The sequence below is a fragment of the Ovis aries genome, chromosome 26 (assembly GCF_016772045.2).
Source record: "Ovis aries strain OAR_USU_Benz2616 breed Rambouillet chromosome 26, ARS-UI_Ramb_v3.0, whole genome shotgun sequence".
NCBI lineage: Eukaryota > Metazoa > Chordata > Mammalia > Artiodactyla > Bovidae > Ovis > Ovis aries.
In genome coordinates this window covers 35,539,823-35,610,400 of record NC_056079.1, presented here as the reverse complement: position 1 = coordinate 35,610,400, position 70,578 = coordinate 35,539,823, and the positions used below count along the sequence as shown (strand labels likewise).

General features: G+C 51.1%; 1 protein-coding gene across 1 annotated transcript; it reads left to right on the top strand.

Annotated features, from left to right (window-relative positions):
• Window positions 1–13,271: 13,271 nt before the first annotated feature.
• On the top strand, window positions 13,272–56,408 carry SFRP1 (secreted frizzled related protein 1). The gene is made up of 3 exons (XM_027962478.2): window positions 13,272–14,025; window positions 18,679–18,756; window positions 52,968–56,408. Exons 1-3 carry the CDS (start codon window positions 13,500–13,502, stop codon window positions 53,288–53,290), a joined length of 927 nt encoding a protein of 308 aa, XP_027818279.1. The 5' UTR covers window positions 13,272–13,499; the 3' UTR covers window positions 53,291–56,408.
• The last annotated feature ends 14,170 nt before the right edge of the window (window positions 56,409–70,578 follow it).

The following is a 70,578-nucleotide window of genomic DNA, read 5'->3' as shown; positions in this document are numbered from 1 at the left end:
GTTTGAAAGGTCCTAGAGCTTGTGTAGGCCGTGTGTGTGCGCGCGTGTGTGTGTTAATTGCTCACTTGTGTCCAACTCTTTGCGAACCCATGGACTGTAGCCTGCCAGGCTCTCTGTCCATGGAATTCTCCAGGCAAGAATGCTGGAGTGGATTGCCAACTTCCTCCCAAATTAAGGCCCTGAGGCTCAGAGAGGACAAGAAATAGGTCCCCTGGTTTGCTCAGGAGGGGAAACCAGACTCTTCCCATCACAGAGCTGATGGCTGATGTTATTACAGCACTGTTTGCTCCCAGAAGCCGAGCTGGTTTTTCCTAAATAAAACTCCCAACACGAAAGGTTGTTCTGGGGTTAACCACTGGTACCAGGCCTCGCAAATTAAACACAGAACCTACCTCGCCTGCGTCCAGGGCAGCGCGCGGTCGCCGGTCTCGGGGGCAGCTGGCCCTGACCAGATGGTGTCTGCCTCCCGGCTCTTTTCTGGGTGCTGGGACGCTTGGAGTGTGGGGCCCAGGAGGTAGCCCGGGCTGGTGCCCCCGTGCCCATTAGCCACCCCCTTCGGAAGCCCTGAATATGGACTTTGTCTGGCGGCCTCCATTCTGCTCCGAATGGACTAAAGCCAGTCATTTGGCAAAAATCAGCTCAGTTGCCGCCATTGTTCGTAAAGAGGCAGAGCTGAAAAGGCTGCGGGACTAATGTATTCTATTGTGCCCTGTGCGGCCTCTGAGCGTGGGGAGGGGGCCGCATTCCACAGATACCCCCTCCCCCAGTGCTGGAGCTATGGAGCCAGCCTTTGGGGGCTGGGGGTGCCTCACCTCCTAGGGAGAGTCCTAGAAAATCAGGTGGGGGAGGCACCCCATCTGGAAGCCCCTCAGAGGAAAGAAAGGGTCTTGAGAGCAGCCAGGAGCCCAGTCTGAGAGCCAGGGATGGACTGTAAAAGTGGGGAGCTTTGGTGGAACCAGGAGCATCACACTGGTGGTCCAGCCCTGCCTTTCTCATCCCCCCCACCCCCGCTCTCTCTGCAGGGCACAGCCACCAATCAAGCAGCCCCTTTCCCCTGCAATCCATTCCCCATCAAGAACATTCCATCTCTGAGGACAAGAAGGGTCACGGGATTTGTTTGGAGCTGCCTGCAGATCTCTGGTTCCAGGGTCAGTTATGCCCGAACCAAGAGAAATATGATGTGTGAGAGATAAGGGGAAAGGGCCTGGCGACAGGGCGCCTGGGCGGACACATTCATCATACGCGCCCTTTCGGTGCAGAGAAGCGGTTTTGTGAGTAGTCTTGACAGACTATGTCTGGTTCCCTGTGTTTCTGCAAAACTGGACCTCCATCCAGGGCTTCCCCTCACCTTGGAGGGCTAGAGGGGACTTCAGCCAGGGCAGGAGGGAGGGAAGGCCGGGTGTGGCACGCTGGTGCAGGACTTTCCAGCATGACAGAGGGGTGTAAGTGTGATTCCTTTGGACTTCAGGATGCCCTGCTTCTTCCTGACAGCCACCCACTTTAATCTGTTACAAGCGCACTTACTCTTGTGACAACAACTACCCAACATTTGGGGGCAGTATCGGAAGGCTGAGAGCCTCCTTGTTAGTTAGCCAGTTAAGGGAAGGACAGAATGATGAGGGGGAGAGAGAGCAACTCCTAGATGATAGAAGGATGGGTCTGAGATTGAATATGGGGTCTCTGCATGCTGAATGCCGCAGTGGGGGTGAGCCCCTCTTTCCAACTTTGCTCTGCCTATACCGGCCCCCTGAGTCATCTCTGATGGGTCTTTCTTTCCCATCTCTATGCTTGTAAGGGTCTGGGGACACATGTTAGATGCCTGCTTCCCCACAGGACCCAGCTCAGACAAAGCCTGTGTCAGGAGAAAATGGAAGATGGAATCAACCCTCAGTCTGAAATCCCCACTGATTACGAGGAGGCACCTTACTTGCAGTGGAGCCGGAAACAGAACCCCCAAAGCTGCGTTAAAATCATGCAGGATGCAGAGCGTGTCATCTTTCAGAAAGGACGGTTTATCCTCCGGTCAAGGAGCCAGTGATGATGGCTGTAAAAGAAGACGCAAGTGATGGCGGTAAGGACTGCGTGACGCCGCAGGAAGTGGTCGGTTACATATTTACGGATGAAAACGGCTGGAAAAATTTCACATCCAAGGAGCTTGCGCAGAACTTAGAAAGCACTCCAAGGCTGAGAGGTTCTACTTGGGAAGTTGTTGCTGATGGAGCTTATACCGTGTATTCAGCAGTTTGGTTAATAGACTACAGTTGAAAGTCAAAAACAAAGGGGTCGGATGGACACGGTATGCTTTCCTGAGGGCTGCGGATTATGGCTTTCTTGTAATGCTGTAAATGTTAAAAGGATCCATAAAAGGGCAGGCTTATCTAGGGACGGATACTAAATAATATAGACTCTGGACCTGCTGGAAGATTACAGAAATCTCCAGATACACAGCTGCTTATTCTGCAGTGGGTGGGGGAGACAGTGCGGTCTCTTGGCTCCTGGCTGGTGCGGTCCGCCTTGGAGGGACCGAAGGCCAGCACTTCCGTGCTGCCTGCCCTTTGCCTTGTAGCAGCCCTGACCTGTTTCCTTAAGAAAAGAGTCACCTGTCCTTCTGTCTTGTGAACTTGGCTTCATTGCTAAAGGCCTGTCTGAATGCTCCATCCTTGGAGGGGCTGGTAAGCCTCTCTGTGGCTCAGTCTCCTCTTCTGATGAGTAGGGGTCCATAAGCCCCTTCCAGTGGATTGCTAAATCAAGGGATACAGAGCAGTGAGGGTGTTTGTGCATGACAAGTGCACGGACACCTAGAGAGAGGATTCTTTTGCAGCTGTAGGTATCGAAGCAGAAGAAAGAAGAGTTTCTTAGGATGGTACTTCTCAATCTTAAATATGCATAACATGCATATAAGAATCTTAAAATGCAAATTCTGATTGAATATGTCTGGGATGGGGCCTGAGATTCTGCATTTCTGACAAGATCCCAGAAGCCACTGATGCTGCTGGTCTGGGACCAGACTATGAATAGTAATGTCCCAGGAGGCAGTAAAAATTAGAATGTTCAGCCCTCCAGCTTTCTGTCTGCTGTGAGAGTCTCTAAACGAGAGACTTGGGTCATTTCTGTTTGTTTCTAGCAGTTTGAAAGATAAAACCAGAATGACTTTGAATTTCAACAAGTGAAGCAGAGAGACTGCAGGGCTGGCCCAACAGGAATTCTGGGGTAAGCTGCTCAAGTCACTGCTCATAATCCAGGTTCTTCCCATCTTTCTGTTCCTACATTCTAGTATGTGAGTCTTTATCTGCATGCTTGTGGACCTCATGGTTGCAAGATGGCTGCTGTACCTCTTGGCATCACATCTAAATTTCAGGTGAGCAGAAGAGTGGAGAGAGGGTCAAGGTGCTTGCCTTCTAAGGCTGCTTTTTTTTTTTTTTTTTTTTTTAAGCTTGCTGTGCAGCTTGTGAGATCTTAATTCCTGAGTAGGAACTGAAACTGGATCCCCAGCAGTGGAATCAAGGAGTCCCAGCTGCAAATCCACCAGGGAATTCCCTAAGGCTGTCTGTTTTAAAATGCTTTCCAGGGTGTTCCACTTACCAACCTGCACTTACTTCCGACTGCACAGAGCTGGGTCATAGGACCTGTCTCACTCAGGGATCCCGTGTTATTACACAGCAGGCAGGGGGCTAAGTACAGAAAATGCAAGGACGAAAAGGATACAGCTTCTGGCTTCAAGGAACTTCTGGAGGAGCTCCAGACATGCAGACAAGCAAAGAGCATTTGAGGAGGGCTGCCTGGATAGCTGTGGTGCCCAAGGGCAGACAGGGGACCACCCTGACCTTGCAGGGAGAGCCTGGGGAGTGGCCAGACATGAAAAGATGGGGAGCTGAATCTTGGGCACCGGCTGGGAGGACAGTGGGCCTGCGGGGGCAGCGTGGTGCATTCTGGGAATGGCGCATCCTCTTGCTCCTCCATGGGAACTGCCCTGGTGCTGGCAGGCAGCGGCACACCTGCAGGACTCCATAGGAGCTTCCTACCTGGCGTATGACCTGACTGGTCATGCTATACTGGTTTTCAAATATTTTTAATATTCCCCCTGGGAAGGCCATGTAACCTTGTAACTCTCAAGATGTTCAGGGCCTGGAGAGGACTGTGGACAGATCTTCTGCCTTACATCATGGACCAGCTGTGGTCCAGCCCTCTCTTTCTCTCTCTCCCTGGTGTATCGAGCTCTCCCTCTTTGCATGGTTTGCAGTCTTTTCTCTCCTGGAGCTTTTCTCCTGGGCACTCACATGACGGAAGGTCAGCTGCACGTGTTTCACTGGCAGCTGCAGGCTCAGAGCGTTATAGTCCCCTTGGCAACCCGGGACCCCCCCGAGTCCCCTTTCCTGGCAGCAGTCCCCACACCCCACTTCTGACGGCCACAGGCACCCTCAACTCCTTCCTGCTCTTCTGTGGGGAGACGATGGGTGAGTGCCCATCAGGTGTGGTGACTGCACTGGCGCTCTGAAGCCAACCACCCTCGGATCTCCATCTGCAGCTGGGGGCCCCTCTCCTAGTCTCCCTCTGACTGGATAACACATCCTGTCTTAGAGGTCATGCTCACCTGAGTTCAGGCACTCTGCCCCCATCCCCAGGACCCTCAGGAAGGGACCTCGAGCACTTGCCCCTGCTTCAGACCCATCTCACCATCCCTCCCCCTTTCAAAACCGTTGCTTCCTTCTAGCTGGTCTCTGGGAAGAACTTGATAAATGAACATACGATAAAATGTCAATGCCAGCAAAGGCTCTCTGGGTTTCTCTTCCCAGAAAGGGGCATTTCACAAAGGCAATTAAGCGGAGTCAACAGGATTGGAATCCAAGGTGGGTTTTCCTGACTTGAGTCTGTCCAGCACAGAACGCAGTAATGGCTGGACTGCTAGTAAGGGTCCCACCACTCTGAGCCTCTGGGTCTTCTGTTCAAGGGGAATAACAAATTGCTCCGCCTGCTCAGAGGCTTTTGTGAGGCCCAAAGGCGATAATGCAGGTGGAGCGAGACCTGGGAAAACCTGCAGAGGTGCAGTCACTACTGGGGATGGGGGGTGGGTGGGGGAAGAGCGCCTGAGCTCAGGTGAGGACCGCCTCTAAGACCCGATGCGTTCCTCAGGCAGAGGGAGGCTGGGAGAGGGGACCGCCAGCTGCGGATGGAAATCATGGGGTGCGTGCCTTCAAAGCGCAAGTGCAGTCACCATGCCTGATGGACACACGCTCCCATCCTCTCCAGGCACCTCGTTTATATCAAACCCCTGAGCAGGGCGCGGGGCTCCTCCTCACACTCCCTGCTGGCCGCCCATCCCGCCTCGGGAAGCCGTCTCAGCAGATTTATGGGCCCCTATGATGGAAGCCTGCGCCACTTCACTTTCACTTCTGGGATCGCCAGAGGGGAGGGGTTCCTAAAGATTCACTTTCCCTGCTCTGTGATGGCCAAGCAAAGCCCCGGAGCTCAGAGCCACGACCTGGCACCGGGTCTCACCACTGCCAAGCCTCTTCCAGCTTCTCTTGACCCTCCTCCACTCTCAGGTGCTGTCAGAGGCTCCCAGGATCCTGGGCCTTTTGGGTTCCAGATGCTGAGTTTTTAATAGGCTTGTGTTAGCGCTTGGGGGTCAGGGTCCACACAGGGTTTACAGGAAGTTCAGTTCTTCTCCAGGAATCGTCCAGGGCGTTCACTAACTCCCCTACGGCCTGTGTCCACTGGCTACCGAGCAGCCTACTCAGTGCAGGCCTCCTGGGAGAGGTGAGTAGGCTGGGCTTCTGCCCACAAAGTTCACTCTGAGGGTTAGAGGGTTAGAGGGTTAGAAGGGGGCCTTCACTATCTCCCGGAATTTGCTCAAACGCATGTCCTTGAGTAAGCGTCTTTTAATTTCATGGCTGCAATCACCATCTGCAGTGATTTTGGAGCCCCCCAAAATAAAGTCAGCCACTGTTTCCACTGTTTCCCCATCCATTTCCCATGAAGTGATGGGACCATATGCCATGATCTTAGCTTTCTGAATGTTGAGCTTTAAACCAACTTTTTCACTCTCCTCTTTCACTTTCATCAAGAGGCTTTTTAGTTCCTCTTCCCTTTCTGCCATAAGGGTGGTGTCATCTGCATATCTGAGCTTATTGATATTTCTCCCGGCAATCTTGATTCCAGCTTGTGCTTCTTCCAGCCCAGCGTCCCCGAATTTCACTAAGTTAAACGTATTAATCAGTCTTGGCTTTCCTCTTGCTCTCATCTGTCTTTTCAGTAATGAGCCCTTTGCAGTTTCTGTACATTCGGCCACCTCTTGCAAAGACTTGACTCATTGGAAAAGACTCTAATGCCGGGAGAGATTGGGGGCAGAAGGAGAAGGGGACGACCCAGGATGAGATGGCTGGATGGCATCACTGACTCGATGGACATGAGTTTGGGTGAACTCCGGGAGTTGGTGATGGACAGGGAGGCCTAGCGTGCTGCGATTCATAGGGTCACAAAGAGTCGGACACGACTGAGCGACTGAACTGAACTGATGTCCTTGAGTCGGTGGTGCCATCCAGTCATCTCATTCTCTGTCTTCCTCTTCTCCTCCTGCCTTCAGTCCTTCCCAGCACCAGGGTCTTTTCTAATGAGTTGGCTCTTCACATCAGGTGGCCAAAGTATTGGAGCTTCAGCTTCAGCATAGTCCTTCCAATGACTATTCAGGACTGATTTCCTTTAGGAATCACTGGTTGAGCACTCTGCTCACAGTGTAAGGTGCTGAGGATCAGTTCCTCTGCAGTCAAAGAGAACTGAGTTATTCATACTGACTTGCTGCCTTAGTTCTCAGGAAACAGTGCAAAATTGATGTTCGAGGATATACTCCTCTTAGCCTGGATCCTTCCCACTTCTGCTTCCTCTACTACATTGGAGAAGGCGATGGCAGCCCACTCCAGTACTCTCGCCTGGAAAATCCCATAGATGGAGGAGCCTGATGCATTTATTGGGGATGCAGAGACTTTTTGAGCACTTACTGTATGCCTGGCACCATGCTGGAGGCTAAGGTTACAAGGATAAGTGAGACAAAATAAGACAAGATCCTGGCCCTCCAAGAGTTCCCAGTCACATAGAAGACCCCCGAAAGCAAACAGTTATAAAACAAAAGTGTGGTAATGAAGTGTACAGAGACGCTCTGGCAGGGAGAGAAGAGGAAGTGGTTAATCCCCCTAGGGTGGAGAAGGAAGGTGATGGGGCAAGAGGGGAATCAGGCAAGGCTGCTGGGAGGAGGCAATGCTGGAGGGACGAACAGGTGGGTTTGTCACATAAAATACAGGAAGCCCAGTTCAATTTAGATTTCACGTAAACAGGTATGAGGTGTAGTATCAGTATATCCTGCGCAATATTTGGGACATACTTATACTAAAAAAAATTTTCTTGTTCATCTGAAATTCAGATGTTACCAGGCATCCTATATCTTCATTTGTTAAATCTGGGAAGTCTATGAGTTGGAATTTGTACACAGGTGGAGGGTATTACTGACAAAATGGCGTGCGTGATCTGGAGGGTGAGGTGGGGCACTGGAAGGACGCTAGAGGACAAGAGATTGATTTGTACTGAAGTCTGGGCTTTTTCCTGTGGACAGTCAAAAGGTCTGTGAGGATTTTAATCAGAGAAACAACCCGAGATTTTTTTAATGTTAAGTTAAAAATATGTGCATTCACCAGATACTCATACTTGAAGCTTTGGAATAACTTTTAGCTTAGAGCTCTTGAGTTATTTAGGCTGCCCTAGACTGTTTTACGGGAGAAGGCAATGGCAGCCCACTCCACTACTCTTGCCTGGAAAATCCCAGGGGTCGCGAAGAGTTGGACACTATTGAGTGACTTCACTTTCACTTTTCACTTTTCTGCATTGGAGAAGGAAATGGCAACCCACTCCAGTATTCTTGCCTGGAGAATCCCAGGGACAGAGGAGCCTGGTGGGCTGCCGTCTATGGGGTCACACAGAGTCGGACATGACTGATGCAACTTATCAGCAGCAGCAGCAGCAGACTGTTTTATGTATTTAACTTTTTATTGAAATATATATATGCAGAGAAGAATTCATATTCTGTGTATTCAGTTTTTTTTTTTTTTGGTAAATTGTGGTATATTCTGAATTTTGTTAGTTTTTCTTCCTTCATTTATCTGGATGATCCTATGATCATCTCACTTGTTCTATTAATGCAGTAAATTAAATAGATTAATTTTTGAACTTAAAAAACACGTGTCTTAATCCCCCCTCTTTTCTGGAAGAAAGTATAGAAATTCTGCAACGTATATATTTATAGATAAGGTTGTTATGTGAATACAAAGGGCCAAGCCCAGTTTGGCAAGGACTCATCTGGAGAGTGAGAGGGTGGGTCTGTCTGAGTGGTGGTGCAGGGAGTGTGTGACTGTGACCTTGAGGTTCAGGGCAGGTTCACTGCTGCTAGGGTGGCCTGGGGAGCAGAAATTACAGGTAGCACAGTCTCCCTTCAGGAAAGGAAGAACATTTTACTGATGTTGCCTGAGCCTGGTGGCTGTGTCCCCAAGAAACGAAAGGAGGCAGTGGGGGCAGCTTGGGGCTCAGCCAGCCCCCTCCAAGTGTGGTGTCGAGGTTCACCAGTCCTGGCCTGGATACTTAAGAATGCATTTGGAGGGACTTCCCTGGTGGTCCAGTGGCTAAGACTCTGAGCTCCCGATGCAGGGGGCTCTGGTTCCATCCCTGGTCAGGGAGCTAGATCCTGCCTCCTGCAACTACGAGTTTTCAAGCCACAACGAAGCCTGAAGATCCTGTGTGCCACAGTCAAGACCCAGTGGTGAAGAATCCGCCTGCCAGTGCAGGAGACACAAGTTCGATCCCTGGGCTGGAAAGATCCCCTGGAGAAAGAAATGGCAACCCGCTCCAGTATTCTTGCCTGGAAAATTCCATAGACAGAGGAGCCTGGGGGAGGTGGGGTACAGTCCAAGGGGTCGCAAAGTGTTGGATGCAACTGAGCATGCACACAGCCAAATACATAAATAAATAAAAGAATGCATCTGGAGGGCAGCTCTCCTGTTAGGTGTTCTTAGGACAATAGAAAGTGAATAAAAAGAAAGATGCAGGGGGATGCTTGCCTGGGAGGAGATGGGGCTGTGCCTTTAACTCCAGTGTTTATGGTTCTTCCCAGATAGTCCCAAGCCCCAGACAGCAAGTCAGGCCAGTTCTTGAGTCAGAAGGACTTGGGAACCACAGGGCATTGGTACCTCCATGGAGGCAGAGTGGAAAAGATGCTTAGCCAAGTGAGGACATTACTATGCTTGGTGTCATCTTGTGCGGAATGCCACTTTATCTATGTGCTTATTGGTCATGAGGCACGTGGGATCTTAGTCACCTGACCAGGTGCACTGGACCCCTCCTGCGTTGGAAGCTCAGAGTCTGAACCACTGGCTCAGCAGGGAAGTCCGTGGAATGCTTCTTTAAAAGACCTTAGAAGTCTAACCGTGAACCTCAGTGACACTGGACACTGAGAATGCACAGATGGTACCTCCTGAGGGAGCAGGGCAGGCATTAGCTGCTGTGATTTACAGATGAGCACTCAGCCCAGGGAGTCGAGTGCGAGTCGCCCAGCCACAAGGAACAGGACTGAAGCCACACCCTGTGCTTCCTGACTCTGGGTCAGGATGCTTTTCTCCACGTGGCCACAGACCCATCACCGCCCAGCCACAGGCAGGACTCCCTCCCCTCTGCCCTGGTGTCCCACCCCTGGCTGACTGAGAGGACGCTGAGTGTAGTTCTGGGGAGTGTGTGGTTAAGAATCTGCCTTGCAATGCAGGGGTCGCAGGTTCGATTCCCAGTCAGGGAACTAAGACCCCACGTGCTGCCGGGCAACTAAGCCTGCTTGCCACAACTAGAAGTCCTGACAGAAATAAATAAATTCATAAAAATATATATATATATATATATATAAAACCTGCCGGGAAGTTTTCCCCACCTTCTTGTTTTTCTTCTTCTTTTTTTGGCTGTGATATGTAGCATGGAATCTTAGTTCCCAGACCAGGGACCAGTATTGAACCCTCGCCCCCTACAGTTGAAGTGGGAAGTCCTAACCATTGCATCACCTGGCAGGTCCCAACTGCTGTTTTTCTGGCAAAGGGCAGGGAGGAGCTCTTCGTGTAGGTGCTGGGAGGCCCCACAGTGATCCTGCTTGGCCTGACCATCAGCTTCGGGCGATGAGGAGGCTAAAGAATGCCTCCTTAAGCTGGGGACTTGAGACAACAGGGGATGTACTTCCGATGTTCTTGTACAGGCATCTGGCAGGGTGGGAAAAATAAGAACTTTTTTGAAATGAAAAACACAAATGTAAAGGTATATTTTTGTCCCTGTTCATTCAAGAAGGGAAGGTGTGCCTCCTGGTTCATGATCCTGTTCTGGAGACTCCTGGTTTCTGAGATCTCTGTCATGTCAGTAACAAGTTTAAAGAATCTTTGCTCTAGAACTTTCTCCTCTACACACACACACACACACACACACACACAAATTCTTGCCTAGGGGAAGGGAGACTGGGCTTTGAAGTGCAAAATTTTGACAACGTGACAAAGGACAACCCCCCGTCCCCTGCCCCTCGCAAAATCCCAACAACTGCATTCACCTCTGAAATATGGAGTGTTTAGCACTGCCTGGCGCTGTCTTGCAGTATGAGAACTGACTGGGGCTGGCAGTCATCCTCCAGAATCCTGTGCTGTGCTTAGTCGCTCAGTCATGTCTGACTCTTTGCAACCCCATGGACTGCAGCCCGCCAGGCTCCTCTGTCCATGGGGATTCTCCAGGCCAGAGTACTGGAGTGGGTTACCATGCCCTCCTCCAGGGGATCTTCCCAACCCAGGGATGGAACCAAGGTCTCCCACATTGAAGGCAGATTCTGAGCCACCAGGGACGTCCATGGAATGACTCTAAGCACTGCAAACTATAGAAGCCTAGCCTCGGTGTGCGTTCACGTCTGTCAGTGGGACTGAGACTTGAGCCCTACCTATCTAGCTGGGATTTGGGAGGAGCCAGAAATGCACTGAGTTGAAGATTCTGGGGGCTTAATTGCTCTCACACCCCCTGTATTTCTTGGGACAGTCATGTCCCTGGGTGCCCCAAGAGGCCTCTCACTGAGACCGTTTGGGGGTGAGCAATCAGAAACAACCAGACCTAGACTAGGCCCTCCCATGGAATGGAACTGTGACATTTACTTCTGCCTCGAGACCCCCAGGGACTGGTGGAGGAGCAGTCCCATGAACGAATTTCCTGAATTTTCATATGGGACATACAGGCCCTTCCACCTCTTGGGGAAATAGTACAGACAGGAGTGAGGGCAGGGCGAAGCCTGCATCCAGAGGGGATGTTATCTGCTAACACAACTCTTTGCAGGGAGTGAGTAAACAGACACATTTGCCTTGGGACCGAGGGCCTGCCTCGAGGAGAGAAAAGGACCCCTACCAAACTGCATTTTTCTCTAACTGCCCCTTGAATTGAGACACAGTTGCCTGGTTTCCTGTGGTCTCTTCTCTGTCTGTGAGGAATGTCTTCCCCAGCTTCTGGGCTGAGCATTACCAATTGTTTAGGGATTAACCCTTTGCCACCCGAAGGAGTCTCCCCCCATCTCTTTCCCTCCACATTGCCGCTCTTGCTTTAGAGCACCTTTCATCAGCTTAGAAGTGATGGAGAAGTTGACCACTGGTACACGCTCCCTGGGTGCACAGCGGCATCACTATATCTTTAGGTGCAGGACTGCTTTAAGAGCCTCTCTTCATCGAAAAACTCCAGTCGTTTGACTTGGAATCTGTCCATCAAGAAATTTGGTCTGCAGGGTCCAAAGTCAGCTTCCCCCAGCAAGGCGGCGCCTCCTCTGGTGTCTGCCTTCAGCTCTGGGCTCTGTGGCCCATTTGCCATCTGAGGTAGTGTCACGCCACTCAGATGCGATCTGCAGCCTTCTCTGCCCCCCGTCTCCACCCCACATTTCGGGACACAAGCAGTGTGGAGACCTTGCCAACCTCAGGGACAGCTGTTGCTCTTGCCTGTCCCTGGAGTTGGTCCTGGTCACACTCCCAGCTTTCTGGAGCTTGGGCCTCATTACAAAGAATCCCCAGGGACTTTGAGGGGGAGGGTGGCAGGGGGACCACCCTCTGTTCTGGGGTGGTGGTGGGGGGCCGTGGGGAGTGGGCTGGATGGAAAGAATGGGCTGTTTCTGCTGGGACTTTTCTCTCGCCTTCTGTCTGAACAGGAACCCTTGGTTTTTGACTTGAGGTTCCTGGGCCGGCTCTGAATGTAGCATGTGTGCCTGAGTGATGGACTTGATATTTACACAAGCCACGCTGATAAGTGCACATGTGTTTTTAATGTTTTGGCTTTCTAGACCACAAACATGTCAATGTGCATATGCGCGCACACACAGACGTGCTGTCGGGCTGGGCCTTGAGCGGGGCTCTTTTTTCCCTTCTTCTTTTTCTTTAAAAAAACAAAACTAAAAAAAAAAAAAGAAAACCAAAGCCAAAAACACAAAACCCAACTGTCCTCCCCAAATCAACACCTTTGTGCGCACCCTTCCCTTCCACACTGCCTCGGGACTGTCGGAGGGCCATCATCCGGTTGTCTCACCTGGAAACGCAGCTGCCTTTTAAAGCCAGCAAACAGCCGGCCTCCACCTTCGCCGGGTCTTCGCGGGAACCGAGCCCCACCGGCCGGGGATGGAAAGGCAGACCTCCCTCGATACAGTCTTCCTGAGCCCCGGTCCGTCGGCAACGGCCCCTTTCCGTACTGCAGCCATCGAGAACAACACCGAGAAAGCAGTTTGCTGCTGCGTTAAGTTAGGGAAAAGTGACAAAAAGAAAAAAAAAAAAGTCTTGATTAGCTCATGGACTTGCAAGTACTGTTAAGCGTCCTTGCTTTCCTGAGATCTGACTCGAGCTAGCTGCAGCGTTGCGCATCCTTTTTACCCTCCGCACACTTCTCTCCATCCCCTCTCTCCCTTCCTTTTTTCTTTCTTTCTTTCCTTTTTTGTCTTTTCCTCGTTCCCCCCCACCCCTTGTTCCTTCTTTTATTTATTTATTTTTTTTGGTTTTGTTTTTTAAGGGGTGTTGACCTGCGCTGAGTTCTGGGGAGCCGAGCCCTCCCGCCCGCGAGCCGATTGGCCGGCGGCGCGGGTGACTGACGGGCGGGCCCGGAGCGCTCCCGGCGGCCGGCGCTGATTGGCCCGCGCGGCTCGGAGGGCTCGGCCGCGGGAGCGCCGGGCACTCGGGTCCCGCCGCCTCGGGCGCCTGGGCCGCACTCGGGCCGCGCGCTCGCCTCCCCGCGCAGCTCTTCTGGGCCGCCCCGCCAGCGCCGGGCAGGAGCGCGTGGCCGCCCAGTTGGGCGCGGGTGCGGACGGCGCCTTTTGTCCCCGGAGCCGGCGGGTGGTGCGGGGTGGGGCGGGGGGGCTCCTGCAAGTTCGCGGCGGGACGCGCGCGGGGAGACCACCGAGGACGCCCCGCGTCGCGGGGGCCGGGGCGCCGAGCATGGGCGGCGGGCGCTGGGCCGCGGCGGGCGCGTTGCTGGCGCTGGCCGCCGGGCTCCTGGCCGCGGGCTCGGCCAGCGAGTACGACTACGTGAGCTTCCAGTCGGACATCGGCGCCTACCAGAGCGGGCGCTTCTACACCAAGCCGCCGCAGTGCGTGGACATCCCGGCCGACCTGCGGCTGTGCCACAACGTGGGCTACAAGAGGATGGTGCTGCCCAACCTGCTGGAACACGAGACGATGGCCGAGGTGAAGCAGCAGGCCAGCAGCTGGGTGCCCCTGCTCAACAAGAACTGCCACATCGGCACCCAGGTCTTCCTGTGCTCGCTCTTCGCGCCCGTCTGCCTGGACCGGCCCATCTACCCGTGCCGCTGGCTCTGCGAGGCCGTGCGCGACTCGTGCGAGCCGGTCATGCAGTTCTTCGGCTTCTACTGGCCCGAGATGCTCAAGTGCGACAAGTTTCCCGAGGGCGACGTCTGCATCGCCATGACCCCGCCCAACGCCACCGAGGCCTCCAAGCCCCAAGGTGAGGCTGGGGTCCCCCGGGGCTGCGTCCCGGGCCTGGGGGACGTGCCCTCGGCCCTGCCCGACGGCCTCGAGAAGTCCGAGGTGGTGCCCGGCTGGGCAGCCCCGCGCGCGCACCCGCTGCGGGTCGTGGAGCCGCTGCCCTGGGAATCCAGTTTCCAGGAAACAAAGCTTTAGCTCCGGGTCCCAGGAGAGCGCTTTTCTCCCCTGGGAGGGAAGCGAGTCCCCATCGGAGCTTTGAACCCCGTAGACGAGATGCCCCCCGGGGCTGGGGGCGGGAAACACAACCCAAACTCTAAATCTGGGAAGCGCTGGAGGGCCGAGCAAATGCTAAGGTGCAGCTTTGTTTATATTCTTAGGTTCGAGGAGGATTTTTTAAAAATCGCTTTTCTTAGCTAGTCATTCAGCGAAGTAGCTCCTGGACTGGTGCAAAAGGAGCCGAGGAAAAAAGTTTAGAAACTGCAAGGCTGTTTCCTCCTTTCAGGTAACAGCTTCGGGGGACTTAAGGGAGGGGGGTGGATGGAAAGACTCTTCTCCCCCATTTTTGCATACCCCCTGCTTCTCTCATTCACACAAATCCTCAGGTAATTAGGAAGATACAATTGTCATTAGCTCATTGTTCCGCTCTCCTTGGGGAGCGGGACCGCAAATTGAAGACTTTCCTAACAGCCCCAGAGAAGGGCAGGAGGTTGTTCTCAGAACCTCCTCCCGCCTAAAGGGCAGCTCTTGATGGGGGAGGAAGGCACATCACCAAGCCACCCCCAACCCCCAGGCCACAAGACAGAGCAAAACAAGTTAACAAGCCAAAAAGAAAAAAAAGAAAATCCCCAATAAATCAACACTCCAGCACCCTCGCCTGACTTTGAGAGGAATGAATTCAACCCCGACCTCTTCGGAAGCAGAGTTGAGGCTCAAAGAGCTGCCAGTGATCAGAGACGGGGAGCCATGTGCCCAGGGCACCCAGCACAGGGCCCCCCGTCTTTAGGGCTTTTGGAGGAAAGGGCTTAAGGTTGTGTGTGTGTTGGGGGGCGGTGGCGGGGGAGGGGGCGGTGGAAAAACCTGTTGCTTGCTGGCTCAGCTTATCTCCAAGTGATGCTGGAGGAGGAATGTCTCCTGCGGGGCAGGCTCCCCAGAGTGAGGGTAGGATAGTCCGGGGAAGGGCACCCTGAAACTTGAATGCCTTTGCTTATTTCAGGTAGGGCGGAGATAAGTCCAGAGTGGGGGATGTGGAGATGGGCTCAGTGGTTGGACAGGGCAACAGCTCGAGTTCTGGGCCCCGTGTTCGCCCTTTCTGGAGGTCTGCACAGGGTTCACCTTCGGGGAGATGCTGCTGGTACCTGGAGCAGACTAAGCCCTTGGTGTTTCGTCTGGATAGAACCCACGGGATTTTCCTTCTCCCCTCCTGGGAGAGAAGCCCAGCCCTAACCCCAGAGACCTCAGCCAGCTCTGCTGGGGCAGAGCCCACCCCCAGCTGCCCCTGTCTGGTACAAGAGGCGACAGAAACCTTCCAAGAGGGACTGGCAGGTGGGGAGACTGGCTGGGGTGCCTTCTTATGCATGGACAAGAATCCTCTTGGCTCGACCCCCCCCCGCCCCCCACCCAGAGACAGGGGTGGTTGAGGGAAGGGAGACCAAAATCCATGCTATCTTCTTGGAGCCATTTACTCCTTGGCTGCCGCCCCCCTTGGCCCCCTCCCTAAGTCTGCCCTTTGCACCGTCTCCCCTCCTCCCTCCATCCCAGGAGTGCTCAGGTAGCCCACTCTGGATTAGCCACACAGCCGTGAAGGGACCAGTCTGGGGTGGAACTTGGAACCTGGTTCTCCCCACCGTGTTTTTGGTGACAGGTTCTGAGGGAGGCACTGCTCCTACCCGGGACTGCAGCCCCTCAGTGGAAGGAACCCCCAAAAGGCATCCCCTGGGTCTGCTGTCAGCGGAGCCTGGAAGTGGGAGGGATATGTGTGTACAAGCAGGTCAAGGGGAAAGACCAGACTCCTGGTCCTCATCCCTTATGGCTCGTGTCTCCAGAATAAGAACTGGTACTTTTGGAGGCGACCAAGTCCACATGCTTGACTTTTATTCTTTATTTCTTTTTATTCTCTAAAATTAAAATGGGATTTTCAAAGCAGTGACATGTTTCCGAATGCCGGCTGGCTGGCTTCTGTTCACATACGGGGGCAAGTACCATTTAGGGTACTGGCGCTGGCCTTTGGGGCCACACATCATTTAACATCAACTTGATAATGAGATGAGTCAAAGGAGGCTCCCCCGCACCCCCAAAAAGCCGAGGCTCAAGCTGCTTTAGCATCGATTATGGGAGAGGCGCTTTTGTCATTCCTCCTCCCTGCCCGGTTTCACTGATTAAGCTCCGTGAAGGAGCACATACTTTTAGTTTTATTTTGTTGTTGTCTAGGCATGTTGTGCGTTAAATCAGCCAGAATATTTTGTTTCTGATTCCAGTGTTTGTCTCCTCTTCCCCTTAAATATTGATGAAACACAACACCTTTTGGTTTTTGCTTCTTTCACTTGAAACATTTTAAATGCCTCTAAAAACAGCCATCTCCTCCTGCCTCTCTGGTGGATGACTGGGTGGGTTTGATTTTTTGTCCTCAGGCTGCCTGCTGCCACCCCCCTCCGCCCTCTGCCCCTGCACAGTCCAGAGAGGCCACAGATGAATATTGCCTTTCAGAGCTGGCTGTAAGAAAAGTTGAGGTGGGCTGGGGAAAATGCACTGATCTCATCCCAGCCACCTCCTGCCCCCTGGGAGATGCTGAGGGCCAGACGTGGTGATGGGACTGAGAACATGCCCGAGTGGTGTGCAGAGCCCTGGGCTGCCAGTCAAGTCGGGGAACTCAGGGTGTCCAGACCAGGTGGTGTGAGTGAGCCAAGGGCACCCGGTGTTTGCATTCGGATAGTCCTGCCCTGCTGCTTGTTTGGCCAGAGTATAGTCATTGAACTTTGCCCCGTGATAACTTCTGTTAATTTTTTTTAACCCAAATAAGGAAAGCCCCCCCCCAGCACAGTCCACACTCCCCAGCCAGGTACCATGGTCCTTCCCATGTATGGTGGGACTTCCTTTCCATTTTTCTCCCTATGGAAGCCAGAATCAGAATGCAGAATTCCGGGTAAGTGTTTCCCTTTTATCAGAAACGCGACCTCTGGAATTCAATCTTAAGTTCCGGCTGAGAAGCACAGTTCCAGCCTCTGGGTCCAAAGATGGTCCCACTGTCTTTTGTTTGGAGCACGGCAGTGGTTCCTGCTGCTGAAGGAGTCTGGCCAGCGCGTAGCCCTGGGCCTAGTGTCAAGGTGGGAGAGGGGTCTGCCAGCAAAGACGAACGCGTGTGGCCTCTGCTGGGCCTCACAGGGACCCTGCCTGGAAGCGGGATGTGGTCAGGCACCCCCTCCCAGGTGCTGGGGGACCAGCTGTGTCCCCGGGGGTGGCACCGGCCCCGGAGTGCTGTAGTTGACTCCCTGTCCGCCGTGGGAGGCTCTGCCCATTTCTCTGGACCACAGAAGTGCTCCAAGGCGCCGGAGAAGCGGCCATAGGAGCCACGGGGGCGGGGGTGGGGGGGGGGGGGAGAGGGGAGGAAGCGCCTTGACGGGAGTGGAGGTGCTCAGCCCACTGTCCTCCTTTGTAACTTCCCCAAAGCTTGTGGCCTCCGTTGCTGTGCTGCGTGGAGGCCCCTTAAGATGTGCCCAAGCTTTCCTACATCCTGGATAAAACCCCAAGATGTCTGATAGATGATGGAGGCGATGCTGATGCTGACGGTGGGATGGTGGGATGGTGGTGGTGGCGGCAGTGACAAGCCGCCTCTCCTTCTGGTGATTCCACTGGGTGGCTTTCTCCCAGCTCTTCCACAGGAGGCCCTTTACCTCCCAGGGGAGGGGGCCCCTCCAGCATCTGCAGCATTTGGCCAGGAGGATCCACTGGCTCTGGCTTCCAAAGCCTCCTCCCCCTGGGGCCTAGTCGCCTCCAGTTCCCCCCATGCCTGCGGCACACACACCTCCTCTTCAAAGTACTTCACGGTGTGAAAACACCAACAGAGGGTCTCCCTGTCCCACTCGGTCCTTCCATTTGGCAGCAGGGCCCCCCCGGCCCCCACCCAGCTCCTCCTGCTTCCCACCCTGCAGGATCTTGCTGCAGCAGCCCTTCTGGACTGGGGTGTTCAGGGCCTTGGTTGGACTTTGTGAGTTTGGCTGATTTTCTTTCTTGGCTCATGGAGAACTGGTCAGATGGATCGGGGAGTTTGGGAACACGAATAGGGCAGGAATCAGGCATTTCAAGGGGAGGAGAGAAAACAGGAGACAAGCAAGCAAATAAACTAGGGTAGAAGTGTTTGGTTACAAGTCAGCTTTTCCCAGGGACCCACCACATCAAGACACGATTCACAGGACCCGCCCCATTCAGCCCCAGATAATGTTGATCTGAATAGCTGTACTATATTCAGTAGCTCTAGTCCCTGAATTTTCAAGGAACTCAATGTCTGCCTGGGTTTCCAGGACTCGTCTTTTCTGGGACTGCCCTTCAGAAATTCCAGAAGACAGTTACCCCCTTCCAGCCTGGGCCCGAGGCTGATCTCTGTCTGCCCCGGGGGCAGTTCCTCCAGCATCCTTGCCTCCCCGTCACTCAGCTCGTGTCCTCCCCTTTCCTTTCCTAGGCACGACCGTGTGTCCTCCATGTGACAACGAGCTGAAATCAGAAGCCATAATCGAGCATCTCTGTGCCAGCGAGTTTGGTAAGAAAGTGGCCCAGGCTGCCTCTGGGAGGCTGGGCATCCCTGGCTCCTCCTGGTCTGTGTCCGTGGAGCAGAGCCTTTGGGAGCTTCTTTTTGGAGATATGTGTTCTCTCCCTCCATCCTCCCCAGAGCGCTGCTTTTCTCAGGCGGATGGGAGACTAGATAGGGTGGGGAACTGGCTGCTTTTATGAAAAGTCAAACTTGGCTTCTGCCTTTCTGTGTGTGGGATCACTGGATGGGTTTGGAGGGACCTTCTCTGGGCGTAGAGGGAGGCAGATTTGGGGTGAGCTGGGGGAAACCAGGCTGCTGGGCTGGCTTCCCGCATGGCTCTTTTTCCATCCGCCCCTAGGTGTCAGCACCACGCCGCCCAGGATCGGGGAGGGAGGGGGGTCATTGGTGTTAAGGGCCCTGGGGGCAGGGGCTCTCAGGAACTTTTTGGCAAGTAAAATGACTTCCCCACAGTGGGGGGAATTTCCCTCCCTTCTTCCCAAATCTCTCTGGGTTAAAAGGGAATTCTGGGTCCACATTTGCAGCCCCAAGAAGAGGGCTGGATGTGGGCCCGGGGCCTGATCTCGGAGGACCTTTCAAGGGTGGCCCCTGTCGTCTGCTCCTCAGAAGACAGAGCCTCAGATACCTCGGAAGTGTGTCCCCTGGGAAAGTAGATGTGAACGGCATCCTTCTGAAGGGTGGGCTCCCTTCAGGCTGCCTCTATTTTGTATGGAGCTGACATAAAATAGAGGCGGCCGGGGCTGTTTTGCTAAGGACAGGTTCTTACGATTCCAGCCATGGTGTCCCGAGGCTTGGATTTGTTACAGAATTCCTCCCAGGAAACATGTAATGGGCTTCCCTGGTGGCTCAGACGGCAAAGAGTGTCTGCGGTGCAGGTGACCTGGGTTTGATCCCTGGGTTGGAAAGATCCCCTGGAGGAGGGCATGGCAGCCCACTCCAGTATCCTTGCCTGGAGAATCCCATGGACAGAGGAGCCTGGTGAGCTACAGTCCGTGGGGTCACAAAAAGTCAGACACGACTGAGTGACTGAATACTCAGGGCTGTTTTGCTAAGGACAGGTTCTCAAAATTCCAGCCATGGTGTCCCCAAGGCTGGATCTCTTATAGAATTCCTCCCAGGAAAAGTGTAAATGGTAGGTAAAGGAAATCTTTGTGTCCATCCAGGGCTACCTATTGTGGGTTTTCATTAACCAAGCATAGTCATGCACATGAATGGGCCTTATGCTAGCAAAGTGCTGTTGGAGAGCTGCACACATGTAAAGCTGAAGAAAAGGGTACGTGTGACATTTGTAGTCTCACGGCACTTGTCACTGTGACTGCAGGCAGGAGTTGGCCCGAGAGCTCCTTGGGAGTGCACATGTTTTTCATGCCCTATTTCTGCATTAAGTATCTCTGCCTGCCTCTTTGGTTCTTGGTGGACGAGCTCTAGGAAGGTTTGTCTGCCTTGCCTTCTGCCGCTTGTGTTTGAGTCACATCCTTTGTTCTGTTTGCCATTTTAAATGAATTTCAAATAAATTGTAAGAGAGCACCTGCAGCAGTGTTTGCAAACTCTGATGACCCTCCTTCTGTCCGACCGGGGTGACAGTTGCTTCCTGAGGCTCACATTCTTGCTCCATCAAGGGGACCCCAATGCCCACGAGGCTGGCGGGTCTGCATGGCCCTAACCTGCCGGAGCGACAAGCTTTCCTTCCACAGATGGCGCAAGATTCCTTCCCAAAGAGGCATTTGGGCATTGAGTAAAAGGCCATAAATAAAATCTCTCAGAAGTCCTCACCAGAAACCTTTTGCTACAAAGGGTAGGGGGGAGGGACAGGAAGAATCAGCTTGCATGCGGCCGTGATCCCAAAGCCTCTTTCCTTGGGCGGGGGTGGGTGGGGGTGTGTGTGAGAGTGGGTGGGGGTAGGGGACGGGTGCGGGTGGGGCGGGGGGGTTGGATAATACTCAGCGGCTGCTTTTAGATTTCACCGACCCCCTTCTGATAGTGTAAATCACCACACTCTGAGAAGTTGACTCCCTGATGTTTCAGCAAATCCAGGGAATCCTATTAGAGCCATTTCTGAAACGTGGTGTATAAGCGGATGCTTGACGCAGGGATCCCATCTCCCGGGACCCAGTGTGCGAAGGAGGCGGTGTCCGGTCACTGATTCATGCATTCAGTCGGTCATTCAGCATTTCTCGAGCTCAGAGCTCTATGCTAGACTCCATGTACCCAAATATGGACCTAGCATAGCTGAAGATTTAATTTTTAAAAATTTCATTTTTAATTCTGACCACACATGAATCGGTCATTTCCTAGAGAATCGTAGAGACATATAACTCGCAGCCTGAAAGGGGCACTGTTGGCGATGCAGGGCAAAGGATGTTCTGGCGCTTTGGGAAGAGAATCGGTTGTCTTTCTGCTCTGATTCCCTGGAACTCGCCAACCTGAGTTTGTTGAGGGGCTTTGTGGCAGCTCGTTAATCTAGAGTCATTCCCTAGGCGTAGACTGAAGAGGCAAACCTTGGGAAAGAATGTGAATGTGAAAGCTGACCTTTGAGTAAAGGGCAAGGGTCTCAGGGGGCTGGGGTGACCCACCTGGGGAGATGACTCCTCCCCACGCCACAGTGGGTGTCAGTGGGTTCCTGCTGGGTCGGCTGGCCACCTGCTCCCTGCAGCGTGCAGGCAAGTGTCTCTTATTTTAATAACCAGTCTGGGCTTGGCCAATCTGATTAGCAGTTTGGCACTGTGTTCCTTTCGCCCAAAGATGGTTTCCTTCTTGAGTGCCTAGAACTTTGGAGTTCTCCTGGGTCCTCTGGGTCATCCCATCAAGTCCACTTATTTCACAAAGAAGGAATCTGACCTGCTCCCCTGGTGTTCTCTTTCTGACACGCTGCCTTTCCCACTTAAGATGAACAGCCTCGGGGCTGGACGCCAGACTTCCCTATCTGGATGCAGGAGAGACTTTTATGGTTTTTTTGTTTTTTTTGGTGTGTGTGTGTGTATTGTATTCTCAAAAGGCAATAGAGAGGATTTTTTTTCTCTCTCTCTCTCTCTGCAGGGGCTGAGTTCAGCTCTGCCCTTCTTAGCACCCTGGAGGATGCAGCCTTGTTGAGAAACTTGTTTCCTAGCTCAGTTCATTTCAAGTGAGGGAGGCAGTCAGCCACGCTGATGGGATTCAGTTAGGAGACAAAGAAATGCAGCGAGGCAAGCTGATACACAGCCGAGAAGAAAAAGAATGCTTTACTCCCCACTCGAGGGATCAAACTTTGCATTAAACGGCCTTGACATCCCCGGTGGGAAGACATCAGCTTGTTGGAAGGCTCTTTGGGAGCTCAGGGAACAAGGGATCCATTCCTTTGGGGTCAGCACTCCTGAGCCCTCTCCTGCCAGCGGTCATCCTCAGACTCCTTACCCGGCCCATTACCGCCTCCCCGGGAGGTGCGATTCTATCTCTCCGGCAGCTCTGCCTGCCCACTGGCTCTCTCCACCCCTACACTGTACCTCCCGCAGTTGAGAGTACATTTCCACCACCCCCCCCCCCACCCAACCCCGACCCGCCTCAGCGACAGGGAAAAGCCTCAGTAGAAACACCTGTGGGCTGATGCTCAGGAATGCAGCTGGATCAGCCCGGATCAAGCCCCAAATGTGTGGCGGCCCAAAGTTAGCTGGGGAAGAGGTTCTGAATTAGCTTGGCGGCCGGGGTGCCTGCTGGGCTCCATTCAGGCTGCCTGGCCCCCGCCGCTTGCTTTATCTCTGCTTTTCCTGCTCCATGACAACAGGGTGCTGCTGTTTTCTCCTCGACGGGGTCAATATATTATTTGCGAGCTGCCACACTTAGTAATCCTGCTGTTAACAACTCAGCACCCATAACCATCTTTCCTTCAGCCCAGCTTATCCCAGGGGATGGGAGGGTCTGATTTATGATGGCAGTGGGGCTAGGACCACCCCCTCCCCCCGCTCTGGCCACTCTCTTGAGCTTCTGGATCTGTAAACACCCTTAAGCTTTTCTGGTCGAAACGGGCAGAAATCATCATGTACTTCTGCTAAGATAGTTCACAGCTTCCTCTTGTGCTGGCTTTTCTGAGATTTCAGGTGGCTGCTTTGTTAGTCCAGTATTTTCTGGCTGTGGAAAAAGATTTCTTGCCCCCCCTAGAAATTTTTCTTGCCTTCTGAACATTTTTTTTCATTTATATGTTTTCTCATAAAGAGTAAAATTGCACATTGTAACACTGCTGCTGCTGCTAAGCTGCTTCAGTCGTGTCCGACTCTGTGCGACCCCATAGACGGCAGCCCACCAGGCTCTGCGGTCCATGGGGTTTTCCAGGCAAGAGAACTGGAGTAGGGTACCATTGCCTTCTCCGACATTGCAACCCTAAACTGAGTCAAAGAGGAAAGAAAAAAAAAAAAAAGGCTCTCACTGTTAGCATTTGGGAGTATTTCCTAGAAGAAACATTCTCGGCGGTTCCTGGACCTTCACTAATTTGTTCTCACTCTGCCGCATTCTGCTTTCAAGGTGTCTTGGCTGGGCTACTGTTTGGAGGCACAAAGTTTTACTCGGAATGTTTGATTACTTGCAAAAAGTAGGCTCAGCCTTTCCAAGCCAAACCTTGGGTTTCCTCCTGCAGAGGAGGAGATGTAGCTGCCAGCAGGGTAATTGCAGCGTCTGTAAGCTGCTTGAGAGCAGGGTCTGTCTCTGGTACCATATTTTACCTACTGTGAGACACCCATTGACTTCGAGATGCGCCATCCATCACGTGTGTGATACCTTGCCTACAGGGGGACACATCCTTCGTGTTAAAATGTGAAAAGAATCTGTGTCTTAGAATGAACAAAACAAGGCCTGTGTGTACTTAGATCGGTGATTGCACAGTTCCACGGTGGGCATAAAATAAAAGTTTGTTGGACTCATGTATGGATGACAGGATATGACTGGGAGATGGAAATTGGCCATCTTTTTTTTTTTTTAAAGTGGTTGAATTTTCAGCTTATTTTCTGATAAGTAACTACAACTTTATTTTAGGATGCATCATCTGAAAATCCACCAAGACAGATAAATATAGGAGTCTTTAACTCCAAAAATATGATAGGAAGTACACTTCTGAGTATAAATCCTAGATTTTCTACGGTGTGCATAAAGTGCCTTTCCTGAACATTCACCATTGTTAACTGGGCACAAGTACATTTAAATCATAAGACTGGGCTGTATTTAAGTGAGAAAAACGATGTCAAAATTATTTAATATTAAAATATCCCCAGATGAATACAAATTGGGATAATTTAGACTTACATTTCGACTCATTGTACAGGGTGGCCTTTTTTTTTCCTTGACCTAACCATTGTCTATCCTCTTTTTGGCTGTTATTACATTCTACTAGTTCTTATGGAAACTTGGAGAATAGACAAATGATATTGTTCTGGCGGTAAATGCACTGTGTAGGCAAAAAACGGAGCATTGGTTTTGTTTTTCAGTTTTCTTCTTTTTTTTTTAAAAAAAGGAAGTGTAGCTGATTTACAGAGTTGTGTTGATTTCCCCTTTACAGAAAAGTGATTCATATGTAAACGTATATATACTTTATATACATAAGTATACATATATACACTTTTATATATACGTGTATATATATTTTTCATAGTCTTTTCCATTATGGTTTATGTGCTACACAGTAGGACCTTGTTGTTTATGGCCTTCTTTTTTTATATAAGGAGAAAGCTCCTTTCCAAATGAGTATGTGCAATTTGTTTATTAAGTTTGAGGGAAAGTACATGCCCTGTTTCGGGTAACTGACTGTGTATGTCAAAAACAAAACAAAACCCTAACATCCAAAAATCTAGTTCAATTGATTTATCATTACTCAGTTGAAGTAAAATTAAAAAGACACACAGATGATGGCAAGGTAATCCCTGGGTGGAGTTGTTGGGCTGAAGGCAACTGGTTTTCGTTATCCCTGAAGGTCTCTAAAACACACAGCCCGTCCACAGATCTGGTAATAGTTGGAAGGAGTTGTGTGGCATTTCAGGTTCAAGGAAACACAGAGTCAGTCCTTTAAGTGCCCTGGCAATGCAACTCTCAGCCTGCGGTCCATCCTGAGTCCTCCAGGGACTCGGGGTGGCTTGTTCTGTGCAGAGACCATGGCTGAACCCTCGAGCACCCTTGAAGCCCTTGAATAGGCCTGGTGGGTCGTGATGGTGAGTCCCTGCTCACCCACGGGCTCCGAGTGGAGAGCTGGGGGCCTGCCTGGGGGCGTGAGGCCCTGGGCAGATGAGTACCACTCTGCGCTCTGAAGCCATGTCAAGGAGCTGTGAGCAGAAGCTGGGAAAGGAGCCGACTTTCCCCTCTGTGAGCACCCCATCTGCACATCTCATTGTCTCCTAGCAGGAAATACTTAGATGAGGTGGAAGTCCATGGTAACTCTTTTCTTTAGCATATTCGACCCTGAAGACGTATTCTGAACTGAAACTCAAAAGCCTGGATGCACCGGTTGGGGCGGCACCTGGGAGCTGAGTTCATTTCTCCTTCTGCCCCGGTTCATACACCTGGCAACGCTGGGAAGTCTCGGAACCTCTCCAGGCCAGTTTCCCCATAAAGTGGCAGCTGATACCCCAGGATGGGTTTTCAGGAGCAGATGAGCTGGTGTATGGAACCCAAGCCTAGGCCCTCACACTGACCAGACTCACTGACTGTCCATCCCGGTGGTCTTGCCAACGGTGGAGTAGCCCAACCCAGCCCCGCCCTCTGTCCCCAGCAGGCGAGGCCTCCCTTCACCGCAGAAGCTGGGGCTGCAGCTCACAGGCTCTGGGTTAAAACCTCTCCAGAATCAAGTGCTGTTTCCAGCTAGTCCTCCTGTGGCTGGCCTCCTGCTGGGATGGTGCTCTAGGTGGAGGCACTGTTGGTTCAGGACGTGATGGCTTCCCCTCTTTGGTGATGAGTGCAGCTCCAATCAGGTCATTTCTTGAGACAGTCAGTTGCCAAACTGCATGGTTTGGGCGCTGTCTGACGTGGTTTTCAACCTGCCATCCTGTGATTCTCCTGTTGAGTGGCTCTGATCCACTGCCTGCTCTCCTTAAAGAAAAACAAACAAAAAAACACTTTGCTGTGATAAAATATACATAACATTAAATGCACGCCTTTCATCATTTTTAGGTATACAGTTAGTTCGGTGGCATCAAAAGGGTTCACATTGTGATACAGGTAGCACCGTCCCTCTTTGGATATTTTTCTTCACCCCAAACTGAAACTCTGTACCCAGGCACTGACCACCGCCCCCTCCCCCCGCCTCCTCCCAGGTCTCGGAACTCCTACTCTTTTTTCTGTCTCTAGGACTCTGACAATTTCAGGTACCGCATGTAAGTGGAAGCCTGCACTGTTTGTCCTTCTATGTGTCTGGCTTATTTCACTTAGCATCGTGTCCTCCTTATCATTCGATGTGTATATAAACAGTCATGGAGAAGTCGGGGGGCAAGGGAAGGGTTTACCCTCGAGTTCACCTGTGTTCCTTGGAGCCTTTCTGGGGGTGGGTACAGAAGGAGGGGGGTAAGGGATGAGCTGAGATGAGGCGGGCTGCCCACCCGTTTGCTCGGGTGCTGTCTTGCTCCTCCGTACCCCTTTGTCATTGTGAAGATCTGATGGGCTGGATGGGACCTCAGAGATCAGCCGGTCCAGGGCTGTCAGCTTACAGATGGAGGGAAATAAGACTCAGATAAAGGTGTTACTCATCAGATGGCCCAAGGCCACTCCATCTGGCATCCCTTGCCGTTTTTGTTCCCAGCAGCTCTTAGCTGGGTAGCTGGTTCGGATTCCACACCCTTCCTCCTTCATGTTCCCTCATGCCCATCGTGTTCCCATTCTGCCAGGAATGGGAGAGGAAGCTTTCTGGGAAGGGGCACTGGGTGCTTTCAGAGTCTGCCCAGTATAAACGGACTGATGTCTGTGCCTGACACAGGGAAGGGGCTCCGTAGTCCATTGGTTTCTTTGTCATGAGGTGGGTCGTGCCGTCCAGGAGGAAGAACATAGGCTTTGGGCCAGAGAGACGGGGATGAAGTCCCACCTTTATACGCGGAGTAATCGCAAGGAGGTCTCTTAGCCTCTCTGAGCCTGTCTCCGTTGTCTGTGGGCAGTGGTTCCTGTGAGGCTGTGTTGGGAAGAGAATTGGGTCAGTCCAGTGGATTCGGTTCTTGGACCATGGCAGCGGCTCCAGCCGTGACCAGTATTATCTCTTCTTATTGGAAAGAATTATTTCAGGGTGGAAACTGGCCTCGGTAGGAGGATTGGAGCACTAATAAAATCAGCTTGCTTGGCACGAAGTGTTAGGAAATGGAATGGAATGTCCTGGATTTCTGGTTAGTAGAGGATTAAACCGGAGAGACCTTGCACAAAACCCGTTTAGGAGAACTTTTTTAAAAGCTTTTGACATGGCTTCAAGGTGCTAAAGTTCACATAACCAAAAACAAACCAAACCCCAGACAAACCACACAAAAAGCAACCCTATACACACTAGAAGTTAGGCAGTCCAGGCTTTAATTAAATGACACCCTAAAGTCACCGTAAGACTGAAGTCATCGGACAATGATGGCCGCAGGGCACATGGAGCTCAGATTGAGTTTTTGCTAATCCCAGGACACGCCCACAGAACTTTGTTCTTTTGTTCTGGGGTGATTTTTAGAAATCTTATTCCTGATGAGAGTTTTTCTGCTCGTAATGTGTTGAGTCTAAGGGAGCTCTTTCAGCCCTTGGTGTTGTCCACTTTTCCCAAGCTCTGTCTCTGCGTAGTTTTTCACATTCCCACCCCCCTAGCAGTTGTGATAGTTGTGATATACACAGCCGTTAGCGAAAACATAGGCCATATTCAGAAGCAAATGAGCATTTAAATATTGGCTAATTTCTTCCAGTTTTGCAGAAATGAGCCAGAAGCTCCCATCCGTATTTATTTTTCAAAGGAGAGCAAGTGGCCAAAGAGACGTCAGGCCTTCGCCCTGCCCCAGCCTGCTTGGAGCAGCCAATTAAACATGCATTAGCTTTGGAAGGCTGCTCAAAGACCTATAGATTGCACTTGAAATCTTTGTTTAGTCTTTCAGGAACACTGTCACATGGATGATTTATCAAAGAAAGTTGTTTATCTGGCAGTAAAATAAACTCCGGGCCTGTTCAGACGAAGGTTTCCCGTGAATTTCTACCAAGGTAAACACTGGTAACTGGCAAATTCCGTGTGAAAGCCAGATGCACACGATAAATATTTGAGCTACAGCCCCGCGGTGTCCGAGGCCCGGCCTGTCACCGGCTCTGTCACTCTGAGCACAGCCCGGAGGCCCTGGCCTTGCAGCCTGGCCGCCGGAGCTGCCCCACATCGGCCTCCTGGGGCTCAAGTGCCACTTAGTGCTGGCACCGCGGCCTCCCTGGCTCGGAGGGGGCCAGCCTCAGACCCCTCCCGCCTGCTTGCACTCACAGCCCATCCAGAAGTGGCCAGTTTAGGCTTCCCTGCAAATAGAGGCCTGTTGAACCCAACTGGCAGGAGGCTGGGTGTGTTGAAGGATTTGGGAGCTGGGGCGTGGTGGTCAGGGGTGGTGCCTGGTGGATTCTGGTGAGCTAGAAGTAGGGTCTCAGAAGGCTGAGATACTTCCCGGGGGTCTCTGGCTGTGCTCCCTGGGGGTTGGGGGGCTTCATTTGGGATTAAGGAAGGGGCAGGTCCAGCCCTGTGAGGGCGGTGTGTGTGTGCCCTGGGACCTGTCTGAGCGAGGGAGGGAATGGACGGATGAATGGGGATGATGGAGCAGGGGGAAGCCAGGCCTTGTAGGTCTTCCTGAGGAAGATACTGCAGCCGATGTTTATTTCGACCTTTCAGGGAGGGGCTGAGTTATCAGCTGCTTGTTCTCAGCCCCAGAGGCTGGAGGTTTTGGATCACCCTGGTCTTGGTCGGGGTCCTCGTGGCATGGCTGAGTTGGAAAGTGTCTGTGGGCACCACCTGTGACCCAGGCTCTGTCCTGGATCCTGCCAATCCTGATTTCCCTGGTGGGTCAGGGAGGAGAAGCAAGGGCCCGAGAAGAGATGACGTTTGTTCACCTGCAAGGGCTTTCGGATGGGGGTCTGCGCTCACGACTCAGTCTTGAGAGCAGATGGCATTGGTCTTTCACCCCTCGCCGCTGGAGGGGCTGTGAGTGTGGGAGGCTGGCTGCTTCGACAGCTCTTCAGGGATTGCGGTGCGGGAAGTGAAATCTTCCAGGCCTGCAGATACTTAGAGGAATAAAGGAGTATTTCTTTAGGGCAGGAATTAAAGGGAATCATCGACCACAGATTCTGAAAGGATGTCTGTGAGCTGGAGAGAGATTCCAAAATAGTACTTTGGCAGTGGGGAAAAATCAGGAAGCAACTTCCCTAAGCCAGGCTTGCTCTCATTCAGGCAGGATTACCAGAGGGATTTTTCCCCTCTCCTGTTTTCTCCAGCCCTTCCATGAGCGGCTTCCCTGGGACGTTTCCTCCTGGGGGTCCCTCAGATGTGTTTTCTGCGCTCTCTGAGCCCTCAGAAAGTGAGTTCACCGGCTGGTGTGTCTTCCATCGCAAATCCAGTTGGCCTCTGGAGCTGGCTTTAGGGCTGAAAGTGAAAGAAAAGTGAAAGTGAAGTTGCTCATTCATGTCCGACTCTTTGCGACTCCGTGGACTGTAGCCTACAAGGCTCCTCCATCCAATGGATTCTCCAGGCAAGAATACTGGAGCCAGTTACCATTTCCTTCTCCAGGAGATCTTCCCGAACCAGGGATTGAACCTGGGTCTCCTGTATTGCAGGCAGACTCTTTACCCTCTGAGCCACCAGGGAAGCCCTTAGGGTTAGGGCTGAAGGAAATCCCTGCTTCTGTGGCTGTGGCTGCAGAGCTAGACATGGGGCCTGGAATAAGCATTTGAAACCCTCAGCAGCTGCTGGATGCCCCTCCGCGGAGCGAGTCCCCTCCTGCAGCCTCCACTGGGGCCTCTCGGACCTCGGTCTGTGTCTGTGGCTTCCTGTGGTCTCAGCTCCCGGTCGGGTCGGCAGATCCAAGGACCTGGAGGATGAGACAGGCCAGGGCCAGGCTCGTCTGTCCGTTTTCTCACTTTGGTGCCGGGTTCTAACTTGCAGGCCTGTGGGAGGGGCAGGGTCTACAGGGGAGCTGGATACATCCAGAGCGGTTCTCTGGAGGAAATGAAGATGACTGCAGAGAGTCCCTGGTGGCTCAGACCTGGTAAAGAATCCACCTGTGATGCAGGAGACCTGGGTTTGATCCCTGGGTCGGGAAGATCCCCTAGAGAAGGGCATGGCAACCCACTCCGGTATTCTTGCCTGGAGGATCCCCATGGACAGAGGAGCCGGGTGGGCCACAGTCCATGGGGTCGCACAGAGTCACATGACTGAGCGACTAAGCAAAGCATAGCACAGCAGACAGTGAAGAAAGGCATCCTGATGTAGGAGAGGAGGGTGGGAAAGGAAATAGGACTCAAAACAGATACCGAAAGTGAAAAGGGTTAGTCAGTCTCGTCTGACTCTTGTGCAACCCTGTGGACGGTAGCCCACCAGGCTTCTCTGTCCATGGAATTCTCCAGGCAAGACTACTGGAGCGGGTTGTCATTTCCTTCCCTAAGGGATCTTCCTGACTCAGGGGTTGAACTCAGGTCTCCTGCATTGCAGGCAGATTACCGTCTGAGCACCAGGGAAGCCCAAAACAAATATTAATAGTATTTAAAATTTCCAGGATGCTTGCTCCTTAGAAGAAAAGCTATGACAAAACTAGATAGCATATTAAAAAGCAGAGACAACAGCTGTCAAAGGTCTGTCTAGTCGAAGCTATGGTTTTTCCAGTAGTCATGTACGGATGTGAGAGTTGGACCATAAAAAAGGCTGAGTGCTGAAGAATTGATGCTTTCTAACTGTGGTGTTGGAGAAGACTCTTGAGAGTCCCTTGGACTGCAAGGAGATCAAACCAGTCAGTCCTAGAAGAAATCAACCCTGAATATTCACTGGAAGGATTAATGGATGCTGAAGCTGAATCCCCAAAACTTTGACCACTTGATGCAAAGAGCTGACCCATTAGAAAAGACCCTGATGTTGGGAAAGATTGAAGGCAGGAGTAGCAGGGGGTGACAGGGGATGACATGGTTGGATGGCATCACCGACTCAATGGACATGAGTTTGAGCAAACTCTGGGAGATGGTGAAAGACAGGGAAACCTGGTATGCTGCAGTCCATGGGGTCACAAAGAGTCGGATGCAACTGAACAAATTTTTTTTAAAGAAGTTACTTTATTGAAATATAGCTGATTTACAATGTTGTGTTAGCTTTCACTATACAGCAAAGTCATCCAGTTATCCATGTATATACACTCTTTTTCATTATGGTTTATTCTAGGATATTGAATATGCTTCTCTGTGCTCTACAGTGAGACCTTGTTGTCTGTCCAGTCTCGGTAATAGTGGGCATTTGGTCATCCCAGCCTCCCAGTTCATCCCTCCCCACCCTCTCTCCCCCTTGGCAATGATCAGTCTGTTCTCTATGTCCAGGAATCTGTTTCTGTTTCATAGATAAATTCATTTGTGTCATATTTTACATTCCACATATAAGTCATATCATATGGTGTCAGATAGTATTTTGTAAGTTGACAAAACCTGATTCAGGTAAATCACGGGTAGAGAAGGTCTCCTGTGTTTTGGCAGCTGATTTGGCATCCTGTTAGGGCTCGCACTGGCCAAAACTCAGGGGGCGCTCAAGGGCTGAGTTGAGGCGGGAGGCAGGAGGCAATCCCTTCCAGGTACCTGCCCCTGGAAGGGTGCTGGGATCCCAGAGGGAGCAGGATTTGGAGTGAGCAGGTGTGTTACAGGAGTGACCCACCCAGTGTGGCTGTGGGCCAGAGGCAAGAGGCCCCACCAGCCCGGGGAGTGAGGTGGTCTGCCGTGCACCACTGAGCCCGTGAGGGCAGCCTCCAGACCATGTGCAGCCGCCTCCGTGACAAGGAGGGGCTGACCGGAGAGTCACAGGTTGGCCTCGGTTCTGAGATGCGGAGGCTCAGATGCCCACCATGTGCCAGGTGCCAGCGAGCACCTAGCCTCTAGGGAGACTGCTCCTTCCTTCACTCTTAGCTTGCTTTCATTTAAAGACAGGGGTGTGATGTGTGCCCGTGTTTTCCTTTAAAAACTTCAATGATCCGCCGAAGGCACACACTTTTGCATGGATGTCATCCACGCACTCTTGCACGGAGTGTTGGGGTTCTGCTGAGGACACAGCCCTGCTGATACTCTCGCTGCCTTTGCTGGCTTTGGGATCTGCAGACATCCAGAAACACAAGTGTTTGTTATCGTTTCTTCCCAGAGTCTGGGAGGAGGGAAGTCCCCCCACGGTCAAAGCCAGAGAGAGCAGCTGTCTCCTCCCTGCGGGTACTCTGCCCTTGGCAAGGAAGGTCAGACCTCAGCCAGAAGGTAGCTTTTACCAGCACACTGGTGCTTTTTAGTGGGGGCAGCTCCACCCATCTTTTTGTGTGCAGCTTTTCAAATTGCATTCTCAGTGAGAAGGCCTGGGGCTTCCCTGGTGGCGCTAGTGGTAAAGAACCCACCTGCCAATGCAGGAGACTTAAAAGACATCAAAGGGTTTGATCCCTGGGTGGGGAAGATCCCCTGGAGGAGGGCATGGCAACCCACTCCTGTGTTCTTGCCTGGAGAATCCCATGGACTGAGGAGCCTCGTGGGCTATAGTCATGGGGTTGCTAAGATTCAGACACGACTGAAGTGACTTAGCACACCCACATGAGCTACCTCTTGGAGGCAAGCAGCCCGCGTTTTCAGGCCTCAGTGGAGCCATGTGCTCGAGTTAGTCTAAGGCAAATTGAATTGAATGGAGGCTGTGTCTGGTGCAGACTCAGGACTGGTCATGTGTGGTTGGGCAGGATGACCGGGGTGTGGTTCCTGCCTTCAGATGGCTGACCATCTAGAAGGGGTGGAGGGGAGAAAAGGACAAACATCAGATCGAGTCATCAGTGCTGAGATCCATCAATGCTGAGATCCCTGTAGGAGGGAAGCCCTGCGCTGCGGGCACCCAGAGGAGGGAGCAGGTCTCCCCGGGGCGGAGGTGGGAGATGGGGCGGCTCCAGAGAGAGGACACCTTGTACTGTCCTCCAAGGAGCTGCTCGAAGCTTGGCAGGCTAAAACGGTGGACGTCGGAAGAACATTCCAAGGGGAGGCCTCTGCAGCGGCCAGGGCTCAGAGGCGTGATGTCACCCGGTGCCGGGGAGTGGTGAGCCTCTGTGGTCAGCTTGTAAGGCATATGGGGGCGAGTGTCTAGAAATGAGATGCCTGGTGTTGGGGAAGTTCAGCTTGGGGCCTTGGATGCTGAGAGGGAGGAAGGGGCTTTTTGTCTTGTTGGCCGTCCTGAGTGTGGGGAGCCCATTTTAAAGTGAAGGCCTGGGGTGGGGAGCAGGGAAAAGAGGAGAAAGGGGGAGGAGGAAGGTGAAGGGGGAGCTGCTCCATCATCCACAGCAGTGACACAAACCTCAGGCGTCTGGGGGAGATGTTGGGGTGGGGGCTGTGGGCTCAGGGCATCTCTGGCCGGGCCGGGCCACCCGCTGGAAGGAGCCCCTATCAGGCTGTTCGGGTGAGCTCAGCACGGGGCCCTGGCAGCCGGGCAGGGCCCTTTGCTGTGGTCGGGACCCCGGGAGACCTCTGGCGCAGCGGGGGCGGGGGAGCCGGAGTCCACCGTCGGTGCGCACGCGGGTCGGTGCGCACGCGGGTCAGTGCAGCGCAGGGTCATTACGAGCCGTTGTAAACCCCCCCAGTTTCTCTGCAGACCTCCTTAGCGGCAGACACGTGGCGCTGGGCAAGCTGGCCCGGGACTGCCGGGCTGCATCGGCCCAGGTGTCTGGGGCCTCCCGAGGGGAGAGGCAAGGGGCTGCAGCCCCGGGACCAGGGGGCAGCCTGGGACGGGGTGCGAGAGCGATGCGTACTCGTGGACTCACATTTGAGTGTGTGTAGGGGGCTCAGGGTGGGTGTAGTTGTGCGCTGCACACGCACGTGTGGGTCTGTGCACAGCACGACTGCCTGGTGAGCATGCGTGCTAGCCACCCCTCCAGGGGCTGAGCCTCCATGGGTGAACACCAGAGGCCTTCTCCCCCGCCCCCTCCCCATCTCCAGAGGGGCGCCTTCCATAACCTGCCAACGATGCCCCCCACCCCGGATCCGGGAAGGCTCTAGAGCCCGGGAGGGACTCCTGGGCAGCTGGCCTCCGGGCACGCCCAACAGCCATCCCTGTGGTCCAGTCCCCCATGTTTTGTTTATTCCTCTAGACGCTAGCCAGGCCGATTTTGTTAGGTTTCAGTGTTTGCAGCAAGTCCATTTAGAACTGCTCGTTCTCTGGGTGAGAGCCACTTCCTTGGCGGATTCCAGCAGTTTGCAGGGATTGTCGTAAAGGGCAGTGGTGTAATCCCTGGGACAGAAAAAAATAGCCCATCGGGAGGAACAAGCCTGGGGCGTCGGATGGACCTGAGTTCAAGGCATGGTCCTACCGCTTACTGTGTCAGCTCTGGCCAGCCGTTACTGTGTCAGCTCTGGCCAGCCGCTTCACCACCCTGTGACTCAAGTTTGCCTGCCTGGAAACAAAATATCCACTCAACCATAAAACAAAACTAAAGCCTTCTGGGCTTCCCTGGTGGCTCAGCGGTAAAGAATCCGCCTGCCTGTGCAGGAGACACAGGTTCGATCCCTGACCCAGGGAAGATCCCACACTACTAAGCCCGAGCTCTAGAGCCTGGGAACTGCAACTATGGGGCCCCAGCAACGCCTGAAACCCGTGCGCCCTGGAGCCCGAGCTCCGCAACAAGGGAAGCCTGCGCACCGCAATTAGAGAGGAGCTCCGGCTCGCCGCACCAGCAGCGAAGACCCAGCCCAGCCAAAAATAAGTAAATAAAATTATTAAAACCCCCAAAGTTCTGTGCGAGAGGACGTGGGCTGTGACAGACCGTGATCCGGGTCCTGGAGGCCCTGTGCGCTGGTTTCCTGCGTTGATGCCGCCAAGTGGGGCGAGCACTCAGCATCCCTTAGGCGGTGGCGGCCAATGGTGGGTGTTGTGCATAGGCAGGAGCTGTGAAGTGTCTGCTGTGGGCTGCAGGCATCATTGCCGGATGCCACGGGGTCAAGATTGGGTGTTTCCCGAGTTCCCTGGGGCCTGGAGATTCTCTTCCTATATCCTCCTTAAAATGACGAGGCTGCCTTTGCCTCTAAGGACAAGGGTCGGGGGACGGTGGTCAAGAGCTAGGACCCGCTTGCTCCGCCAAGGGGAGTCATGTGCTGTGTTGCTCAGATAGAACCTGGCTTGTTGAGGCAACAAAACCTTGACTCACAAGGTGGTGGGGTCCCCACCCCAGGCACTGTTGACCGGTTGGATGGCCTCTTGCCTGTACTGGGCAGGAGGCGGGAGACACAACCCTCTGGTCCCTTCCAGAGGGATCCCGTGGGGTCCTCAGGGCACCTGCTGGCTGAGCTCCTGCAGGCAGGCTTCCTTGGGGCGGGTGGGGGTGAACCTTCCTTCTCAGGAGGACTTTGTGTGATTTTCTGGAGGTCAGTGGAGGAGCAGCAGGGCCCCCCAGCTCATTGGGGCCCCCAGCATCCTGGGGTACCAGCCTCGAGTCCAACGTCACACATAGACCCTTCAGGAGGGCAGGGTTGGCACCATGGAGCCTTGAAGCTGTCTGGAGATGTGCGTACTTGTGATGAAGGCCAGAGGGCTTGGAGCCCCTGACTCCTAGGACTGGTCCTCCGATTGCCAGGGAGGAGGCTGATGGAGCTTGAATGGAGGTGTGGGTGGGCCTCCCTCCTGCCCTTTCCTCCTTGCAGGCGGGACCATTTGGTACCCCCTGCTCTGGGGATCAGCTTTCCCGGGGACTTGGCCTTCCCAGTTGTGTAACTGAGTGTGCAGAGCGGGGAGGCCGTGGAGCTTGGCCGACTGCTTTGGAAGCAGGCAGCGTGGTGGCTGACGGGGGTTTGCGGGTGATGGACAGGTCTTCGCCTGCAGACCTAATGTGTCTTCTGGCAGGTTTCCTCATTCTAATTATCAGACCCTGCGGAGCACCAGCACTTTCCTCTGCTTCTGCTCACATCCCCATCCCAGTCCCCCCTTCCCCAGTGGGTCGGTGGGTGGAATCCCATTCCAGTGCCTCCTTTCCCAGTGGGTTGGTGGGTGGAACCCCATCCCCGTCTCCCCTTTGCCAGTGGGTCGGTGGGTGGAATCCGGTCTGGACCAGCTGAGAACTCTCTGTGCTCCTTCCTTGGGCCCAGGGGCCTTAGCATGAGGAGCACCGGCCAGAGCTGAGAATCTGCCTGTTCCTCCCAGGGCGCTCTCAGTGTGGAAATTCCAGGGGGGCCCGCACCCCAAAACTCTGCCACAGACACTGACATGCAGCTACTCATGTAGTGGCTTTTGGGGTCGCTGGCATCCCCCTGGGTGTGAGATCCGACAGCCCATTTCTGGGGGGGGGTCACTCTCGTGAGGGGAGGCATAGGAGCACTTCCCTCTGTTCAAGCCCCTGGCTCACCCCAAAAGGCCCCCAGAGGAAGGCAGGTTGGGGACTCGCCCGGGCAGGCCCCAGGATTGCTCAGCAAGGGTGTCCTGGGCTGGGGAGACATGGGGTGCCAGGCCTCAGCCCGCTGTTCTGTCTGGTGGGTGGTCCTGGGCCAGAGGGAGGGGCTAAGCTCTCCTTGAAGGGGTGGGGGGCCCCGGTCTCCTCCTTCACTACAGCCACGGCTTCTTGCAGGAAGTGCCAGATCTGAGAGAGAGAGAAAGAGCTGGGGTTGTACTTTTTTAGCAGCTCGGTTTTCTGGTTTGGGACATTTTGTCCTGGCCTCTGGGAGGGGCAGGATTGCTTGCATTTGGAGAGGAGGGGCCGGGCCTGCGTGATCGCGTGGTGTGGGAGCCCGTGGGGCTGGGGTCCTCTTTCTGAGCTGGAGTGTGTGTCAGAGGACAGTGATTGGGGATCGAGGGGAGGTGGCAGCGGGGGCCCCGGTTCCAGCTCCCGATCAGCTGTGGACGGTTGAGACCAGGGTCCTCCCAGCCCCTGTTCACCAATCTCCGGAACACGGCTTGGCCGGGTGGCCTCTCTGACCCCTTGTTGCTCTCAGACTGTGCTTCTGTGTTCTGACTCTGTGTCCTTTACACACACCCATGCCACGAAGCAGAACCTTTCTTCAAAGGAAATCTTACCCTGCCCTCCATCATAGAAATGGGTCCACAAAGACCTCTGGGCTGGAGGAGGGGCCCCTGGACCCGGGTGGACTTGGCCACTTCTTATTCCCAGAGCCCGACTGACACTCTTTCTAGAGGTTCCTGGGCGTGTGAAAGGATGTCTAACCTCCAGGAAGAAGGGCTGCGCTTATCCGATGAGGTACGTGTCCTGCATTTTCTTCCTGATGGACACTGGGGCCTCCACTCAGGGTGCCCTGTGGGTACAGACGATACCAGCCTCTTCTTACCGGTGTCCACCTGCTCACCAGAGGTGGCAGGTACTCTCCGTGGGAGACTCTAGCTGTGTCTGCGGCAGGCTTGAGTTTGGCTTATAAGACTTTGCTAGGGCTGAGGGGACATTGACTGCTGGGGTGCTTAGACAACACGGATGTATTCTCTCCCTGTCTAGGAGGTCAGAAGTGCGATTAAGGCTCCTGCTGGAGTCTGTGCTCCGCACCCACCCTCCTGGCCGGGGGTCTCCTCTGGGCCCACTTGACCCCGAGGGCAGCAGTTTCTGCATCCATGGGCAAGTCTGTTGATGATGTATTTATTTATTTTTAAAAATCTCTTTGATAAGGGCTTCCTAAGTGGCACTAGTGGTAAAGAATCTGCCTGCAATGCTGGAGACACAGGAGATGAGGGTTGATCCCTGGGTTGGAAAGATCCCCTGGAGGAGGGCACGACAACCCACTCCAGTAGTCTTGCCTGGAGAATCGCCTGGACAGAAGAGCCTGGTGGGCTACTGTCCTCAGGGTAGCAAAGGGCCGGACAGGACTTACATGGCTTAGCATGCATGCTCTTTTTAAGAAGTGGCTTTCCTGACACAGCCCCTGAGTGGGGCTCCTCATCCTGTTGCTCTGTTCCCCTCGCACACGTTCCCCCCAGGCTCTCAGGACCCAGATCTGCCCCATTACCTGTGTGTGAGGCTCCGAGTGGGTGGAGAGAAAGAAAAGAGATTCAGTGAAGGTCGGAGGATCTGAAAACAGGAGCCAGTATGCACCCAGCTGGGGGCTGATTCCACCGGCCACCGGGAGTGCCCACCCTCTGAGCTCGGCAGGAGCTGGGACCCTCGACAGTGGAGAGGAGGCCAGCTCTCTATATTTTATCTATTGCTTTATACAACTTATAGTTACTAAAAAATATAGCTATATTCCCCATGTTGTACCTACATCCTTGAGCCTGTCTTACCCCAGTCGTTTATACCACCCACTCCTCAATGCTTATCATGCACCTACCACTGGTTACCTCTAGTTTGTTCCTGTATCTGTGAGCATGCTTTATTTTTTCTGTTATATTCACCAGTTGCATTTTTTAGACTTTAAGGATCACATATAAGTGATATCATACGGCATCTTTCTCTGTCTGACCTATTTCACTTAGCATAATGGCCTCCAAGTCCATCCACGTTGCTACAAATGGCAAAATCTCGTTCTTTTTCATGGCTGAGTAATAGTCCATTGTATATATGTACAACATCTTTATCCATTCATCTGTGGGTGGAGACTTAGGTTGCTTCCATGTCTTGGCTATCGTAAACAATGCTTCTATGAACCCTGGGAGGAGGGCGGGCACATATCTCTTTGAATTAGTGTGTTTATGTTTTGGGGGGATGTATGCCCAGGAGTGGGACTGGTGTGTCATATGGTAGTTCTATCTTTAGTGTTTGGAGAAACCTCCATACTGTTCTGCACGAGGCTGCACCTCTGCACTTGCCTGGCAGCTTTGGGAGCCAGGAGAGGGAGAAGGGACTCCATCCCTTCCTTCCCACCAGGCCTTTCCCTACCACCTCCACTCCAGCCACATCTGTGAAGCATGCATCCCCCCTTCACACACGGGCCACCTGTTGTTAGGGCGGCCACTTATCCTCCTTGCCCAGGACCATCCCAGGTATTCCTGTTGTCCAGCATCTGAATGAATGACCCTCTTTCTGTCTCCGAAGTGTCCTGTTTTGTAGGCTCCGTTGTAGAGCTCTCACCTCCCCACCCCATAACTTGGGCTTTCCCCTACTGGACACCTCAGGAAATTTCACGGGATGATAGGGAATTGAAAAACTTTTTGGATGGAAAATCTGGTTGAATGCACTCTGGGTTGATCGATGTTTAATTTAGTGTCTTGTGGGCTCGCTGTGGAGCCTTGCTTCTGCTCCCGAGGCAGCAGCACCTCTTAAAGGACAGAAAGCAGCCTCTGAACACCCGCAGGAGTCATGAACCGTAGGCTGTGAGCATCTTATTTGCTCAAAGTGAGAAATGATTTCCCAGGTGGCTCAGAGGTAAAGAATCCACCTGCCAATGCAGGAGACATAAGAGATATTGATTCAGTACTTGGGTTGGGAAGATCCCCTGGAGGAGGGCATGGCAACCCACTCCAGCAACCTTGCCTGGAGAATCCCATGGACGGAAGAGCCTGGCGGGCTACAGTCCATAGGATCACAAAGGGTCAGGCGTGACTGAATGACCAAACGCATGCACACGCGCGCACACACGGTGCAGTGGCCGCCTGCCCAGCCTGAACACAAGGTTGGTTCACCTGGACCTTGGCTGAGCACGCCTGTGCTTCAGGTGGGGAACCGTGCTGGCCAGGGCCCCACTCCTCCTGGCATAGTTAGTTTCCACTTGAGATTATTTATGAGTTGGACTCCCAGGAATCAAACCCCAGCTCTGCCATTGACCCGTGGGACCTCGGCCAGCTTCTCAAGTCATCCCGCCTTACTGATCCGGATCAGTAAGATCAGAAGTGTCTGCCCCATGGGGTGGCTGAGGGTTCGGCGAGTTAACGTGTGAAAGAGCTTAGACCAGGGCCTGGCCTGCCGAGTATATCTGTTGGTGACGTTGTTGCCGCTGAAGCCGGGGTTTGTGTGATTAACATCAGTCTCACCAGTGAGGCCGTGACCTTCGGGACAGCCTGTGCTGTTTACATCTCTTGGTTCATCGGTGTATCCTGTCAGTATTAGCCGAGCTCTGGGGTGTGTGGGGCACCCTCTAGTCCAGGGAAGGGGCTGCAGGAGCTCATGTGGGAGGGTGCAGGAAGGCACGCTCACGGCCACGCCCACCTGAGCCGGGTCACCGTGCAGACGTGGGGGGCGGGCACGAAGGTCAAGGCTGGACCGGGCCGGGGAGGCTTCTGGAAGAAGATGGCCTGGAGCTTGACCGGAAGGATGCCTAGGAAGAGCAATTTTCCCTGGAGCACACCCTCTGCCTGCAGAGGGATCAGCTAGGAAAACGGCGAAGGGCTGAGGTATGCCTCTCGCCGGCTCTCCGATGGGAAAGTCATAGCCGATCTGGGGATCTCCCAGCTGAGGGGTCAGGGCCTCTCCTCGTATCTATGAGATGGGATTCTGTGAAGCCCTCCCTGCCACCAAGCTGGGACATGCTCTGCTGGGGCTGTCTTTTGAGTTTAGACCGTGCCACGGCCATCGCTGGACTCTTGAGCCATTGTGTTCCCTGTGGGCTGACCTGTGGCCACTGTCAGCGGGGTCCCCGGACACTGAGCAAGCGAGAGCAGCCTGTCCCACCTGAGATGGAGGGTTCTTTTCCTTGGAGGATCTATGCTGGATTTCAAGACAGAGAAAGGGGACGTGAAGGTTTAGACAGATGGCCAGTGCTGGAATGGAAATCGATACGAACTGGTCCAAGTGGCTCCATGAAGACCCAGAGAAGTCAAGTGATTGGTACAGAGGTTAGTGATGGAGTCCCAACCAGAGGCTGGAGTTGGCCGATTCTGGGCTTAGAGTCCTTTCCTCTGAAATGTGCTGCCTCTTGCTGTCAAAGCCTTGGTTTTCCTGACTTTGCAAGATTCCACTCCTGCAGGGTAGCAGCCCCCGAGACCTCAGTGATACTGAAAGTGGCACTAGACCCGCTTGCTCGAGGTCGGCCGGGTCTTGGACATGCCCATGTTGACTTCAGCCTGAGCTTTAATGCGTTTGGAGGGCTGTCCTGGGCCTCCAGAAAGTTCAAACACCATCCAAGAAAGTCCTCAGAGTGCAACAGTATGAATAACCAAGGTGATCGACCAAGCAGTCCACCCTATCCCTAGCTTCCCACCCTTTGAAACTAGTGGTTCTCAAGTGTGCTCCCAAGACCAGCAACATCAGCATTGCCTGGGAACAGGTTAGAACTGCAGGTTCTCGGGCTCCATCCTAGTGCCGCTGCGGGGGCTTCTGGGAAATCTGCATTTTAACCAGCCCTCCCCCTGAAGATCCCGAGGACCCCTCTCTGGAGCGTCTTTCAGAGTCCGGACTAGCTCACAGCTTTTCCTCGTCCTGTTTCTGAAACCCAGTCTCCTTCTTTTTCTGTCCAAGAGACCATTGCACACTCCAGCATGCCATGTGGGCGAACCCTGGGGGGTGGAATGCAGGGGAAGGGAAAACCAGTGACCCCTCCAGGAGGAGGACTGCTTGCCTTGGCCAGTTGGCCCGGACTTGGAGCCAAGATTCCATCAATCCTCATGACTGACTTTATTTAAGCGAGTCTCCTATTCTCCTCTGCCTCCTGCCTGGGGACGTGGTCCTCCTGGGAAGGCGAGGGGCCCGGGCCCCTGCTGCCTGGGCCGCTAGTGCACACGCTGTCCCAAATAAAACCACGCCAGGCAGCCCTTTGCTCTCATAGTGGGGCTTGCATTTTGCACCATTAGCTTCAATCAGTGGGGATTTAACACAATCCATGAAATCAAGCAATTAGGCAGTGAGATTCTGGATGGCTGACAGGGACGCTGCACGCCTGGCTGTGTGTGTGAGGGCCTTGTGAGTGTGTCGGCTCTGGGGGCATAAAGTTGCAAAATCCACTCTCCTGCCTTAACTGCCCCCTCCCCCCACCAACTCCGCAAGCTATCTGGGATCCAGAAAACAGGACAATTTCAATGAAATAATTTGCCCCAAATAAATTGCTCAGGAACATTTTCTACGTCTGCTGGGTTTATTTATTTATTTTTTTGTAAATGAGAGAAAAAGAAAAGCTGCTTTCAATAATTTTTTTGTTTGTTTTCTTTGGGTTTTTCTTTCTTTTTTTTTGTAGCATCTGTCGTGTAGTCAGTAGATGCATGTGAATATGCCACATGTGGTTTGTGGTCGGGGAGAGAGTCTGCGTTACTGTGACCAAGCACAAGCCCCTTTTCTTTGCTCAAGGAATTAATGATGCAAACCCTGGCCCCTGCTGGGAACGGAGGTCTGTGGAGCGGCCTTCGAGGGGCTTTGTCAGCAGGACTCATTTGGATCCGTTGCTGCAGCCTGGACCCTGCTGAGGGTTGGAAGGAGCCTCAGCTTCTCAGGGCCCCGCTCTTACTCAGCGTGGTGACCGAACCTCATTTGCACAGTTGGCTTTGGGGATGGCACTTGCTGCCTCAGGGTCACCCACCCGAGATTCGTGAAAATGGGGCCAGAATGTAGAAAATCAGGTCGTCTCTGTCTTACCGCACAGTGAGGTCAGCTCTCTGAACAGGTCCGCCCCCCCCCGCCCCCCCGCCCGCCACCGGGACGATGGGCGGGACTGGGGATGTAAACTGTGGTTCCTTCCTGGTCCTGGGGGCAGGGAACGAACGGGACACTTGGGGAAGAGCTAGTCAGTCTTGTCATCCCGGCTGTGTGTGTGAGGGCCTGGTGAATGTGTCGGCGCTGCTCAGATCGTCTGTTTGGGAAACTTCAGCCCTGTCTGCCAGAGAAAGGGATTTTGGAGAGGAAGTCACTAGGAATCGGTGATGTCAGGGGTTACTTGCCCCAGGAGGATTTTTTTATTGGCATCTCTGGAGACAGTGTATCTGATGGCTTTGCCAGCGGTCCCCAGAATCTGCAGGGACCCCATGCCGTCCTCCTCCTTGCTGGGAGGCCCTGTGACCTCAAGTAAGGAGCTCTGACTGAGAGGCAGGGAACAGGGTTCCCAGCAGAGCTTGTGAGTACCTTCAGCCTTGGGGAGGCAATTCAGCTGAACCAGGTTGAACATCCCATCCTGTTCAAAGTAAATAATCCGAATGCTAACGTAGCTGGTTTTTTAAATTTTATCTGAAAAATGATTGGGTTGACATACCCTATAGGCTGCCTCCTCCTCTCAGATGAATGGTGGAAAAAGTAGAATTCCTACTCAAAAAAACCCTTCCTGAGAAGCCCCGAGTGAAGCCAAGCTGCTCTAGCTGAATAGGAATTGAAGGGCCTGGAATTGTAATCTTTGTGTTTCTTTTAAGAGCTCCCATTTTGTGATTCATTGACATTTTATATACATTTCAGCTCTTTACTAGACAGCAAGCTTTTTTTTTTTAATTAAGTTTTTTTTTTGCTTCAGAATAAATGCAATTTAAAATGTCAAATAGTATTAAAAGGCTTTTAACAAAAAACTGCAGGCCTCTGCCCAATGCTTTCCAACCACTGATACCCACAACCCAGAGGAAGTAATTTTCAGCTTTTTTTTTTTTTTGGATAGTTAGCAAAATGGAGTAAATAAAGACCATACTTAATTTTTAAAATTTATTTTTAATTGGAGGATAAATGCTTTACAGTATTGTTCTGGCTTCTGCCATACAACAACGGGTATCAGCTATAAGTACACATGTCCCCTCCCTCTTGAGCTTCCCCCCAGCCTCCCACCCCATCCCACCCTGCTAGGTGGTCACAGAGTACCAGGTTTGAGCTCCTTGTGTTATGCAGCAGCTTCCCACTGGCTATCTGTTTACACTTGGTAATGTATGTTTCAATGCCACTCTCTCAAATTGTCCCTCCCTCTCCTCCCCCTGCTGTGTCCAAAGTCTATTCTGTATGTCTGTTCCTTTATTCCTGCCTGCAAATAGGTTTATCAGTACCATTTTTCTAGATTCCATATATATGTGTTAGTATACTGTATTTGTTTTCCTGTTTCCGACTTAGCTTCACTCTGTATAACAGGCTCTAGGTTCATCCACCTCACTAGAGCTGGCTCAATTGCATTCCTTTTTATGGCTGAGTAATGTTCCATTGTAATGTATGTACAACTTTCTTATCCATTCATCAGTCTATGGACATCTAGGTTGCTTCCATGCCCTGCTAAGTCGCTTCAGTCGTGTCCGACTCTGTGCGACCCCACAGACGTCAGCCCATGAGGCTCCCCCGTCCCTGGGATTCTCCAGGCAAGAACACTGGAGTGGGTTGCCATTTCCTTCTCCAATGCATGAAAGTGAAAAGTGAAAGTGAAGTCGCTCAGTCATGTCCGACTCTTAGCGACCCCATGGACTGTGGCCCACCAGGCTCCTCCGTCCATGGGATTTTCCAGGCAAGAGTGCTAGAGTGGGGCGCCATTGCTATTGTAAATTGTCGGCTTCCCTGGTGGCTCAGATGGTAAAGAATTCAGGGGACTCAGGTTCAGTCCCTGGGTTGGGAGGATTCCCTGGGAAAGGGAATGGCTACCCACTCCAGTGTTCTAGCCTGGAGAATCCCATGGACAGAGGATCCTGATGGGCTACAGTCCATGGGGTCGCAAAGAGTCAGACATGACTGAGCAACAAAGCAGGGACATTGGGGTACATGTGTCTTTTTCAATTATGTTGTTCTCAGTGTATATGCCCAGTAGTGGGATTGCTGGGTCATATGGCAGTTTTATTCCTAGTTTTTTAAGAAGTCTCCATACTGTTCTCCATAGTAGCTACATCAACGTTCGTTCCCACCAACAGTGCAAGGGGTTCCCTCTTCTCATCTTCTGTAGCATGTATTGTTTGCAGAGTTTTTTGATGAGGACCATTCTGACGGGTGTGAGGTGATACCGCATTGAGGTTTTGATTTGCATTTCTCTAATAATGAGTGTTCAGCATCTTTTCATGTGTTTGTTGATCATCTGTATGTCTTCTTTGAAGAAATATCTTTTTCGGTCTTCCACCCACTTTTTGATTGTTTTTTTTTTTTTTTTTTTTTTTTTTTGAGCTGCATGAGCTGCTTGTAAATTTTGGAGATGAATCCTTTGTCAGTTGTTTTATTTGCAAACCATATTTAATTTTAACTTAATTTTTAGACGTTACTTATTGATGCTCTACGATTGAGGACAAAGATTTATCTTTTGCTTAATTTTCATTTTTAAACAATTTTTAGTTTTTAATCAAATTCTTAATTTTTAGACACTATTGATTTTCTGTTATTGGTAATGTCTATCTTATAGTCTATTCCTGCTTCTTCCCATTCTTTGCAGTTTAACATTTTTGGTTAAATTGATATTCAGTGTTTAATTTGTTGTGATTATGTAAATATAATTCACATATTATATTGAGCCGTGTGTGTACTGCATTTCTGTTTTCTTTCTTATACACTGTTTCCCTGAGATAGTAGTTACCTCAATTTATTTACCTGGTTCCTTATGTTATGAATTCAGCCCCAAACGTTCTGCAGGTCTTCATCCAATCTGCCTGGCCCTTCTTTCCTCCTGTTTCTATCTGCACTGGTTGAGCTTTAAGCCCATCACACAGTTGTCCTGGAAAACCATTTTAAGGCTTCCATTGCTTTTATCTTATGTTAAAGCTTTAGTTTCCTGGTCCTCGGTTGGATTCTGCATTTTTAGAGCAGTTTCCCATGAAGAGATACATGGAAGGCTTTTTATTTAAATCATTGAATGTCTGAAGTTGTCTTTCTTCTCCTCAGCCCCACTGAGTTTGACTCAGTACTGAATTTTTTTTTTTTCAGTACTGAATTCTTTAAAAAACCGTTTATTTTATATTGGAGTATAGACAATTAACAATGTTGTGATAGTGTCAGGTAAACAGCGAAGGGACTCTGCCGTACATATACATGTATCCACTCTCCCCCAAACTTCCCTCCCACCCAGGCTGCCATGTAGCATTGAGCAGAGTTCCCTGCGCCACACAGTACATTCTTCTTGGTTGTCCATTTTAAATATAGTGGTGTGTACCTGCTGATCCCAAACATCCTAACTATTCCTTCTTCCCTGAATTTGGGAATTTTGAAAGCATGGCTCCGTGATCTTTCAGCTTCTAGTGTTGCTGTGGACGAATCCTGTGCTATTCTGGTGCCTGGTGCTTTGCAGTAGATGTATCCTGTCTTTTTCCCTGGAGGATTCTTGTAAGATCTCTTTATCCCTGGTGTTTCTAGATGTCATGATTCATTGACCTGTGTGTGCTCAGTCACTCAGTCATATCTGACTCTTTTCGACCCAATGGACTGTAGCCGCCAGGCTCCTCTGTTCATGGGATTCTCCAGGCAAGAATACTGGAGCAGGTTGCCATTTCCTTCTCCAGGGGATCTTCCTGACCCAGGGTCGAACTTAACGTCTCTTGAGTCTCCTGCTTTGCAGGTGGATTCTTTACTGCTAAGCTGCTTGGGAAAACCCATTCATTGACCTGTGCGTGCGTACTAAGTCGATTCAGTCATTGCTGACTCTGTGCAACCCTACGGACTATAGCCCACGAGGCTCCTCTGTCCATGGGGATTCTCCAGGCAAGAATACTGGAGTGGATTGCCATGCCCTCCTCCAGGGGATCTTCCTGATGTGGGCACTGTTTAATCTGAGAGCTTGTATTCCTCCTTCCTAGAAATTTTTCTTGTATTATTTCTTTGGTATTTTCTTGGCTCTCTGTTATTTGTTTTCTTGGTTCAGACATTGGGCCTCCTGGACTGAGCCTCTCTTTTCCCTTTCCTTCTCCTGTTTCCATCTCTTTGTCATTTTGTCCAGTTTTCCAGGAAATGTTTCCACCCTTATCTTAAAGCACACACGTTTCATTCTTTATTTCTGCTCTTACCTTTTGAAATTTCAAATACTCTTTGGGTTCTCTGAACATTCCTCTCCACAGAATTCCGTTCTCATTCCGTGAACACAGTATCTTCTGTTATTTTTGTAAAAAAAGTTTCTTCCGCAGCCTACCTTGTCTCCGTCATCTCCGACTTCTTTTTCTTTCCTGTGTATTTTGTACGTTTTAGTCTCTTGTTGACATTTAGAGGCTTGCCTTTAAATGCCTGCTGATCCTTTTAAGTTTAAGAGTAAATCACTAAGTTGGAACTCTGTGTGTATGCGTGTCCTGTGAGTTTAGAGCCTCATTTTGGAATTTCTTTGGAGGGAGCTGTGGGTCTTCTCTTTGGGGTTGCTAGTTTTTTCAGATGGAACCCTCTGGGATCCTCTAATTGGGGCTGTCGCTCAGAGTCCCACTCTTCACTACAGGCTTTCACTGAACCCGTAGCGTCAGGGCTGCTCCTTCCCACCCCATCTTCCTATGTGTCTGGTGTACCCAAGCCCAGTCTGTCTGGATCGAACTTTCTGTACAGAATAAACCTCTTGGCTGCTGCTGAACTGGGTAAGGGGTGGCCACCTGGACTCACGGCCCGGCTCGTGGATCTCGGTGCATCGATGCACGCTTATCAATTCCCATATTTAATGGAGTCTCCGTAACCCCGCTCAGAAGCACCCAGTGGCCCCTAGCTCTTGGGCACTTCTGGGTCCTGCCGTGTGAATCGGCGCTTTCTTGCTCTCAGCCCCCTCTGTCAGCAGCTGGGTTTCCGCTTTTCTTCTCTTCGTCAAGCTGGGATCCACCATCCATTTGCTTTCTGTTATATGAGATATGATGTCCTCGTTTCTGTACCATTTTCTTGCATATGTTTATAACTTTTCTTAAACTGTAATTTTAGAGGAGTGGAAATGATCGTATGCCCAATCTTCGGCAAGATGTTTGGCAAGAAGTGGCCAGGGGTAATGCTTCACAAATATTCCAGATGCTTGCTGGTTGAGGATGCAAAACCTTCTGTCTTTCCATCCCATTGGTTTTAAGCTCTCTGGGATTCTCCCTCAACCCCTCTGGTTCTGGCTCCCACAGGTCATCAGCAACACCCAGGCCCCCGCCCCCCAACCATTGCCAAGGCCAGTGCTCCGGTCCCACACTCATCTTTAAACTCAACAGCAAGGGAGATCAAGGAGCGTTGCTTCCATGTGAAAAGCACCTTCCCCGAGAGATACCGGGCTGCCTGGTTTTCCATCCATGCTTCTGATGACTTTGCAGGAACTCCCCAGGGAAGTTCCCTCCGTCTCTCCTTTTCTCTGTATCTTCACTGTAACGATTATCATCGGTGATCAGATGAGTCACAAAGCTGGGGACTGACTCAGCCTCCTCCCCATCTTCCCTCGGGGCCCTTTCTTGCATTCCTGCCGCAGTTCCTCACTGTGGATCCTGTAAATGCCTGGCCCTTGGCCAACTGTGGCCTCTCATCCAGGCTTCCTGTCCGGGTGATTGGAAGGATGGCGGCCTCATTAGCATAAGCAGGTTGGGAGAAAGAGACAGTTTTGAAGCCAGTGTGGGTTTGGGATGAGTGTAATGAACTTCCTGTGCTCATTTCAGCCTCAGAAAATGTCCAGGCCTTGTGGGGAGGCTACCGAGAGAGGATCAGTTGTGAGCAAAAAAATATGGTTTCGGTGACTGCACATGGAATGAAGCTTTCAAAATCTGTCTGAATAGAAGGGGATTGTGTTTGTTTTTATTTTTTTTTTCATTGGAGTATAACTGCTTTCCAATGTTGTGTTTGCTTCGGCTGTACAACAGCGTGAATCAACTGTATGTACACATATCCCCACCTTCTCGAGTCTCCCTACCACCCCCCACCCCCATTCCACCCCTCTAGGTCATCACAGAGCATCGAGCTCTGAGCTCCCTGTTAGAAGGGGTCATTTAATTTTAAGGCTGTGGAGAAACACCCATAGGCCCTAATTGTGACCTTAAGTTTAGGGTTTTCATAGTTTCTGGTCTCTGAATTCTTGCTGGCAGTCACCAGCCGGCAGGAGTCCCATTCTACTGTCAGAGGATGTTAAGTTGTTGCTAAAAAAAAAAACCAAAAAAACCCAAAGAAGGGTTTTACTTTTGTTTCGCTTTAGCTCAGGGAAACTGATATCAAGGGCCCGAGGCAGACGTGGACTCAACACCAGGGGAGTCAGCCCCTGGAGGAGACAGAGAAGCATAGGGATGGGGTGGGGGGTTCGGTGCTGGGGGTGGGCGTCGCTGTCAGCCCAGGACCACCCAGCACGGCCTTCTGGATGGTCACCCTGCCGGGCCCGCAGGCAGATGGCACTCTGCGCCTTACAGATGGAAAATGCAGACTCTGGGAGCTCGAGACCAGCCTCTGTGGTTGAACATGGAACACAGTTTGAACCCAGGACCGGGGACTCCAGCTGCGCCCCAGCTGTAAGCCCAGCGGCTCCATCCTCGGGCTTCTCCTACTCGCGCACCAGTGCCGTATGTGATGCAAACACAGTCCAGGGGCGAAATCCCTGGGGCTCCGGGCTGTCCCCGCGGTGGAGGCTGGGTGGAGGGAGGAGTGGAGTGGGGGGTCAGTTCCCCACCCCCTGGCCCCCCGGCCCAGCAGCCCCTGGTTGTGGCATGGTGGGGGTCTGCACACATAGCCGCAAGGCAGGGGGAAATCAACCTGGGACGGCTAATCGCCTATCCAAACATTGTTGGTAATCTGCATCGCTAAAATAAACCCCTGGAAGATGGAAAAGATGGTAGTAATTTCTGGCCACATGTGCCTCCTCTTTCCCACCTCAAAAAAAGAAAGTGAGCCAAATGGCAAGAAGTGGAGAGTCTAATGCAAAACACATGTCCATCACTGGCTTCTCCCTCCCCTCTCCCCACCTATGTAAACCAAATTCCTTGACACGGTCATGGCAAAGGAACATTAATTTTTTGATTTGAGTTGTGATTAAAAGCAACACAATCAAAAGAAGGAAATAGTTTCCACTGGAGCACTAGCATTTGAAACCCCGTCATGGTGTAGTGGGAACCAGAGTGCTCTTCGGGGTCAGGTGTGGGTTCGAGGCCGAGTCTCTTCTTACGGAGCCTGGCCTTGGTTGTCACCCCGAGTCCTTTGTCTTGATTGTCATCAGTGAGAACGGTGGTTGCTGTGCATGCTGTTGGAGCCACAGAGAGAGTGACTGTCACGTGTCTTTCCCCCAGATGATGGCTCACTTCTCTGCAGATAAGGAGGTGCCCAGTTGTCCCTGGAAATGCACTCATTCCTCGCCCTCCCCACTGCCTCGGTGATGTCATTGATCACTCCTACAGCAACACTGGAATCGTGGCTTCAGACCTTGGGAAGCAGTCCAGGGTCACCTGACATGCGTCCCCATCGCCTCACCTCCCTGGAGTCCTGGTTCCCTTCCTTGGGTCAGTGGGTCCTTGCGGTGCAGGGGGTGGGCAGAAATGGAGCTGAACTCACCAAGCCTGGCAGGGAGTTTCTCGGGCTCGTCCCCAGGAGAACTTTCTTGTTCAGTGAGCTACAGACTCACACAGGTGAAGTCATTTCTCAGGCGACCCACCAGGTACAAGGATTATAAACCAGCCAGGGGACCGAGCTGAGTGGGGCTATTTGGGCAGACATGGGGGCTTCCCTGGTGGCTCAGCTGGTAAAGAATCTGCCTGCAATGCAGGAGACCCTGGTGTGATTCCTGCATCAGGAAGATCCCCTGGAGAAAGGATAGGCTACCCACTCCAGTATTCTTGGCCTTCCCTGATGGCTGAGTCAGTAAAGAATCCGCCTGCAATGCGGGGGACCTGGGTTGGGAAGATTCCCCTGGAGGATGGAAGGGCTACCCACTGCAGTATTCTTTCCTGGAGAATCTGCATGAACAGAGGAGCCTGGCAGGCTATACAGTCCCCAGGATCGCAAAGTGTTGGATGCGAGTGAGCGGGCAGAGGTCCCAGAGGCTGACCTATGCTGCTTCCTATTTGATGCTCTCCCACCTGTGGGTCCTCCTGCCTCGTCCTCAGGGTCCGGGTGGGTGGGGGAGTCAAGTGAAATCAGAAGGGCTGGGCAGTGACTGGTTCGGCGGGGGGTGGTGGAGGTAAAGCCAGGAGCTCTTTGGGAGACTGTGCTCAGCACACTCCCGTGTGTGCGGGTCTGTCCAGCCTTCGGGTGAGGGCTATCCCTCTGCTGCTTGGACTAGTCCCCAAAACTTCTGCCACTCTTGGGACTGAAGTCTTTCATCCAGGCTGAGGGCCTGGGGTGTTACATGGGGCCCAGAGGCTGGCGATCTAGAACCCTTTCCGTAAGAGAAGGTGATGGGAGCACATTTAGTTTCCTGACTTTGACACATCCCCTGAAGATTTGTTCTAGGATTTCTCCCTCCTCCTAATTCTTGGGTTGGCCGAGAATGTGCTTTTACTCAACTAAACATTAAATAATAAAGCCATCACGCATGCAGTGTTACTTTGGCCGGAATAGCTCCTTTCAACCGGGAGGAACTCTTACCATTTCATTAAGTAAAAGCCATTTTGAAATGTGGCTGAACCTGGGAAGAGAGCCCTGTTTTCCCTTATTTTCTTGGTCCATTTAATCAATGCTTGAAATGTCAGCTTCATTATAAAGAATGTTGCAATTCAGCCTGCACAGCACGGTAATTACAAGTGGACACTCAGTCCATGAGTTTAAGTTTAGGATCAATGACTCTGGGCAAGTAAAGGTAACCCTGACACCTCAGTTTTCTCATCTGTTAAATGGGGGGAATAATTGTGCCTTCTGTGTGGAGTTATTAGGTTTCATGGAGGAGGTGCATGGAGAATACTCAACATGCTTGCTGACATCCAGATGCTTTCCTAATCACTAGCTACTGTTCTGTAGCTCAGATTCAAGTCTTTCTTCATGGAGTGTGGGTGGAAGCTTGGAGCTATTTGAAAGAGAGGGCTTGGTGATTTGGAATTCAGAGGAGTTCAGAGGATGGACATACCATCTGGTGACCAGGATCTAGAAATGGTTTCCAGCTCCTTTGGGGCAATCCCTGACCGGCCAGTTTCTGAGGGGAGCCGATTGCTATGGGGATGCTGTTTGTGTTCTTGGTGCATTTCCAATTACAAGACGCCTCCATGCTACTTTACCCTCCCTGGCTAACCCTGTGTAGCCAGCATGGGAGCGTGTTGTCCACACAGCAACACCCAAGCACTGTCGGCTCGGGCTCCGTAGAAACAGAAAGATGAGGAGGTAGAGTTGGCCGGAGGGTTGGCTTTCCCTCTGTGCGGGGAGCCAGGCTGAGATTGGAAGAAGGCCGGGTACCATGTTGGAACTGAGGAACCTCCACCTGGATTTATCCATCAGACGCCCTCCAGGACTCTCTCCAGTGGGTTGAAAGGTCCAAGTCGAGTTTGGTTCTGTGGGTCTACGCTGTGGATAGGATAGCCCATTAGTGGCGCCGTCTAGTGGTTGATGAGTGGTGGACAGCCTGTCAGTGGTACCTGCGGTCTGAACTTCCTAGAGGCACCGTGGTTGGAACCACAGTCCCGATGCTAAAGTCGGACACTGATGTTTGATGCAGTTAGCTTTCCCTTGCTGGCAGCACACACATAGGTCTTGTCTATCTTATTTCCAGAGCCTGACTTTTAGGTCCTTTGGATGTTAAAAAAAAAAACTAAACCAATAACTTTCTCCTAAAAAAAAAACCAAAACAACAAACTCAGGGTAAGTTTTTTCTTTGAGTGCCGAGGTCTGTACCATTAGATTATATGGCCTTGATTGGTTTAGAGGGTCCCTTTCTCTTGAAGCATTGTATGACCGTCTGAGTCCCAGAGTTTTTAAAAAGAAACACATGATTTGGTTTTGAACATCTGTTTGAGCCACTCATGACATCCTGTGGCAACAATTAAGATACCATCAGATACACCAAAAATAAGGGGCAGAATCTGTGTGTGAAGGTCGCCTGAGACCTTGGTCCTTATCCAAAGAATAGATACATATAGCCTCCCTCTTTGAGGTGCTCTTTGCTTTCTATTTCTCCTGCTCTTCAGCCCCCAGGTGGGTTGTGGTTGCGGATGAAAAGCCATGTTTGATTTTTATTTTTAAATTGGAGTATAATTGCTTTACAATGTCATGTCAGTTTCTGCTGTACGACCAAGTGAATCGGCTATATGTGTACATATGTCCCTCCCTCTGGGACCTCCCTCCCCCCAGCCCCATCCCACCCCTCGAGGTCATCTAAGAGCCCCAAGCTGAGCCCCCCGTGCTATCCAGCAGCTCCCCACTAGCTTTTTGAAAAGCTGTGTTCTAAAACTCTCTCCTCTCCTCTTCCCCTCCCTGCCCTCGCCCCTCTAGCCCTGAGGATGAAAATCAAGGAAGTGAAAAAGGAAAATGGCGACAAGAAGATTGTCCCCAAGAAGAAGAAGCCCCTGAAGCTGGGGCCCATCAAGAAGAAGGAGCTGAAGAAGCTGGTCCTGTACCTGAAGAATGGGGCCGACTGCCCCTGCCACCAGCTGGACAACCTCAGCCACCACTTCCTCATCATGGGCCGCAAGGTCAAGAGCCAGTACCTGCTGACGGCCATCCACAAGTGGGACAAGAAAAACAAGGAGTTCAAGAACTTCATGAAGAAGATGAAGAATCACGAGTGTCCCACCTTCCAGTCGGTCTTCAAGTGACTCTTGGGAAGGGGGGGTGGGTTGGGGAGGGAGCCTGGGGGGCAGGGGAGGGGTGAGGGCTGAGCGGACGCCCCTGGACCCCCGGTGGTTCCCCCTCCACCCCCGTGCTCCTTTGAGGTGGAGGGCAGCGTAACCCAGTTGCTTTGCAGCATCGTGACCCTCCCGCCTTCCCCAGGCTCCAGCACCCCCCCCACAGGTAGAGCTGATATTTAAAGCCGCACGCCCAGGTGAGAAACCCACTTAGATTAGGAAGCTTCTCAAGACCTACACGTGGAGCAGCACATCCCCGGGGGGAGAAAGGGAGATACAGGCCTGCCGGGTCCACCAGAGACACAGTCACTGGGAAAGGCAACGCTGCCGGCCCAGAAAGGGGGCTGGCGGCCAGAGCTAGCGAGGGCAGCAGACGCTAGCTTCCGCCACACTCTGCGTGTCACTGCATACCATTTATGGACCTATCAGCTAGTCTATGCCTGTGGAACTAGAAACTTCTAACTCTTGGCAAAATGCTTTCCGTTCCAGAGGAATTTTCTCTTTCTGTCCATTGTTCAGACAGAAACAAACACACCACCACACTCACCATGAAGATCAGCTCCAGAGAGTGACCGGTGCGGGGAGGGGGAGCTTGAGAAATAGCCCAAGGGAGTACAGTGCCTGGCCCCCGCCTCCCTGTGGTCCTTGACACGGACCAGCCTGTCTCGGATGCCCTGGAGGTGGTTACCATCAGACCCCGCCGTGATCTCGCCTCCTGACACGTGGAGGGCAGCACAGGCCTGCCTTGGGTGACAGAGGTGATGACTCATAGACTGGGAAGGCAATTGTTAGTGGTTTTCAAAAAATAAAAAAAAAACAGTTAAAGGAGAAAAACAGAAAAAAAAATTTAGAACAGTCCAGCAAATTGCTAGTCTAGGGCAAACTGTCATTGGGTGAAGGCTTATTAATCTAATTCCCTTGTTTGTTTCACATTGTTTTAAAGCAACCAACAAACCCCCTGACTCTTCAAGGGTTTTTGTTTGTTTGTTTAAAAAAGTCTCCATGGAGCATTTGGAAAGGTGTGGCAAGATGGGGGACTCTGCATGCCTTTGAGATCACTTTCTAGCTGAGCAGCTGTCTTTCTGGGTAGTTTCTGTGGGAGGTGGATTCTCCTAAGCATAGCTGTGGTTCTCCTTCCTGAGGGGTTCTGGGTTACCCTGGGCCCAACACCACGCTAATTTAAACTCACAGTGTGCCCCACTCCTGTCTTTCTTGTGAAGAATGGATTCCTTTGAACTTGATTGCCTAGAGATCAGAGACAGTCAGAATAGGCTGCCTGCCTGTCCTCCTGTACTTAACAAAATATTTTGTTTTCATTTCTGCAGAGGGAAAGTTAAGCTACAAAGGTCCCCATTCCAAGGAGGGAATTTAGAAAGCAAAGCAACTGCGGTTTTTCCCCAAGGGCCCTAAGATAATGCTCACACCCATGTGTTAATAAGTGATGTACATAAACCCATTCATGGAAGCAACTTGACTCCTCTTGTTCAATGTATAGGAAGTAATTACCCACCCCGAAAAAAATTAATGTTGATTTCTTCCTCACATCGGATTCTTAATTCTCTGTAACACCTCGAGGACTTTTGTAATTGTCCCTCTGGGTGAATCTGATGCTGCAGTGGAACTCAGGCTCATCAACCCCGTGGCTCCTTCTGTTAACTTTCTAAAGTACAGTCTGAAAACCAGCCTGCCAACCTTGTTACCTACTTGAGGGTTATCCTGATCTAAATGAACCCCTGGCAATTAGTGACCCATCGTTTAATACATTTTTTTAATTCTCTGTGACCTTTAATCATAAAGTGTTGGGGATTGTATGTGATTTGCCTGTAATTTTGGATGATTTTTTCAAAAAAAATGTGTGTATATATATATATTAGTGAATTAGAAATATCCTCCTTTCCTATTGTCAACTGAAATTCAGAGCAATTCATGAAAGCCTGGATCTGGGTCTTAGTTTTGATTGATTAACCCAAAAGCTCAGTGTTCTTATGTATCTGCTTGTTTGGACAGAGGGTGTCATGTCACAGGGCCTCTTCAGGGTGGGGGCCTTGGGAAAGCTGCACGTGGGGCACAGCGGTTACTCTAGAAAGGTTATCAGTGAATAGGTAGACTCTAAATGGAAATTCTCAGGTAGGAAGTGGTGTTTTCAGATGAGCGTTCAGAATAAATTGGAAATGTGAATTGCAGCTGCAGGTTTTACCCGGGCCACAGAGCCCCGGACCTGAGGTTCCCTGTGGACATGGGACAGCCTGGGCTGTGACCCGTCAGCCAGTTTAGGGTGAAGAGAGGCTCTGGGTCCAGAGCTGCATTTGACACAAACCGTTGTTTTTCTCAACAAAGGATATGCCGAAACCAATTTGGAGATTTGTGGGCTTGCTCACTCCTTTCCAGAAGAGCGGTGTAGGTGATTTGGTAATCATCGCTAGTGCAAAGATCATCTTCATAAACGTTTAAAATCATCATCCTGGGTGGAATCCAGAGGGGTCATGGGCAAAACTCAGCTAAATCTTTGAGGAATATCAGTATTTTCCTTAGCAGACAGAAAGTGAGGTGAGAATTCCAAGAATATTTTATTTGTAGAGCGTCCTGTGTCACCCTTGGCTTTGGGTGGCTGTGAATTAGCACCAAGGGCTCCCTAAGGCATCTGGGTCTGTAAATGACTGAGACCCCATTGTGCAAACCTAGAATCTGTCTTTTTCAGCAGACTCCAAGTACCCAGTTGCTGTGCCGTATGTGTGTGGATGTCTTGGGCTTAGGAGCTCTGTTTTAGAAAAGGTTCCCCTGGAACAATGTGCTGGTCCCCTGACCTGTCACCAGCAGATACATAGGACACAGACGAGATTCCTGTTTCCTCTAGTTCCTCCATGTAGCATTCCTCTTATAGAACCTAAATCTCTTATAAATGCTTTGAATACTGTGAAAATGTTTTACATTCCATTTCATTTGTGTTTTTTTTAAAACTGCATTTTACCAGATGTTTTGATGTTATCACTTATGTTAATAGTAATTCCCATATGTGTTCATTTTATTTTCATGCTTTTCCTGCCATGTATCGATATTCACTTGACTAAAATCACTCAATTAATCAGTGGCAATGTGCATGGTGACTTCTCCCCCCTCAATGGCACACCGTTCACCCTCCTCCGCCACACACATACCCCTTCTCTTCATTTTTTCCAGGGATGTTTTCTGGCCCCCATTCGATACTTTTCACATGGTAATGGGGCATGGTGGGATAGCAGAGTACCTGGGGGCCCCAAGGCACCAGCACCCCATCCCATGTATACCACCTGCTCCCCTGAATCACTTCCAGAAGTTTCTCCCATCTGTGTGTTCCAGATCAGAGAGAAGGTTAAATACTTGCTCTCCAAGAATGTATTTTCCAACCCTGCCTGAGTTTCTTTTCTATGTTTCTGGTTTCAGATGCTCTTTCCCCTCCAGGAATTCAATGTTAAAATTCCAACTAAGATTTGAAAACTCTTTGGTATCTGGAGTGAGCCTTAGAGGAAACCATATCTTCCCTGTTAACAGATGAGACGCTCAGATGGGAGATGGCTAAGTTTGCTCAGAGAGTTTGGGGCTTCCAGGTCACCGGCGTTGCTGGAACCAGACCCAGTCCTGGGGCAACAAGGTCTGAATCAGAAGGTCTGGGTCCTCCCTCTGGACCCAGGCGGTGCACTTGACAAGCCCAGCTTGTCTCATCTAGGCTACAGGTTTCTTGCCTAAGGAGTTCTTCAGTGTGACTTTGTATTCTGTGAGCAATGACAGTGACAACTTCATCTTGTTTCCTGATTAACAAGGCACTTTCAAACTTCAGACAACTGGCCGTTTTGTCCAGAAGTGAGCAAGTTCTCCCAAGTGACCACCAGACCACACCTAAGCACAGAGATACATGTTTAAGGCTTGGTATGAGGACTTGCAAAAATTCCGTTAAGTTGTGCTCCAGTAGCAAAGATTTCCCCATACTTACGCCAGCCTGACCAAGGAAAAGATTGACATTTCCTTTCTGTTCCCCTCTGGCTGATATGGAGAATCTCTTAAGCTGGGTGTGGGTGTCAATGTCATCCCAGTGGAACCCCACCACTATGACCCATACATTCTCATTGTTGTGAATATTTAAAAATCAGATCACCAGAAAGATGGTGAAGTGTGTATACAAAGGCATTCTAGCGTCAGCAGCTGGTGTCGTCCTGGAGTTTGGGGTGTACAAGGGTCAGGACTGCTTGAGTCTCATGTATAAAAGACGCTCTGGCACCAAGAAGAGCAGCTTTGCCCTCAGGGTGCATAGCACTCACACCTCTTGGAGGAATCGTACAGGTGCTTTTCAACTCGGGCTGAAAGAGATCAAGGATCAACATGTTATCCAAGGCAGGTGGGTCGTCTAAGGCAATGATGAAGCCAGAAGTGCTAGCAATTCAGTTTCTCTCCTGAGAAAGAAATCTGTACCAGCCATCCGACAGTACTCAGAAGAAATAAGGAGACTCATTCTTCAGTCTTAGCGTGTGTCACCGAGGGGAGCTTGCTAACGTGTGATTTCTGCTGTCCAGTCCCAGATATTTAGATTTGGGAGGTTTGCCCTGGGGCCTTAGGATCTCAGCTTTGAACCAGTAATCCAGGTTTACCAGACGCCAGCAGTCCATGGGATCGTTCTTTCCATAACATCCTGTAGGACATAAGTGGTTTGGGGTTGAGAGGTGGACAATTATTGTGGCATCTCCTTTCCCTACCTACAGGGCTTCCCAGATGCGGCAGTGGTAAAGGCAGGGGACAGGAGTTTAATCCCTGGGTCAGGAAGATGCCCTGGAGTAGGAAATGGCAACCCGCTCCAGAATTCTTGCCTGGAAAACTCCATGGACAGAGGAGCCTAGTGGGCTACAGTTGCAGTGTTCAAGGGGACCGAGCGTACACGGCATCCCTTCTTTTTCCTACTCACGCGCTTCGGATTGCTGCAGCCCGGTATGAAGTTCTATTCTTATTAGGTATTAATCAAAAGAGGTACATCAGGGAGGGGATGAACCTGCTGCTGCTCCTGCTAAGTCGCTTCAGTCCTAACTCTTTCCTGCACTGCGGGTACATCAGGCTCTCCCAGAGGGCTTCTCAAAACTCTGATGTGCGTGTGAGTCACCTGGAGACTGCGTTAAACTGTAGGTTCTGATTGGACAGATCTGAAGCCGGTTGGAGTTCTGCGTTTCTGATTGGCTCCAGAGTGAGGGGCAGAGCTGACGCTGCTGGTCCTGGGAGGCGCCAAGCTACACGGGGAAGGGCCGCCCGCTGAGCAGAGTCCTGGCTCCCAGCGGTACTAATGCCGTCTTTTGGATCAGGACTCAAAATATTAACCAAACTTTGGGATGGAAAGAAAAACTGCAAGAGTCGCAGTTAGAAACTCAAAGCTACGAGCCCATTCTCCGTCCACTCAGAGTTCACTTTTGTCTTAGCTTTCCAGGGGGTGATTCCCCCCCCCCCCCCCGAGTCCTTTCCTTAAAAAAAAAAAAAGAAAATTGCTCAGCAAACTATTAGCCATCCTGCCTCTGCTCTTTAACCAACATTCCCCCACTCTTCATCCTCCACCAGGCCCGGCCCACTGCGGGGCCTTGGAATTCACCTCCAGCTGGTGTTCCCCTCCACCGCCCAACAGTATCAGGATTTGAGAACAGAATGGGAACCTTCTATGTTGGGATGCTCACATCTGCGCAGCTTCAAGCTCAGGTTATGGAAGAGGCCACGAAAAGAGGGCTGGGGTTGGGGGGATGAAGTGTTTGGAGGGGAAATCCCACCTCTTTGATAAATTGAGGCCAGCCTGCCCAACAGGGCTGATTTACTGGGGGACCAGGCGTGAGGAATTTCTGTCAGTGAAGGCCCAGGAAGGCTGCTCTTTGTAGGCTTGGGGAAGATGGGTACCAGAGCAGGCTGCAAATAGGAGCCCAGAGCGCCTGTGTCTTTATACATCTGTGGACTATTTAGATAAGTGGAGGCTGTACTTAATCACAGAGAAAGTTGTTTGCTTAAATAAAGGGAAGGAAAGTTGCATGTGTGCGTTTAAGGGGAGGGAAGGAGGAGGTGGGAGGTAGGAGACAGGATCCAGCAATTTTTCCACAGCTGAAACCCCACCACGTGGTTTAAATTAGGATGACCTTCCCATCACCTGAGCGCTGGAGCTGGTGGATGGGGCAGGGGTGAAGGATCTGAAATCTCGCGGCCCTGCCCTCCGGCATTTCAGCAGAGCTTTGCCGTAGGCATCCGTGAGCTACAAGGACTGGTTTTACCTTCTCTTTTCCTTGGATTTCCCGAGTCCTGAGCCCTGAAACGGCACTCTCCAGGAGCCTAGCAGTCCATCAGCCAGCCAGGTGGAATCCTGGGCTGGAGGCTGCTCTGAGATTCCCTGGAAGTCAGGACTTAAATAAAGCCATCAGACCTCAGAACTGTACATTGCTGCTGCTTCAGTCGTGTCCGACTCTGTGCGACCCCACAGACGGCAGCCCACCAGGCTCCCCTGTCCCTGGGATTCTCCAGGCAAGAACACTGGAGTGGGTTGCCATTTCCTTCTTCAATGCATGAAAGTGAAAAGTGAAGGTGAAGTCGCTCAGTTGTGTCCAACTCTTCGAGATCCCATGGACTGCAGCCTACCAGGCTCCTCCGTCCTTGGGATTTTCCAGGCAAAAATATTGGAGTGGGGTGCCATTGCCTTCTCCGAGAACTGCACATTAGATTTCCTTAAAAAGAGAGAGGGTGAGAATTAGAAAGAAGAGGATACCCCGTCTTGAACACGGTCCCACCTCTGTTGTACCTTTTGACAATTCACACCAACCATCACCATCACGCTTTGTACCTGGCAAAAGATTGGAGGTGGAAGGTAGTTTAAGGGTCTCAGTTTCCATTTTTGCCCTCGAATCCCCCAGAGAGTTTGTGCAGATCTGGGTAATTTAGCCTCTTTGCTTAGAAGATTGAGCCCATTGTCTGAAGGAATAAAGGCATCGTATGCCAAAACCCAAGTGCGTATTTCCCAGTGTGGCCCAGAGACAGCCAGGGTGGTTTCCCCCAAATTAACTGAATTCCTCAGGGGTCATCACTCCCTCCCAAGGGTGGCGGCAGAGGCCACTGAGAGTCCAGCTCTGGCTGCCCATCCTGGCAGGTTACTCAGTGAGATCTAGCAGGAGTATACCCCCCTACCCCCCGCACAGCAAATCAGACCCTGGGCTGGGCCAGGCTTGGGGGAGACCCCCAAGGCCCCTGCAGAAGAGGAAGTGGAGGAGGAAGAGGCAGCTTGGAGATGGTTAGAGGAAAATTGAACCCCAGCCTGTGATGCTCAGTTAAGTGATGCTCCGACTCTTTGTGACCCCACTGACTGTAGCCCACCAGGCTCCTCTGTCCATGGAATTCTCCAGGCAAGAATACTGGAGTAGGTAGCCATTCCCTGCTCCAGGGCATCTTCCTGACCCAGGGATTGGACCAGGGTCTCCACATTGCAGGCAGATATTTTGCCGCCTGAGCTGCCAGGGACGCCCCTAGCTTCCTAGAGCTTCCCAGCTCTGCCATTGGCTCACGGACCCCTGCCACGTGTAAACTCTCCATGCCCTCCCATAACTCCCTCGAGCTCCCTCCATACATTCAAATGCCACCTCTCTGCAGGCTGTTTAAGATGTGGAGGTGGAGAGGGATGATGAAGGCATCCCCTGATGGAGAACACACAGGGACTGTTGAGGTGGACAGCAAGACCGAAACACTTGCTTTTACTGCCCTTTAATGCATTGGAAGGAAAGAACTCACCTTTAAAACCCTAGGAACTAGCTTCACGGTGTTGTGAATCTTGATGAAAAGTAGGACAGCAGTGGCCTTTGTCAGGCCTCTAGCAAAATATTCAATAATTGCAACCTAGACCCTCCTCCCCTGTGATTCTACCTCCAGTCTTGAGCCAGAGAGCCCAGCTCTGCATTGGGGATCATTCTTCTCTGGGTCTGAACCTTTCCTTTCAAGATTTCACTGGACCTACAGCAGGCCCAGAGAAAGTCCTCCTTCTTTTCTGACTCACTGTCTCCTCCCTGCCTGGTAGATAGAAATGCAATTTTTTTTTTTTTTTTTTAAGAGAGAGGTTTCAACTGCAGGGGAAAGAGATCCAGCTTGAAATCAAGTCAAATGAAATTCATGTGTTTCAAAAGCACCCCTGTCCCACCCCCCCTACACACACAGAGTCACACATGTGCTCGGCGAGGGTCACAGCTCCCTCCCAGGAGAACGGTTTTTTTCAAAGTGCAAACAGCTCCGGGTCTCAATTTGTTGCTCTCGTTTCTATAATCACTGTGATGTGTTGGGATGATTGTGAGTGGCGTTGGGAATGTTTGTTCTCATGTAATTGCTTGTTTCCTACTGAAATTTCCATGTCAGACCCTTTCATTGTTCTCATTATCGCTTGCCTCCTATTCTGCCTGCCCGCCTGCCAGGGAGGCCGCCTGGGTGCTGCTGGTATTCTTGGTAGTTGGTATTGTTGGTATCGATTATGCAGCCCCGGTGTCCCCTACCACTGCCCCCCGCCCAGGCAGGCTGTCAGGCGGCTCTCACCCACCAGCTACAGGATGTAGGGCTGTGAGCTCCTGCTGTCTCGCCCACCTGGGGTCCCGGATGCTGGGCCAAACGTGGGGACAATGGAGACAGGACAAGGGCCTGGCTTACTTCCTGATTTGGGATTAAGCTAAATGCACCCCCACCCCAAGTATTTCAGAGGAATGTAACCCCTGTGTTTCTTACTGTGTACTTAACTCATTAAAATGTTGATTTACAAGGGATGGGTGATGTACGAACAAGCCTCAGGGCCTCTATTCTGAGCCAACCATTTTTGTTTTTTTCATATGACCTTTTGTGAGGTTGGGAAGAAGGAATGGAAGCTCTTGACTTTGAACCCGGAAGCCGTGTGCCATCAGGAATGAAAATTGGATCAAAGGCAAAGAATTCCTACCTTTGGAATCAACCAGGTCTCTACTGGATAAGCCTTGTGTTTCCAGACCTGATCAGAACCACCTGGATTTTCTTACGGCCCAGTCACTGTCCAGGCAGCACGAAACATTTGAACTTGACCTGTGCTGAAAACGAGCCAGAGTCCATGAAAAGAGAGGCCAGCACCTGTTCACAGGAATAAACACTTATCCATAAGAACACTAGGAACTCTGGGATGGACACTCCATGCTTGTCTCTTTTCTCTTTCATCTGAAACTCCAGAGACCACCCCCGACAGACACTGATTTACTCCTCCAAGAAGCCCAACCATTCCAGGAGTTTAGGGTGCATTTTCTTATGGGTTACACATACAACATATTTGGAATAAGGCAAAAGGATGATGACTTATTATAAATTTAGCCGATGGAGAGGGTTTGGAGAAAAAGGAACCCTCCTACACTCGGTGGGAATGTAAATTGGTGCAGCCACTATGGATTACAGTATAAAGGTTCCTTAAAAAAGTAAAAATAGAACTAACAAATGGCCCAGCAATCCCACTCCTGGACATATATTCAGAGAAAACTCTAATTCAAAAGGACACATGTATCCCAGTGTTCATAGCAATGCTACTTATAATAGCTGGAACACGGAAGCAACCTAGATGTCCATCAGCAAATGAATGAATAAAGAAAATGTGATAATACATACAATGGAATACTCCTCAACCATGAAAAGAAGGTAATATTGCCATTTGCAAGAACATGGATGGACCTAGAGATTATCACACTAAGTGAAGTAAGTCAGAAAGACAAATACCATATGATATCATTTATAGTGGAATCTAAAGTACGATGCAAATGAACTTGTTTACAAAACAGAAACAGACTCACGGGTGTAGAGAACAATCCTGTGGTTACCGAAGGAGGAAGGAGGTAGGGGAGAGAGAAATTAAGAGTTTGAGATGAAGAGATACAAGTATGTGTAGAATAGATAAATAGCAAGATTCTACTGTGTAGCACAGGAAACTACATTCAACATACTGTAATAAATCATAATGGAAAATGATATGAAAAAATAATGTATGTATGTATAACTGAATCATTTTGCTGTACAGGACTTCCCTAGTGGCTCAACAGTAAAGAATCTGCATGCGATGGGGGAGACCTTGGTTCAATCCCTGGGTCGAGAAGATCCCCTGGAGGGAGGGCAAGGCAACCTGCTCCAGTATTCTTGCCTGGGAATCCTCACAGACAGAGGAGCCTGGCGGACTGCAGTTCACGGGGTCACAAAGAGTCGGACACGACTGAGGAGCTAAGCACAGCACATAACTGAATACCTTTGCTGTACAGCAGAAACCAACGCAACATTATACATCAACAATAATTTGATAAAAATAAAATCAGCCAGGCGTGCCATCTCGGGCCACCAAACCTCTTTAGGAAGCCATGGGCTTTTGTCCACTTCTTATTTCCTTCAGGGGAAGAACTTGAACATAATAAGCCCTGAGCTGGTGTGTGGAGAACACATCTCTTTTCAGGGTGTGTATGGATGGTGTGCAGAGACGGCGATGGTACCCCACTCCAGTACTCTTGCCTGGAATAATCCTATGGATGGAGGAGCCTGGTGGGCTGCAGTCCATAGCGTCGCTAAGAGTTGGATAAGACTGAGCTGCTTCACTTTCACTTTTCACTTTCACTTTTCACTTTCATGCATTGAAGAAGGAAATGACAACCCACTCCAGTGTTCTTGCCTGGAGAACCCCAGGGACAGGGGAACCTGGTGGGCTGCCGTCTATGGGGTCGCACAGAGTCGAACATGACTGAAGTGATTTAGCAGCAGCAGCAGCATGGATGGTGTGTGTGTGAGTGTCAAAGTGTGCAGGAGTTGGTTTGGGGATGTTTGTGCTTGCATTGGTATTGGTGTCTGTGTATGTGAGGTGGTTCCACTACCAGGCCAGGGGGGCTCCCCCCCACCACAGACCCCTCTTCTGCTAGTGTCTGCCACACCTGATGTATAATGGGTGTTAAATTGTGCGGTGCCAAGCCTGTCTCATATGGGTCCCTCTTGTTCCTGGAGTGTCTTTTAAACCCTCTAGCGTGTTTGTAGGCCCGTGAGGTGTTCTAGTGTCATATACACCATGCCTTATATTACACGTTATAATACACATGACACCTGCCTGACGGTAGTTCTGGGTCACCCCCTCCACTGTATTGCCAGCACTTGGGTAACTTGTCTTCATGGTTGAGAAAGAGAATGGGTGGAAATAGCTGGACTTCTAAATCAGCAGATGGGACCCTATATGGGGTCCCCCCGAAAAAAGGGAGAGTTACTCAGAGGGAGTGCTTCCTCACTTCCTGGGGGCACCATTGTGTTGAAGCTAGTTCAATTAAACTAGCTTTGCTTTTTCTTTCCATTATGAGAGGAAAGTGGTGAATTCATGCCAGTAGATTGGAATGTATTAAAGGTTGGTCTGGCTTCACAGAAAGTGTCCATCAGTTGCTGACATACCAAGTGAATTAGAGGAAAGCTGGCTTTCCAGTGTTTCTTTGGCAGAGGACCCAGCAACTGACACCGAACAGAGTTAGGACTCATAAAGCACAGAGCCAGGACATTCACGCTGAGCTCTTTCTTCAAAGATGCTTTCAGCTCCTTATCTTTCAAAGCCATTAAATGTCCGCGTTTGGCTCACTCCCCTGGGGACCCTTTATTGATTTTTTAGAAGGATCCCATCTGATGATACAAGCAATGGAGATCTGAACCAGCCAGAAAGCCTGGGATGTTTTCTCCTAAGTAAGTGGCTTGTTTTGGATCTTACATGTGAAGTTAATTCTTTAGAATTTCATGCTGTACCGCTTGAAAATGTGTACTCATAAGGCACAGAAAAAAACAAAATAAAACAACCCAGCATCAAAACAAAACCCAACCAGCAACAACAAAACAAAGAAGCCAAAAACCAAACTCCTAAGTTTAACACAGGTCTGCAAAAAAAGAGAAGAAAAGGAAAAAAGGATATCTTAGAACCTCATGAAAATTCTGACATGGGAAACAACAGAAAGAGAAGGTCAGCTCCTGTCCTGGTCCACATCTGCTTGCTGGGGCTGCTCTGAGATCCAGGACACATGTCAGCACAGAGTGTTATCTTGGTCTCTCCCTTAAAGACATCTTGAGAAGAGCCATGGTATTGCAATTGGCTAAAATCCTCTTCTTACAGGAAACCAAAGGGAAAAAAATGAATGAGTTGGATTACATCAAAATTTTAAACCTCTGTGCCCCAAAGGACATAGCAGAGTGAAACGGCAATCCACGGAATGGAAGAGTTTGCAAATCATACACATGATAAGGGGTTAAGAGCTAGAGTATATATACAACTCTAACAACTCAACAACGAAATGAAGAACCTTAGTAAGAAATGGGCAAGGGATTGAGCAGTCATTTCTCTTTCCAAAGAGACGTTCAAATGAGCCCATGCAAAGATTCTCAACATCACTATTATCATTAGGAAAATGCGAATCAAAATGACAAGCTGGGGGGTGGTTGTGGGAAATAATATGGCAGTTTCTCAATAAATGGAAAATAAATTACCATGTGATTCATGCAATTCCATTTGTGGGTGTGCACTCGAAAGGGCAGAAGGTAAGGTCTTGAACAGATACTGGTGCACTCATGCTCACACGTTATCCACAAAAGCCAAAAGGGAGATGAGTGGATAAACAAAGCATGGTGTATTCATACAATGGAATATTTCAGCCTTTAAAAGGAAGGAAATTCTGACACATGCTCCAACATCAATGAAACTTGAGGACATTATGAGAAGTGAAATAACAGAGGAACAGAGTGTGAGTCACTCAGTTGTGTCTGACTCTTTGCAACCCCAGGACTGTAGCCCCCCAGACTCCTTGGTCCATGGAATTTTCCAGGCGCAAGTACTGGAGTGGGTTGCCACTTCCTTCTCCAGGGGATCTTCCCAACCCAGGGATGGAACCCAGGTCTCCTGCATTGCAGGCAGACGCTTTACTGTCTGAGCCACAAACTAACCACAAAATGACAAGTGCCGTGTGATTCCATTAGAGGAGATCTGTAGAACAGTCAAGTTCACAGAGACAGAAAGCAGAATGGTGGTTGCTGGGGGCTGGGGGCCAGGAAAGTGGAGAGTTGTTTCACAGGTACAGAGTTTCAAGTTTGTCAGATGAAAAGGGAACAAAGTGAGTGTACTCAACCTGACTGAACTCTACACTTAAAAATGGTTAAGATGGTAAACTTTGGGAATAGACTGGTGGTTGCCAAGGAGGATGAGGGGAGGGGAGGAATGGGGTGGGAGTTTGGGATTTGCAGACACAAACTGTTATATACAGGATGGATGAATGACAAAGTCCGGTGGTATCGCCTAGGGAACTGTATACAATATCCTGTGATAAACTCTAATGGAAAAGGGTTTGAAAGGGAATGTATATATGTGTATAACTGAGCCACATTGCTGGACAGCAGAAATGAACACAATGTTGGACATCAACTATACTTCTATAAAGAACAAAAAAAAAGATGGTCAGTTTTGGTATGTATATTCACCGCATTTAAAAATAGTTAAAAAAAAATACTGTTCCATCTCTTCTGGGCATTTCTAGGACAAAGGAGGGTTTCCAGAGCCCAGGACGATGTGAGTTGGAAGCTATGGATGCAGCCGCCCCATATTTCTGAATTCCTTGCACATTTTCGTGGCCTCTTTCACGGAAGAAAGCCTCCCGGGGTGCTTTTTCCACCCCCTCTGCTCACCACACTGGGGATTACAAGAGGAAAACAGCTCCGCCCAAAGTGAAAGTGAGCAGAATTCTCAGGGGGCAAGATTTTCCAACCCCGGCGGTTGAGCTCGTCCTCCTCCATCCCTCCACACACACATGCATGCACACTCACACACACACACACACACACTCTCTCTCTCTCTTACACACACACTGCACGTACTTCCCAGCCAGCTTCAGCAGACGTCCTGTCCTGTGCGAGATGACACCATTTCCTAGCACCCTGCCTGGACTGGGGTGGAGCCCTGAGCGCGCCTCCTGGGCCTCCAGGACTTGTTCTGGGAAGAGAAGGGAATCGGACTGCTTTGGACTTCAGTGAGAAGCTCTCAGCTCACCTGTGTGGCCCTGCTCCTTGCTGGTGGGAGAAAGAGGCTGAACCAAGGGCCCCTCCTCGGAAGGGACACATCCAAGCAACACTGTCCCTCTATTAACATTGCCTCCTATTTGCTATCTCTTCCCCACAGCTTCTGTTTATGTCTTTATTTTCCTTGCTGATTCTTTTCTGTCTTTTCTCTTTTCCATTCTTATTTTTTTAAAAAAATTTAATATGATTCTAAAATTTTAAATTTAAAATGAAGATGATTAAAAAACAATCTTCCATTTTCTTATTGGCATATAGTTGATTTACAATGTTGTGTTTCAGGTGTATAGCAAAGTAATTCAGTCGTGAAAGTGAAAGTCGCTCTGTCGTGTCTGACTCTATACAGTCCTTGGAATTCTCCAGACCAGAATACTGGAGTGGGTAGCCTTTCCCTTCTCCAGGGGATCTTCCCAACCCAGGGATTGAATCCAGGTCTCCCACATTGCAGGCAGATTCTTTACCAGCTGAGCCACCAGGGAAGCCCAAGAATACTGGAGTGGGTAGCCTATCCCTTCTCCAGCAGATCTTCCCGACCCAAGAATTGAACTGGGGTCTCCTGCATTGCAGGAAGATTCTTTACCAACTGAACTACTGCTGCTGCTGCTAAGTCACTTCAGTCGTGTCCAACTCTGTGTGACCCCATAGACGGCAGCCCACCAGGCTCCCCAGTCCCTGGGATTCTCCAGATAAGAACACTGGAGTCGGTTGCCATTTCCTTCTCCAGTGCATGAAAGTGAAAAGTGAAAGTGAAGTTGCTCAGTTGTGTCCAGCCCTCAGCGACCCCACGGACTGCAATCTTCCAAGCTCCTCCATCCACGGGGTTTTCCAGGCAAGAGTACTGGAGTGGGGTGCCACTGCCTTCTCCGAACTGAACTACTAGGGAAGCCCAATTCAGATATATATATATATATATATATATATATATATATATATGTTTTTATATATGCTTTTCAGATTCCTTTCTATTATAGGTTATTCCAAGATATTGAATACAGTTCCCTGTGCTATACAGCAGGTCCTTGATCATCTATTTTACATATAGTAGTGTGTATATCGGAGAAGGCAATGGCACCCCACTCCAGTACTTTTGCCTGGAAAATCCCATGGACGGAGGAGCCTGGTAGGCTGCAGTCCATGGGATCTCGAAGAGCTGGACACAACTGAGCGACTTCACTTTCACTTTTCACTTTCACGAATTGAAGAAGGAAATGGCAACCCACTCCAGTGTTCTTGCCTGGAGAATCCCAGGGACGGGGGAGCCTGGTGGGCTGCCATCTATGTGGTCGCAAAGAGTCAGACACAACTGAAGCGACTTAGCAGCAGCAGTGTGTATATGTTAACCCCAAATTCCTAGTTTATCCCTCCCTTTTCCCTTTGGTAGCCATAAGTTTGTTTTCTAGGTCTGAATGACTTTCCACTTTTACGAGTCTGGCTTTTCCAAATTCCACGTCTCAGTGATATCACACATTATTTGTCTTTTTTTTTTTTTTTAGTTTTTTATTTTTTAAATTTTAAAATCTTTAATTCTTACATGCGTTCCCAAACATGAACCCCCCTCCCACCTCCCTCCCCATAACATCTCTCTGGGTCATCCCCATGCACCAGCCCCAAGCGTGCTGCATCCTGCTCATTTAGCATGATGTCCTCATGGTCCACCCTGCTCCCTGGTGGCTCAGACGGTAAAGCGTCTGTCTACAATGTGGGAAACCTGGGTTCGATCCCTGGGTCGGGAAGCTCCCTGAAGAAGGAAATGGCAACCCACTCCAGTACTCTTGCCTAGAAAATCCCGTGGACGGAAGAGCCTGGTGTCCATGGGGTCGCAAAGAGTCGGACACGACTGAGCAACTTCACTTCACTTCTCATGGTCCACCCTGTCTTTTGTGTTGAGAGATAGGATGAGGTTTAAGGGTATAAAGTTACAGCGAGCAGTAAATAAGCCCTAGAGCTCTAATGGCTGGTATAGCAAATATAAACAGAAGGGGCATGTGATAATCATCAAACTTGCTAAAAGACTAGATCTTCATTATTCCACCTACTAAAAAGCAACTGTAATTATATATAGCATGATTGAGGTGCTAATTATTGCAACAATGGCAATCATATGATAACATACACGTGTACTGAGTCAACATGTCACACACCTGACATTTACACAGCGTTATGTGTCATATGTATTTCCATAAAAATGTTCAAAGGCACAAAAACATGGTCTTCCCTTATAGCTCTCCCTCTGGTCCCTCCCATGCCGCCTCCCACAGGCAGGACCGCAGTTGAGAATCTGTCCGAGTAGGTCAGAATCCTCGATAGACCGGATCCTCTCGGGGCTGCCCTGCCTCTGAGCCTTCTCAGGCACTCTCTTCCAACGGCCTTTGACTCGAGCCCCTTCAAGCAGGCTGGGCAGCGGAACTGAGGGGTGGCAGTCTTTCTGAGTTGCAGGGGAACGCGGGTCAGCTCCCATAGGGTTTAAATGTGGCGCGTTTTGCCCGCGTGCTGCCCTCTGTCCTGGTGTATCCACGGATGCTGGGAAAAAAAAAAACAAAACCAAAAACGAGCCACGAGGGCTTTTCCAGCTCACGCGGCACATTCCTCCCCCAGCTCAGCACCCTGTAATCAAGCCTTGGGCGTGCGGTGCACACGAGACTCTGGGCCTCCTTTCACACACCGCCCACCCGTCTTCCAGCCGCCAGGTCTGCATCGCCCGCTTGGGCCAACCGGCCTCGGTCCCCGACCCTCCGCTGGGCAGGGAGGGGCCGGCGGGAGATGAAAGGAAGCCTCCTGCCCAACTGAGGCGGGCGGCCGCTCGTGGCCTCACTTTCTGGAGAGCTCTGGGAGGCGCAGAGCCCTTCCAAAGTGTTCCCGTAGCAGTCCGTCCCTTTCCTTAGGGCTGCTGGCTTCTTCTGGCCTGGGGCCACTGGGGCCTGGGCTTTCTTGGCCCTGGAGGTAGGAGGAACCGACAAGCGACCATTTCTCTCCACCTGGCCTGCTCCATGCAGACTGAGGGAGATCAATCTGTTGTTTTCAGCTGTCGATAAAAGCCAACTCTGCTGGGTAAACATTGGGCACTGTCATGAAGGCAGCAGAGGTGAAAGTGGCAATGAGTCCTGCCCCCGAGTGTCCTGCCGTCCCCCAGGAAAGGACAGTGCGCTCAGTTGCTCACTTGTGTCCAACTCTTTGTGACT

Bases quoted from the DNA above. Each gene is read 5' to 3' on its own strand.
- SFRP1 (XM_027962478.2), top strand. From the start codon at position 13,500: ATGGGCGGCGGGCGCTGGGCCGCGGCGGGCGCGTTGCTGGCGCTGGCC. The intron at 14,026-18,678 runs GTGAGGCTGGGG...TTCCTTTCCTAG, and splicing joins CGAGGCCTCCAAGCCCCAAG to GCACGACCGTGTGTCCTCCA. The intron at 18,757-52,967 runs GTAAGAAAGTGG...TCGCCCCTCTAG, and splicing joins TCTCTGTGCCAGCGAGTTTG to CCCTGAGGATGAAAATCAAG.